Source organism: Cynocephalus volans, chromosome 6, assembly GCF_027409185.1.
Source record: "Cynocephalus volans isolate mCynVol1 chromosome 6, mCynVol1.pri, whole genome shotgun sequence".
Classification (NCBI taxonomy): Eukaryota; Metazoa; Chordata; class Mammalia; order Dermoptera; family Cynocephalidae; genus Cynocephalus; species Cynocephalus volans.
The window spans coordinates 114043197-114104144 of record NC_084465.1 but is presented as its reverse complement, the minus strand read 5'-3'; the positions used below and the strand labels follow the sequence as shown (position 1 = coordinate 114104144).

General features: G+C 53.4%; 7 protein-coding genes across 11 annotated transcripts; 4 read left to right on the top strand and 3 right to left on the bottom strand.

Moving 5' to 3' along the window:
- The first annotated feature begins 6415 nt into the window (after positions 1–6415).
- On the top strand, positions 6416–13568 carry MAPK3 (mitogen-activated protein kinase 3). The gene is made up of 9 exons (XM_063099745.1): positions 6416–6584; positions 7538–7720; positions 10271–10460; positions 10644–10760; positions 11006–11120; positions 11495–11626; positions 11793–11902; positions 11995–12149; positions 13007–13568. Exons 1-8 carry the CDS (start codon positions 6418–6420, stop codon positions 12115–12117), a joined length of 1137 nt encoding a protein of 378 aa, XP_062955815.1. The 5' UTR covers positions 6416–6417; the 3' UTR covers positions 12118–12149; positions 13007–13568.
- A 481-nt stretch (positions 13569–14049) lies between these two features.
- Positions 14050–19642, top strand: GDPD3 (glycerophosphodiester phosphodiesterase domain containing 3). The gene is made up of 10 exons (XM_063100996.1): positions 14050–14329; positions 14564–14606; positions 14823–14958; positions 15046–15091; positions 15197–15315; positions 15392–15481; positions 15803–15936; positions 17427–17486; positions 17600–17651; positions 19440–19642. The coding sequence occupies exons 1-10, from the start codon at positions 14191–14193 to the stop codon at positions 19575–19577; spliced, it is 957 nt and encodes a 318-aa protein (XP_062957066.1). The 5' UTR covers positions 14050–14190; the 3' UTR covers positions 19578–19642.
- A 1281-nt stretch (positions 19643–20923) lies between these two features.
- YPEL3 (yippee like 3) lies at positions 20924–24577 on the top strand. 3 transcript variants are annotated; one of them, XM_063100247.1, is made up of 6 exons: positions 20924–21005; positions 21673–21855; positions 21958–22001; positions 22213–22321; positions 22876–22927; positions 24107–24196. In XM_063100247.1, the coding sequence occupies exons 2-5, from the start codon at positions 21739–21741 to the stop codon at positions 22903–22905; spliced, it is 300 nt and encodes a 99-aa protein (XP_062956317.1). In that variant the 5' UTR covers positions 20924–21005; positions 21673–21738; the 3' UTR covers positions 22906–22927; positions 24107–24196. The 3 variants fall into 3 exon arrangements, with proteins under 3 accessions (XP_062956317.1, XP_062956316.1, XP_062956315.1); XM_063100246.1 differs by lacking the exon at positions 22876–22927 and having other exon boundaries at positions 24107–24577; XM_063100245.1 differs by lacking the exons at positions 20924–21005; positions 22876–22927 and having other exon boundaries at positions 21625–21855; positions 24107–24577.
- A 1107-nt stretch (positions 24578–25684) lies between these two features.
- Positions 25685–29620, top strand: TBX6 (T-box transcription factor 6). The gene is made up of 8 exons (XM_063100908.1): positions 25685–25802; positions 25884–26118; positions 27077–27344; positions 27451–27597; positions 27673–27743; positions 28902–28975; positions 29054–29237; positions 29335–29620. The coding sequence occupies exons 1-8, from the start codon at positions 25685–25687 to the stop codon at positions 29546–29548; spliced, it is 1311 nt and encodes a 436-aa protein (XP_062956978.1). The 3' UTR covers positions 29549–29620.
- Positions 29621–30375: 755 nt separating this feature from the next.
- PPP4C (protein phosphatase 4 catalytic subunit) lies at positions 30376–38930 on the bottom strand. 2 transcript variants are annotated; one of them, XM_063099787.1, is made up of 9 exons: positions 38842–38930; positions 38454–38616; positions 33899–33950; positions 33181–33231; positions 32886–32987; positions 32141–32314; positions 31918–32044; positions 30889–31078; positions 30376–30806 (listed from the first exon to the last, which is right to left on the bottom strand). In XM_063099787.1, the coding sequence occupies exons 2-9, from the start codon at positions 38549–38551 to the stop codon at positions 30677–30679; spliced, it is 924 nt and encodes a 307-aa protein (XP_062955857.1). In that variant the 5' UTR covers positions 38552–38616; positions 38842–38930; the 3' UTR covers positions 30376–30676. The 2 variants fall into 2 exon arrangements, with proteins under 2 accessions (XP_062955857.1, XP_062955858.1); XM_063099788.1 differs by lacking the exon at positions 33181–33231.
- Positions 38931–41165: 2235 nt separating this feature from the next.
- On the bottom strand, positions 41166–46323 carry ALDOA (aldolase, fructose-bisphosphate A). 2 transcript variants are annotated; one of them, XM_063099204.1, is made up of 9 exons: positions 46257–46323; positions 43795–43927; positions 43496–43707; positions 42876–42930; positions 42639–42799; positions 42203–42286; positions 41917–42091; positions 41561–41760; positions 41166–41471 (listed from the first exon to the last, which is right to left on the bottom strand). In XM_063099204.1, the coding sequence occupies exons 2-9, from the start codon at positions 43904–43906 to the stop codon at positions 41376–41378; spliced, it is 1095 nt and encodes a 364-aa protein (XP_062955274.1). In that variant the 5' UTR covers positions 43907–43927; positions 46257–46323; the 3' UTR covers positions 41166–41375. The 2 variants fall into 2 exon arrangements, with proteins under 2 accessions (XP_062955274.1, XP_062955273.1); XM_063099203.1 differs by lacking the exon at positions 46257–46323 and adding an exon at positions 45215–45369.
- Positions 46324–47144: 821 nt separating this feature from the next.
- Positions 47145–53006, bottom strand: LOC134381025 (uncharacterized). Its single transcript, XM_063101114.1, has 4 exons — positions 52933–53006; positions 52266–52494; positions 51856–52011; positions 47145–47479 (listed from the first exon to the last, which is right to left on the bottom strand). The coding sequence occupies exons 1-4, from the start codon at positions 53004–53006 to the stop codon at positions 47366–47368; spliced, it is 573 nt and encodes a 190-aa protein (XP_062957184.1). The 3' UTR covers positions 47145–47365.
- Between the last annotated feature and the right edge of the window lie 7942 nt (positions 53007–60948).

Here is a 60948-nt window from a genome sequence, read left to right as displayed (position 1 = left end):
TTCACTCCTAGGCATGTAACCAAGAGAATTAAAGACATATGTTTGCACAAAAACTTGTATTATGTTCAAGAATGTTCATAGCAGTGTTAGTCATAACAGTCAAAAAGTAGAAACAACCCAAATGTCCCTCAACTGATGAATGGATATACAAATGTGGTATACCCATACAATGGAATATTATTCAGACTTAAAAAGGAATGAAGAGGTCTGGCCTGTGGCTCACTTGGGAGAGTGTGGTGCTGATAACACCAAGGCCAAAAGTTCGGATCCCTATATAGGGATGGCCAGTTAGCTCACTTGGGAGAGTGAGATATAATTCTCATATCATAAAGTTCACCCCCCCCCTTTTTTAAAAGATGACCGGTAAGGAGATCTTAACCCTTGACTTAGTTTTGTCAGCACCACGCTCTCCCAAGTGGGCTAACCGGACATCCCTATATAGGGATCTGAACCCATGGCCTTGGTGTTATCAGCACCACACTCTCCCAAGTGAGCCACGGGCCGGCCCTAATAACTTGCTTTTAAAAACAATAAAAATTTGACATCAACTTAAGGAGACGTCTCTGATAAAAGACATCTGACATCTGTATATTCTTTGAAGTTTTAAGACCTGTATATTCAAAAATCTCCAAAACTTTACACTTACCAACTTTATGAAGTAGACAGAATCAAATTTATTATCTCAAATCTGCATTTGAGAAAAATGAAGTTCAGAAAATTTATGCCACCTACCCGAGTTCAAATATAAAAGCATTTAAATCTCAGCATCCCTATGAGGTGAATACCATATCAGGGTTTTTGTTGTTGCTGTTGTTGTTGTTGTTTTTGGTTGTTGTTGTTGTTTTGGCAGCTGGTTGGCATATCTTCTTTTTCAGATGAGAAAATTGAGGAAGAAGTTAGAAAATTGACAAATGGTGACAAGATTCAAACTCAGGCAGTCTAATTCCAGAGCCAATATGTTTGTTTAGCTTTGTTTTTTCCAGTTAAAGGAAAGGAAAATGACATGGGCCAAGCAATATACATCTGCAGGCTGAATGCAGCCTTAGGCCACAGCCTCTGTTCTAGAGTCACAGACATGGGTTTGAGTCCCAGCCCAACCCTTATCAAGTATGTGGTCCTGAGTAAATCACTCAACCCTCCCACCCCAACTTTCCCACTCCTGTAAAAAATGGATGACATCTGGCTGGCAAGTTGGCTCAGTTGGTTACAGCGTGGTGTCAAGAGTTTGGATCCCCTTACCAGCCAGCTGCCAAAAAAAACAAAAATAAAAAACAAAAATCAATGACACTTATTTCACATGGCTATTGTAAAAATCAAATAAGATCATGTCACCCTGCCCCCCTACCCCCACCCAAAATCTAGCACTTGAGCAGCATTCTGTTTTCCCTTCCAACTTAGCCATCACCTACCTGGCACATGCACACTCAATAAATGTATGTTGATAATGTAATCAATGCTTCTACAGTTGACAGGGGTACACCTTATCTCCACAGTTCTGGGAAGTGAGTTCATGGGAGCAGACAAAGAAGGGATCTTGCAGCTGCCACACATACCATCACTGCACTCTATCACATCACCAATGAATCTATAATGACAACTTGTGATAAGTCTCATGCAAGAAAAGAACATGAGGGAAGCATGTGAGCAGCATGCACTTTAAATTGGAGGTTTAAGGAAAGGCTGTGTGTGGAAGTGAATAAAATATTGGGCCAATACCAGGGAAGAATACCCTCCTATACTCCCACATCTAGAAAATGGCATTCTATTCAGCATGCTGCATTTTAACAGGGAAACAGTCAACCCCGAACTCATCCAGAAAAGAGCATCCCTGATGCTGAAGGATGTGGAGTCCATGTCATAAATATTCAACTCATTTATTCAATAAATATGTACAAGGAGCAAAACACTAGCTGATACTAAAGAGGGTTTAAAAGGAAGAAAAGGGTTCAGATCCCCATACCAGCCAGCAGCCCAAAATAAAGGGAAGACACTAGCATTATGGTCTTTGTTTTAATCCGTTTTGCGTTGCTGAAAAGAAAAAGAAAAAAGACTATGGAAATGTTCCAGATTAAAGGAAATTAAGGAGTCACACAATTAAATCCAATATGTGATCCTGAAATGATCCTAAACCAGAGAAGGGACATTAGTGGGACAATTGACAAAATTTCAATAAGATCTATAGATTAACTCTATTAATGTATTAATATTAATTTAATTTTTTTTTAAGATGACTGGTAAGGGGATCTTAACCCTTGACTTGGTGTTGTCAGCACCACGCTCTCCCAAGTCAGTTAACCAGCCATCCCTATATGGGCTCCGAACCCGTGGCCTTGGTGTTATCAGCACCACACTCTCCAAAGTGAGCCACAGGCCGGACCCTGTTAATTTCTTAATTTTAATAGTTGTACTATATAAAGTGTTAATTTGGGGGAGTGTTGAAGGGTATATAGGAATTCTTTGAACAATTTTTGCAACTTTTTGGTTAGTCTGAAATTATTTAAAAAGTTAAAAAATAAAAATATGCAATTAAGGGCTTGAACAATTGTACTGGGAATGGCTTGGGAAATACTATGGTAATAAAATGACAAAGAGCTGGCTGGGTATGGAGAGAAACAGAAAAATGGAAAAATGAAAAAACGGGTCAACCCTGAGAGAATGGTGGCTGTACTAAAGCAACTAGAGTCCAGAAGAGAAACCAGTTTGGGAGTAGAGGATGAATTTCACTGAACATGCTAGATTTTATGTATCAGCCTGTCTCCAGCAAACACTGGAACTTTGCAACTGGAACTAGGGAGAAGGCAATGGCTAAGGATAGAGATTTTACAGAAAGGAAAAAGTTGATGCCACAGGAATACGATATGATAAAGGAGATGCTGTAGAGAAAAAAGGCTGGTGAGAAGAAGAAGGGCAACCTAGAGAAGGGGCCCAGCAGGGGCAGGCAGAGCTGACCACAAAGATTTCAGAGAAGGGATCTACCGAAGAAAGCTTATACCAGAGGAGAGATGTTTAGGTATCTCTAACATTCTCTAACACATAAAGCAGTGTCACACCAAAACTATAAGAGATTTTTTTGAATGTTTAAAAAAATGGTCAGTATATATTTAACTCTTGGTTAAGTTTTTTTTCCGGGGGGTACAGCTGGCTGGTGTGGGGATCTGAATCCTTGACCTCGGTGTTACCAGCACCACGCTTTCCTATTCCTGCACATATGTGCTGGCTAGTTCAGTTCATTGAAATGGGAATGTTCATCTGTGCTCTTCAAAATGCCAGACCTTGAAATCACAAAAAGATAAGAACTGGTTTAAGATTTAGAGGACAAAGCTAAATAGGAGCTGTTAGGAAAACAGTACAGTGAGCTGTGAGGTAACGAACTACCTGAAGGAGAGAATGATTCCCAAGCCCTTCCACCTCTGTAAGCTTCTTTTCTTTTCCTTTGAGTTAAATGTTAACAGTGTTACTGACAAGGGAGGTCTGCCTGCCCAATGCACAGCTAAGCCAAACACTGAACACCAAGATTTGCAGCGAAGAAAGTGTAGGCTTTATTGCAGGGCCAAGCAAGGGAACGGGAAGCCATGGCTTTAAACCTGAATTCCCCATTGGCTTTCAATCATGGGTTCTTAAAGGTAAAAATTAAGAGTGAGGGGCTTGGGTTTTTGAACAGCTAATGGACATCTCTGATTGGTTGACTCCTGTGCAAGCTTCAGAAACTTCCTTAATCTTTTTTTTTTTAAAGATGACTGGTAAGGGGATCTAAACCCTTGACTTGGTGTTATCAGCAACATACTCTCCCAAGTGAGCCACGGGCTGGCCCTTCCTTAATCTTGATTTATTTGGTTCTTGGAGTCATCTTGTCTGGGTACCAGATGATCTACATGGTCAGGTCACCCCAACCTCAAAATTTGCTAAAACAACTTATATATGTGAAGTAGAAGCAAGTATCTGGTGACTCTAAATCACGATGATTATTGTTTAAACTATTATTATTTTATGTTTAACTGGCTATATTTTTCCTTAAGATAAGCAGAACCTTCTTTAATCTGATCTTTATCCTGTTTTAAGTTTCCACGCTTGTTTAATAAGTTTTACATACTTAACTGCCATAGTAGCTACAGGCTAACTTTTAAACTGAGCAAAATACATTTTTCCTTTAAAAAGTAAAAGCAAATTAAATTCACGACTGTTGATTTCAATAGTATCTACTCCATATGGATACTGTGATGATTATAGGAAATAAGGTACATAAAAGTGTCTGGCACAGAATAGAGTTTGAATCTGTGAACTAGACTAAGAAATTCCATTCCAAACCTCTAAGGAAATACCAACCTCAGCCACTAGAGGGAACTCTCAGTCCCGCTCCTCGAAGTGAGACAGCACCGAGTGGCAGGGTGCCCCTCCGGATACACCAGCCTTTTCTATGCGGGGAAATTCACTCCCACTCAGGAAAGCTGGCTCCATGCTGAACTCCATGGTGTTTTGTCTGAGTCACTATATTTTCCCGCAGTTGCAAAATGATCTGGCAAAAGTCCCTCCAGAGCTTTTACTGCTTACTGAGTAACATCCAAACTCCCTGCCAGAACCCAAGACTTTCCTCCATCTGGCTGGCCCCAGTCTACCTCCCCAGCCTGAACTCCCCTGAATCCTTTTTACTGCAGCCACTTGGACAAGTCACACTCCTGCCTCTATGCCTTGGATCATGCTGCTCCTTCTCCTTGATGTCTTTCCTCTGTCCCAATCTTCTGCAACCCCTACTTCTTTTCCAATGACTCTAGCGCACCTCCTCACTTCTCCAGAGTGATCTTGCTCACCCTGAGCTCACACACCGTATATCATATCCAACAATCTCGAATTAAATTGATGTATGTATGTGCATCTTATCTCTTCAATAGATAAGAAACTCCATGAGTAAAGAGGCCAGGAGGTAGTTTGCCTAGGGCAACAGCAAATAAGTGGCAAAAATGGGATTCTAACCTGGAGACTGGCTCCAGAGAGTTCTTCATACTACATAGTAATCTTTGATCAGCCACAGTGCCTAGCTCAGAGCTTTGCCTACAGTGCCATTTAAAAGTTTATCAAATGAATAACTAAAAAAATCATTGATCTAATTAGCACCTCTTGAACTTTCACTGACTTACAGGCTATTGGGAATCAGCAACTCAGTCTCATTAATCTGAGTTAGAGTGCCTGGCCATGGATCTAATTATGAGCAATTTCAGAATCATAATTACTGTTCCATTTGGTCTCTTAATCTGTAATGCATACAAGGACCTACTCCCAGCTTCTCAGGGAGAAAAAAAAACAACGTGATTACTTAATAAAGCCTAGCAGCTGTGTGTTTCTGTGAAGCCTCCAGCTCACACCTGCACTGTGAAACGAGGGGGCTGGACTGGATGGTCTGAGGGCTCCCACTTCATTTTTTTTTTTAAAGATGACCGGTAAGGGGATCTTAACCCTTGGCTTGGTGTTGTCGGCACCACGCTCAGCCAGTGAGCAAACCGGCCATCTCTATATAGGATCCGAACCCGTGGCCTTGCTGTTATCAGCACCGCACTCTCCCGAGTGAGCCACGGGCAGGCCCTTCCCACTCAATTTTTGATTCAGTCTTTGATTCTGAGACAGTATGGAATTGGAAAGAGCCTCTGTGTCAGAAGACATCATTTTGAGTCTCAGCTCTGTCATTATTAACCTGACCTTACCCAAGTTAGCTGACCCAACGCTCAGATTCTCCATCTGGAAAACTTATTTCATTCATTCAAAAAATTGTTGAATATTTGAGTTCCAGGCACTGGGGGTACAGTAATGAACAAGACAGACATGGCCCCCGCTCATCCAGCTAAGAGAATCAGATGCGACCTCATATATTGTAGGTTGTCCAGTTTTGCCAAATCCAATTTGCTGTTTTTTCAATAAGTCTTACAGAGTATTTTAATCAAACCCAGTCAACTTCGCAAGCAGCTCTCCCCCTGCTTCCCCTGTAAAGGTGGGCTGGGGTCGTCTGTCCCCTTCGTAGTCAGGCGGCAGCAGCCTGCAGGGCACACTTGCGGGCAGGGTGAGGTCCCCGGCCCACTCCCGCAGGCCTCTTGGAAAGCCACCGGGCTGGGTGGGGGTCTGGGTGGGTTCACCGGCCCTCGGTTGTGCTGAGTGACCCTCACGTCACCAGCCCTTCCAGGTTTCAGTTTCCTCCACTGTGAAAGGCAGGTCTCCCACGGCGACTGTGAAACACGGATGGCGTGGCTCTGACTAAGTCACCGGCTGCCCGACCGGCTGCTTCGCCATCCAGGGACACCCGCGGAGGGAAAGCCGCGCGCGGGGGAGGGGCGGGGGCGGGGCCTGGCGCGCGGCCCCGCGGGTGACAGGCGGGCGGGAAGGGGCGGGGCCTCGGGCGGGGCCGCCGGGGGAGGAGGGCGGGGAGGAGCGGAGATGGCGGCGGCGGCTCAGGGGGGCGGGGGCGGGGAGCCCCGGGGAGCCGATGGGGTCGGCCCGGGGGTCCCGGGGGAGGTGGAGATAGTGAAGGGGCAGCCGTTCGACGTGGGCCCGCGCTACACGCAGCTGCAGTACATCGGCGAGGGCGCGTACGGCATGGTCAGGTGAGGGGGCGCTCCGGGGGAGGGGGCGGCGGGGGGGCTTCGTGGGAGGGGAGGGGAGAGGTGCCGAGTGCTTTCCGGGACCTGGAGACTCGGAGCGTCCCGAAAGGGCGAGGGACTCGGGAGGCTCGGGAGCGTCCCAGGGAGGGGCCTTTAAGTGCTTTCTGGGGGAGGGGGCTTGGGGGGTTGAACCCACCCGTCTGTAATGCAGGGAGGGGCATCTGAGTGTATGTGGGGAGCTGTGCGGGCCTTGGGGACCCTAGAGACACGGGATGAGGCAGAGAGAGTAAACATTCCTGGGGAGGTGATATCCTTAGTGAAGGACCCTTTTGGAGGGAGAGGATGCCTCGCATTCCCCCAGCGGGGCTGCGCCGGGCAGTTTGGGAAAGAGAGCAGAGCTCAGGGTGGGGCAGGGGCCCAGTGAGGGACAAGGGGCCGGGCGTGCCTCCCTGCACGTTTTGGGAGGGGTCTGTGAGTCGTCCGGACCCCACTATGTGCCTCTGGGAACGGCTCCTCTGCCCAGGTACCTCACCCTGAGACCCGCCCCTGCCTCATCCCTTCGCTCGGTCGTCCTGTGACTGCCTCTTTCTCACTGTATTTGCCTCCTCTCGTGTCCTACACTCGTCTCCCACCCCCTGCACCCATCTTGGGTTGCAGGAGCCCATCCTGGGAAGGGGAGGAGGAGGGGTCAGGGCAACTGGAATGGAAGAGGGGAAGTCAGTGAGCGGTCAGTCTCTTCCTCTGTTTGTGAAGTCACCGAAGGGCCATCTGGCCGGTCCCCAGCTTTCTCCCTGGAGATCCCAGGCCTTCACAGCAGGAAGGAACCAGCATTGTTTATGACTTGGCCAGGGCTCTCTCCTGCTCCCTCCCTTCCCTGCCAAGGCCTGGGTGGGGCCACCAGGCCTGCACTCCCCCTTCGTAAGGCCACACCAGCAACATCTCTCTGACCCTCCCAGCTCGGCTTATGACCATGTGCGCAAGACTCGCGTGGCCATCAAGAAGATCAGCCCCTTCGAGCATCAGACCTACTGCCAGCGCACGCTGCGGGAGATCCAGATCTTGCTGCGCTTCCGCCACGAGAACGTCATTGGCATCCGAGACATTCTGCGGGCACCCTCCCTGGAAGCTATGAGGGATGTGTATCCTTCACCTTAGCCAGATAGCCAGTCAGGCACAGCCTCAGACCTGGGCTGGGGAAGTTGGCCTGCTTTCTGTTTCCATCTTCCCTACCACCCTCCAAAACAAACCCGGTAAAGAAAACTTTCCAGCAGAGGAGAAGCTGCAAAGTGAATCCTGGCCTGCTCCGATGAATCCTGGCCTGCTGCAGCCAGGCAGTGAGGCCCTGGGCAAGTCGGATCTTTGCTCTGTGCCTCAGTGTAGGGCTGGGCAAATGGTCTCTATGGCAGCTTTGTCTTCTGACATCTGCAGTTCTGTGACACGACCCAGCCTCTGCTCACAGTCAGTTCTTGCTTAACAGACTCATGATCCTTTCCTCTCTGGGTCTCCAGACTGGATGGAAGGCGGGGAGGAAGAAAACTGCCTTTTCTAGAGGGCCTACTGTGTGTCGGGTGATGGGCACACCGAGTGCTTTGACATTTCTGATTCTCCCTCCCAAATGCCCTATGAGATGGGCCTCATCAGCTCCATTTCAAAGATGAGGAAACTAAGGCCTAGAAAGCCTAAAGTCAAGTGTTTCTGCTGCCTCCTCCCCTCCCCCAGGTGGGAACTTGTCCTTTCTCTGGGACTTCCTGCTCAATCCCCACCCTAGTCACCTGTGGACTTGCACCTTGCCCAGGCGGAGGCCGCCTAGCCGCTGCCCTCCCTGATAGCACTCTGCTAGTTTGCTGTCCATTTCCTGCTCTGTGGTGAGCAGCTTGTGACACCCGTCACCTCTTTCCCACCAGTCCCAGTCCTCCACCCAGGAGCATGGGGGACTTGCCCTGCAGTATCTGCAGCCCCCACCACAAACTGTGGACGGGAAATCTGCACACTCACCCCCAGCTTGCTGTGCGACCTGAAGCAAGTCACTGCATCTCGCCGGGCCTCTCCATCTATGAGACAGCAGGGTTGGTCCAGACGTTCTCTGAAAACCCTTCTAAGGCTGATTCTAAAAGACAGTCCTGACTTATTCTTCCAGAGACCAGCCAGATGGAATTTATTTATTTATTTATGTTTAATCTTTGTTTTATCTTCAAATATAAAAGGACATTTACTCCTCCATCTTCTGATATAGGGCCAAGCACTCTTCTTTGAGTAGGAGCATGCTGTTGGGAGCAGCTCCTCATTTTTCTTGTACCAACCATTCCCATAAGGCAGGCATTTATTTTTAAGCAAACATTTATTGCATGCCAGATGGTGTTCACACATTATCTCATTTAACTCCCTCAACAGCCATGTGGCTCAGGCATTAGCAATAATACTTCTTGTTTGCTGAGCCTTTACAGTGTGCCAAGCACTGGGTGGCTGCTTTACATGGGTCATCTTATCTAATCTTTACAAACACCCTTTAAAGAACATTTATTTCCCTTACTTGCCAGAAGAGAAAATTGAGGCACTGACAGGTTGTGATCGTAAAGCTAATGAGTGGTGGAGGGGAGATTTCAGACATCAGCAGGTTAACTCCAGAGCTGCTGCTCTTAACTGAGTTCTTCTGCCTCCCACAGTTCTTTTTTTTTTTTTTTTTTTTTTTTTTTTACTTTTTACTTTTCTTAATTTTTATTGAATCATAATTGACTATACATATTTTGGGGGTTCAATGTTGACATATGGTGATCAAATCAATATTACTAGCATATAGCCTGGCTGGTGGCTCAGCTGGGACAGCATGGTGCTGATAACACCATCATCAAAGGTTCGGATCCCCAAACCGGCCAGCCGCCAAAAAAAAAAAAAAATATATTACTAGTATATATATTGTTCGTATTCTTTATGCCCCTTGTCCAATCTCTCCCTATCCCTATCTCTCTCTCCCCTCCCCCCTCTAATTACCCTAAATTTCTTCTCTCCCTCTGAAAGAGTAATGGTTACTCTGTTGATTGGTTGCCTAGATGCTCTGTCCAGTGCTGAGAGGTCAGGTCCCCCAATATTATCATAGAGCAGATGCTTCTTCTGTCACTCTGGAATGGGCTTTGTGAAGAAAGACATCCTCTTCTTTTCTTTGGTCTCTGCTGGTGACTCTAGTATTAATGCACTCCAGTGGCTGACGGACCATCTGCATGGTGGTTGTAGCATCTAGCCACTTTCGCAGCAGCCATGGTTATTGCGGTGGCTGTGGTGGGCCACCCACATGGAGGTGATGTTTTTGGCATGCTCCTTGGCACTGGCGGTGTGCCTGGTTGTGTGTGGGGGGGCTCTGGTCCCCAGACCCATGCCTCAGGACCCCGGGCAGGCCCCGAGGCGCTGGTGGTGTGCCTCCCACAGTTTATGATACTCATTTCCCAGGTAGGAAAACCGGGGCCACAGAACTGAAGTGCATTGCTCAGGGTCACCAGCTGAGATGTGACAGAGGCTCTGAGCCCTGCTGCTGAGTATGGCCCTTGCCTAGCTCATGATATGGGTTGACAGATCTGTCGAGTTCAGGGGGCCCCAGCTGGAGGGGCTGTGCAGCCTGGTCACCAGAGCCTTTTTTCCTTAACCAAGTGTCTCCCACCACCCCCTGCCCGGGGGTCTCTGGGGCCACCCACCCTCAGCTACATTGTACAGGACCTGATGGAGACAGACCTGTACAAGTTGCTCAAAAGCCAGCAGCTGAGCAACGACCACATCTGCTACTTCCTCTACCAGATCCTGAGGGGCCTCAAGTATATCCACTCTGCCAACGTGCTCCACCGGGATCTAAAGCCCTCCAACTTGCTCATCAATACCACCTGCGACCTTAAGGTCAGAGGGTTGGGCACCTGTACCCTCCTCCCCCGGGTCCTGGGGCTTCCTGGTGACCAGCAGAAGCCTGGGTAGGAGACCCTCGAAAGCAAGAGGAACAGCATAGGTGAAGGGATGGTGGTGTGACTGCCTGGGCTGCCCAGGCCTTGAGCGCTGCACTCGACAGCCTGCCCTTGATTCCAGATCTGTGATTTCGGCCTGGCCCGGATCGCCGATCCTGAGCATGACCACACCGGCTTCCTGACAGAGTATGTGGCCACACGCTGGTACCGAGCACCAGAGATCATGCTTAACTCCAAGGTAAGAGGGCTCCCCACTCCTGCAGTGAAGGAACCAGGTCCCAGGAAGCCCTGGAGCCACCACTAAGCTAAGCACTGACCCCCATGATGCAGGAAGTCCACCCTCTGGGTCTTATCACATCCCTCCATGTCTTCCCTCTGCCTCTCTGCTGGTGTTAGATCTAGGTTGGAGGTGGTGGCTTCGCCTAGACTATAGGACCCTGTTGAGGCTGGCCCAGGAGCCCACCACCTCCTCCTCCTCCCCAGGGCTACACCAAGTCCATCGACATCTGGTCTGTGGGCTGCATTCTGGCTGAGATGCTCTCCAACCGGCCCATCTTCCCCGGCAAACACTACCTGGACCAGCTCAACCACATTCTGGGTGAGGGGACTGGTCTGCTGAGGGGCAGGGAGATTAGCGTATTGGAGGTGAGGAGTCAGGTTGGGGATAACACTACGTGTGGAACCCCTCCAGCATCTCACAGTATTTCAGTGAGGTGTAGATACTATCCCCATTTGATAGATGGGAAAAGCAAGGCTAAGCCCCACACCTGAGGAAGTGCCAGAGCCAGGATTTGAACTAGGTCTGCCTGAACCCAGACCCCTGGCTCTTCACCACTGCACTGCTGGCTGGAAGATGACTATGTGGGACAGGAACAGGTTGCTGGGCTGGGGACGCTTGTTCTTGGCTGCTTGCCTGTTCTGTTCCCAGGAGGAGGAGGAGACCTCTCACCAAAACACCTGCGTTACCCACAGGCATCCTGGGCTCCCCATCCCAGGAGGACCTGAACTGTATCATCAACATGAAGGCCCGAAACTACCTACAGTCTCTGCCCTCCAAGACCAAGGTGGCCTGGGCCAAGCTTTTTCCCAAGTCAGACTCCAAAGGTGAGAGGGACATGGGGGCTGGTGTGGGATAAAAACTGGGTGCAGAGAAGGGTACGAGATCCCAGCAGCTGCCTGAGCACAGGCCCCTGGGCACACAGAAGCAAAGTGATGCTTCTGGCTGCTCCTCCAGCCTTCCCTTTGACCCCTGACTCCTGTCCTTCACTAGCCCTTGACCTGCTAGACCGGATGTTAACCTTTAACCCCAACAAACGGATTACAGTGGAGGAAGCGCTGGCTCACCCATACCTGGAGCAGTACTATGACCCGACAGATGAGGTGGGCCAGCCTCCGGCAGCAGGGCTGGTGGGCAGGTGGGCGAGTAGGCATCCCCCAGTGCCTGGCCTGAGCTGTACTGTCTGCCACCCCAGCCCGTGGCTGAAGAGCCCTTCACCTTCGACATGGAGCTGGATGATCTACCCAAAGAGCGGCTGAAAGAGCTCATCTTCCAGGAGACAGCCCGCTTCCAGCCAGGGGTGCTGGAGGCACCCTGACCTCAACAGGTGTCCCTGCCCCCCGGGGCATGGTGAGTGCTCCTCACTGCCCACACCCAGACTCACCTGATACCAGGGTGCCTAGCATGACTCCACGCAGTCACGGGCTTGCTGGGCACCCATGATGCACATGTGTGGTGGCAACAGATGGGCCCAGCGCCTGCCCACCTAGTCCGTCATGTGCCTTCCCCTGTCCTCCAAGCCCAGCTGTCTCCACCTGTCAAGACCCTCCATCCTCTGGCCTCAGTAGCCATTGCAGACCACTAGAGGTCACTGAAGGCCCCTGTCACCTATCTGAGGAGCGGAGCCAGAACTTGGCTCTCCCATTGTGGGCAGAGAGGCAGGTGGAGCCATGATTGCTTTGGGAGAAGCCCAGCAGCACCTAGCCTGACCCAGATGCCAGGCTTTCCCACACCTGCCGCTCGGTCAGCAGTTGACACACCTGGGGTGGGGACCCTGCTGGGCCAACCACACCCACACCCTATTCCTTCCCTCCTCTGGTCCCGCTGTCTCAGGCCAGCTGTGGCCTGATTGAAAGAAGGCAGACATACCTGGGCTCAACCCCCAGCTCTGCCACTTAATAAGAGCTGTGTGACATTGTGTAAGATGCCTCACTTCTGTGTGCCTCAGTTTCCTGGAGACAGTTCTAATAGTGAGAGCAAACACTGATAGAGCCCTAAGCCTTGTTCCCAGAGGTTTACACGTATTCATTCATTTCACCCTTACAAGAGTACCTTGGGATAGGCACTGTTATTATCCCCATTGACAGAGAAGGACACCAAGACACATCCTGCCCGCCAGGAGGGTGACATGAGAGCCATGGAGGGCAGGGCTCCATCAGGCCCCTCATGGGTGCTAACAATTCCTTTCCCACCTGCTTCTCCTTTAGGTCCTGCCTCTTGCCCGCCACTCCCTTGCTGGACCATTAGAAAATGGACACTGCCCAGCCCAGACCCCGGCAGCCCTGGCTGGGGCAGAGGGCGGGCCTGGCCACATTCAGTCATTTTGCTCTGGCCACCTGCTTCAGGCAGGCCAAAGCTCCACCCCCCCAGGCCTGAGGGGCTCAGGTGGCCCCAAAGCAAGTCTCCCTCTGCTGCTCTGCTGTCATCTACCCCTGCTGTCCCAGTCTCCGGTAGTTCTGGAATAGAAGGGCTCTGGCTGCCCGGGGCCTACTGAGGGGCGGGGGTGGGGGCGAGGGGCACTGAGTAGGGACTCAGGACAAGCCTCGCACCCTCATCTCATTAAAACCCCACCCCATTTTCCCCGAAGGAACATTTCTAAGTCTCAAGGGCTAGTTATCCCCGAGGAGCAGGGCCCAGGTTGAAACCCCCACCCCCTCAAAGCTGCCACATCTAATGCCCTCGCTGCTTCTGTGTGTGGGTGAGCGGAAGTGGAGGTGCCACCTCCCCATGCCTGTATCTAATATATAAATATAGAGATGTGTATAAGGATGCCCTGGCTCTGTCTGTGTTTGCCGATGTCCCGCCCTAACCATGTGGCTTGGGGACTCACTTCTCTAGCCCAGAGGCTTGCTGTGGCTTTACGTGGCCCTGGTGACCTTGGGCTCCTGGCTGTCTAGGGATGGATGGGGGTGTTAGGAGCTTCAGACTCCTGGAGAGAGTGGGGCCAATTTTCCCCTTAGTTACTGTCCCCTCCCTCCTAATGGCTTCCTGTCTAACTGGCTGGGGGTGATTCAGGGTGACTCAGGTACACCCTACACACCCCCAAATTATCTGGAAATGGCAAGGGGTGGGGGTGTTATATACCCTGTCCACAAGCACCCGTGAGAGGGGGAAGGTCATGATAGACCTGGGGGGAGGGCTTCATTTCCCCCATGTGTCCAAGAACAGAGGGGTTTGAGGGGGCTGTGGAGGGTCTGGGACTGAGAGGACCAGGGCTGCTTGTTCTACGTCAGCCCCCGCTGAAGGCTGCAGCCTGGCCGCATTCCAGCAGCAGGCTCAGCAGGTCCCGGGCGTGGTGGTGGCCAGTGGCAGAGCCAGCCTACACTGGCTAGGCAGGCGGCGAGGCAGCACAGTCCATTGGAGGCTGAGCTCGCGGCACCGGAGCGGAGCCATGAGCCCCCTGCTGTCCTATGCCCTCCCTGCTTTGGGCAGCTATGTCATGCTGTCCCTCTTCTTTCTGCGCTGGCCTCGCCTGCTGCACACACCCTGGGTTCCAGCCTTCCGTATCCGCCTGGGGGCCCACCGAGGAGGTGAGCTGTGTGGGGGTAGGAGGGGAGCGAGACAGCAGAGGCGTAGGTCCAAGGGGCAGGATGAAGAAAAGGGGCCAGGACCAAGGCAGGAGGAGGTCGTGGTGGCAGGGCAGGACAGGGAGTGGGGAGGGCGAGGCTGCTTCAGCCTGGGCTGGCTGGGGAGATGCAGTGGGAGGCCGGACAGAGGCCAGCAGAGGGCCAGGCCCCAGGGACCCACCCAGCTGTCCCACACAGGATCTGGAGAGCGACTGGAGAACACCATGGAGGCTGTGGAGAAGTGAGTTGCCATGTAAGGTTGTGCAGGTTGTGCACTGCATGACACCAAGGGGTGCTGGTCACTTCCTAATCTGGGTGCCTGGAGCCCCCTGGAGGTGTGCAAGCAGGCCTGCACATCCTGCCCTGAACTCCGCCCCCACATTCTCCACATCTTGCTGCCACCATGCGGTCTGGCCCATCCCTGTCCCCCACCCCGCACTGACCTTTGCTCTCATAGCTCTATGGCCCAGCGAGCCGACCTCCTGGAGCTCGACTGCCAGATAACGCGGGATGGTGTGGTGGTGGTGTCACACGACAAGAATCTGTCCCGCCAGTCAGGCCTCAGCAGGGATGTGGACAGCCTGGACTTTGAGGTGGGCCTTGCCGTGAACCCCTCCATCCCTAGGGAGTCCCGCACCCCCATGTGTGCCTCGTGGTGACATGCTCCCTGCTGTCCCCAGGATCTGCCCCTCTACAAGGAGGAGCTGGAGGTTTTCTTCTCTCCAGGTGAGAGCAAGGGGGTGGGACTGGGCTGAGCCAGGCCACCTGCCCTCAACTCCCCACCTTGGGTTCCCACCCCCAACCCCAGCCCTCTTCCCGCGACCCCTGCAGGCCGCTTCGCTCACGGGTCAGACCGGCGCATGGTGCGGCTGGAGGACTTGTTCCAGAGGTTCCCGAGGATGCCCATGAGTGTGGAGGTCAAAGGGGATAACGAAAAGCTCATTCACAAGGTGCTGCTGTGGCCAGGGGCAGTCCGGGCTGGCCAGAGGCCTGGCGCTCCCATTCACCTCCTTCTCCTCCTCGCAGGTAGCAAGCCTGGTGAGGCACTTCGACCGTAGCGATATCACCATCTGGGCCGCGGAGAAGAACTCAGTGATGAGGAAGTGCAAGGCTGCTGTGGGTCCCTTCGTGCCCCCTGCTCCAGCGACCCCTCTTCCTGGGTGGGAGCTGGAGCTACAGGGGTCTGGGAGGAACTGGCGCTTGAGCAGGGTCCCCCAGGATTAGATTTGGAGGGGTGGGGGTTGGGTGTGGTTAACAGCATGGTGGCGGCAACAAGAGTGTGCATTTAGGCCTTAACACTGACAATGATGTGGCTTTGATCCTGCAGGGGGTAGGGCCTCCTGAATGTCCAGCACTGGTCCCCTGCAGCCCACACCTCCTCCCTGCTCCCCCAAGATTAGACAGAACCCCTCTCTCACTTCTCCCCGGCCTCCCCAGAACCCTGAGATGCCAGTGTCCTTCACGCTCGGCCGAGGCTTTTGGATGCTGCTGCTCTATTACCTGGGGCTGCTGCCTTTCATCCCGATCCCTGAGAGGTTCCTCTTCTGCTTCCTGCCCACCATCATCAACAGGTACCACTGTTGGGACAGGACCTCAGAAACCTTCCACCTCCAGCCCTTTTGCTCGAGGTCCCCTGTGGAGGAGCAGCCCCAGTCTCCCCGGCCCTCTGGCCACCATCAAAGATACCCCCCAAGATCCTTTGAAGACAGTGCTTACCCAGCAGCCATCAGCACTACTGAGGGGGCTCTGAACCCCGTGAAGTTATATGCAAATGTATATGGATGTGGAGTTTTAGGAGAAGTTATTCATCCAAACTCATCCAGCATATGTACTGAATGCCTACTCTGTTCCAGGTGTGGCTGCACAGTAAATTAGACCAATGTGGGTGGGGTAAGGCCCTCTGGGAGCTTACAGTCTGGCAGGGGAGACAGACAGTAATTCGTTAGAGTGAGGCTAGCTCAGATTGCAGCAGGAAAAGGCCAGCGTTCTCCTGCTGGGAGGTGAAGATTTAACAAAGTAACAGCTGGGTAATGTATCCGAAGTTTGGATACTTCCCTAGCTCTCAGGTGGGGCCCCTCCCTTTGCTTTCTGACAGCTTTCCTGAGGTCTCTAGTGCTCTCTGCTCCCCTCTCCGTTCCTGTCCCGAGAGAAGCTTCCCACCAGCCCCCACAATCCCTTCCTACAAAGAGATCATTATTCTGTAAAGCTTTGTGTACATTACTTTTTCTAAAGGATTTGCAAAGTGTTTTCACATCTTTTGGTTTATTTGGGTACCATGCAGAGTCCCCAGGGGATATAGGAATTATGATCCCCAGGGTACCCATGGAGAATCTGGGGCTCAGAGAGTTTCTGTAATTTGTTTTTTTTTTTTTTTTTTTTTTAAAGATGACCGGTAAGGGGATCTTAACCCTTGACTTGGTGTTGTGAGCACCACGCTCAGCCAGTGAGCGAACTGGCCATCCGTATATGGGATCCGAACCCGGGGCCTTGGTGTTATCAGCACCGTACTCTCCCGAGGGAGCCACGGGCCGGCCCGAGTTTCTGTAATTTGCCCAAGGTCACACAGCTGGAAATACAGAGCCCGGGTTTGCCCTGGGTCTAACTCCAAAGCCTGCCCTGGGAGCCTGTAAAGGGCCACAAAAGTCATTCCTGGAGTGAGATAATTAGGAGCAAGTAGCCAACCCAGTAAGTGCTGCCTGGTCTTAAGAAGCTGGCCAGACCCAACCAGGGGGACCTCCAGACTGGGTGTCCAGCTTTGGAAACTAGCTGGGTCCTGGCCCTGGTCCCAGCCCCACCTCTAATTTGCTTTGTGACTCCCAGCAAGTCACTTTAGTTCTCTAAGACTCAGTTTCCTCCTCTGTAAAATGGCAAGGCGGGGGCACACCCTCAAATCATGGATTCAAGGATATCACTGAACATGAGTAAACTGTTCCTTTGGGCAACTGCAAAGGTCCTTTTACACGAGGCAGGGTTACACTGGTCAGGGGGTCACCACCACCACACCCCACCCCTGTGACAGAGGGAGACCCAAGGGGCTGACCCCACCACCTTCTCTCCACAGGACCTATTTCCCATTTCCCTGCCCTGGGCTGAACCAGCTGGCAGCTGTGGTTTCAAAATGGTGAGGTGGGCAAGAAGGTTGGTGGAGTATCCCCGCAGAGACCTGCCACTTCTCCCTGCCCGCTCTCATCACCTTCCATCTCCCTTTGCCACCCCCTTCTCCACCCACCCCAGGTTGATCATGAGGAAAAGTCTGATCCGACACTTGGAGGAGCGAGGCGTGCAGGTGAGCCCATGGGGACCACTCCTGCAGCGAGCAGGTGCCGCACTGCCCTGGCCAGCAGCCAGGCTCCCATCACACTCTGCCACCAACTAGCTGCATCATTTGGGCAGGTCACCTCACCTCCTGAGTCTCTGCTTCTTCATCTGTAAAGTGGGGAGAATAGTATACTTAACTCTTCTAGATACACAACTGATACTTAGCAAGGGTTTGATAAATGTCAGCCACAATGACAACAGTGATGTATTGAACCTACTCTCCTGTCCCTGGTGGGGGAGCTGGGGCAAGACCAGAGAAGGGAGAACCCAGGCCCAGCCCACCCCCCTCCCCTGAGCATCAGCCTTGACCAGGTCATTTAATTAGCAAACCTTTGTTGACAAGGCTCCAGGCACTTTGGTACTGGGGATGCGAGCTCACCTTACCATCAAGGGCATTGGAAAGAAACTTAGCAGGCCATCACATGGAAGCGAAAATGGACAGAGTGGAAGCATGCTGTGGTCCCCAGCATCAGAGAAGGCCTTTACTGGCTCTCGGGGAGGGGCAGGCAGGACATCCTAGGGCTGAGGCTCAGCATGTGTAGAGGCTGGAGGAGCCCTCAGAGGAATGGAGGGGTCCCCAGGCTGCAGTCTGGAGGACATGGCCAGGGAGCTGGACAAGCAGCAGGGGAATGGCCCGCAGACCTCAGCCCCAAGGGAAGGAAAGCTGGTGAGGGCGGAAGCAGGGGGAGACCTGATCCAGTTGAGGTTGTCGAGTGAGGGTCACTCGGGCCACCATGTGGAGAAGAGATGGCGGGGGCTGGAATGGAGGCAGAGCACCTCGACAGGAGGCTGACGCTTCCCCGACGGGCACTGGGCTGCGATGCAGTGGCGGCAGTGGGATGCGGCCACAGTTAACCCACGGACAGAGGCCGGGATGTGGCTCTTGACTGTGGGCGAGGGAGGCCTGGATGACACAGCTCTTTCCCAGCAGCCCTCTTGCTCCTCGGGTCTGCACCCAATGTGAGGGTGGCCCATCACCCTCATCTCTCAAACTAAGAAATCAAGAGGTCCGGTGACTTGCCTGGGACACAAATACCATCTCCACCTACCTCAGCACCCACAGGAGAGAACTTGGGAAGGCAGGAAAGATGCAGAGCAGCAGGGATGGGCAGGCTGGGAGGCATTGGTGCTGGTTCAACCACCAGTTCTCCAGGAGAGAATAGTAAAGGCCCTGAGCCGAGCATTCATTTCCCTGGCCAGTGTCAGGCTACCAACGTGAAGTCACTAAACGTAGGATTGGGAAGAGGTGTGCACACCATTGCATAGAATTTCCACCTTACAGATTCAACAGACATAAAGAACCTTAAGAACTTAGGTAATAGTAAATGCAGTAAGATAACTAGCAAGTGATAAATTTTGAGTACTTATTACCTTTGTTTTTTAACATAATGTATTTATTTGTAAGTTTATATAATTTAATTTTTAACAATGGCTGTGGTTTTTTTTATTGAAAGACAATTTATTTATATGTACTTGTGGGGTACAAGGTTGACTATCAGTAGTTGTGTAGAATGTGTGATGGTCAGATCGAGATAGTTAGCTTATTCATCATTGCAGTATGTAATCATTCTTTGTGTCCATTAATGGCTGTGTTTAATAACCAGTTTGCAAAATTCCTGAAAATTTAACCATCAGTTCCAGCATTGCACCGCTGGGAGGTCTCGCTAGAGGAAGAGGAGAGCTCCCACCACCTGGATGGAAGGGAAAGTTCCAGTAAAGTTGTTTGGAAACTACAAGCCTCTCTCTCCCTGCTCAGGTGATATTTTGGTGCCTTAATGAAGAGTCAGATTTTGAAGTGGCTTTCGGCCTGGGGGCCACAGGCGTCATGACAGATTACCCCACAGCCCTGAGGCGCTACCTGGACAACCACGGACCAGCTGCCTGGGCCTCCTAAGTCCAGAGGCCCTAGCCCTCACCACTGTTTCTCTTACTTACTAAAAAATAAATATTTTATTTTCAGTCACTTCTGTGTGCTTGAGGTGAGGGGTAGAGGGTGGACCCTGGAAGACTGTAAAGATGGCAGCTTAGGGTAGAAGAGGCCAGCCTGGGGCCACAGCCTGGGGCCCTAACCAGCCTGACCCACTGGTTCCACTACATTCCATACCCAGCGTAGTACCACACCCTGTGCCAGCCTGACCTCCACTCTCCTCAGGAATGTCCCTTGCAGGGCCAACCCAGGTGTCCTGGCCCCCAGCTCCTTGAGAGCCACAGATAATGGTGCCATTCTCCTGAGACCATTAAGAGCCCTAGGCACACAGCAAAGACTTGACTTTGCCCATGCCCTGCCCCGATGTGCCTCATCACTGCAGAAGGTGGGCATCAGGGGTTCAGCTGAGCTCCCAGTGCCCATCCGCCATTCAACCTTCCTCTCCCAGGTCTCCTCCAGAAGCTCCTGGAGCTCCTCTGCCCTCTCCAGTCCTGGTACTTTATTCATTTAATGAGTCACATAGTCACATTTCACAAACATTCATTGGGTCGGTACTGGGACCACTGCAGCTAACAAGATAAACAGACATTTTCAACTGACTTCAGACCTAGCCCAGCCTGAAGGGTAGGGACATCAGAGGAGGCTGCCTGGAGGAGGTGATGCTCAATAGTAGGAATTGGCTTGTTCCAAGGCTCTGGCTCGCAGGGGTCTAACAGGGATGGACGCCTTTAGCTCTTCCTTTCTAAGAGGTAAACTGAGTCAGTCCGTGGTGCTATAGCAAAGGCCACGGAATCGGACCTAAGCGAGAATTCCAACTTTGCCCCTTGCCAGCTGGATAACTTCTGGAGAGGGGCTAGACCTCTCTGGGCCTGGGTTTCCTGGTAGAATGGAGACAATAGGAGAAGCTGCCTTATAGGATTGCTGCAGGGATGAAGAGAGTGGGGCACAGGCTGAGGGAAAACGCAGATAACTATGTCTGCTACTTCCCGGGGGCGTGCGTCCGGACACCATCCTCCTGCTAGCCCCACGCCGGGTCAGGGCCCTCAGATCGGGGACCGCGGGAGCCAAAGAGGCGACCGCGCGCGGACCGCAGAGGGCCGCAGCCGCATTTCCGGGCCGGCGGGCGCCGGGTGCAGGGGGAAGGGCAGCGCGGGCCGGCGCCGGCCGCCGTGTGACGCGCCCCCTCATTTGCATGCGGCGCGCCGATTGGCCCTGGCGGCCGCGGGGACGGGAGGCGGCCCCGTCCCCCGCCCGCCGCAGCGGCGGCAGCAGCTGGTCTCGGTGTAAACAAGTCGAGGCGGCTGCGAACCCGGGCCGGGGGGGACGGCGCCCACCAGGAGCGCCCCCCACTCCCAGGCCAGGCCACCCCGGCGGACCGGGTCCCCGCGCGCCCAGGTGAGGTGAGGCCCGCACCGTCAAGGCTGCGCGTCGCCCCGCGTCCCCGCCCCGTCAGTGAAGACTGTCCCCTTCCCCCGGCGCCCGCCCCCCGTCCCCGCGCCCCAGGTGAGCCTCGGGGTCTCAGGTAAGGCTCCGCGATGCAGGTAAGACCTCCTCGTTGTAGATGAGGCCTCAGCGCCCCCAGGTAAGAGCCCCTCCCCTCCTAGGGGACCCTCCATCTCCAGCGAGGCCTCCTGCCTCCTCCAGGTGGGGGACCCTCTCCCCAGGTGAACTCCCTGTACCGCAGATGAAGCCCCATCCGCAGTCCAAATGAGCTCCTAATGACCAGCCAATTCCTAACCCCCCATGCTCCACCGAAACTGGGAACTGACAGCCTCTCCACTCTAAAGCCCCTTCCTCCAGCTCCAACTGCCAGGTCAGCAGGGCTGAGGCCGGAAGCAGGTGGCTGACTCACTTTGGGCTCCTCCTAGCCTCAGTTTCCCTGTAGATGCAACCTGAGGCCTCCTCACTGAGTCAAAACTGAGACGACTCTGGTCCCTGGAGAGGCTGCTGGCTCTGAGGAAAGGAGAGAGCAGCCAAATGTGATAGAGTCCCCCTGGCTCTGGGCATTGCCTGCATGTGTGTGACCTGGGTTCTGACAGCCCATCTGCTCCTTCCTCGGCAGGCACTGGGCTCCCTCTGCTCCCCGTGGGCCGCTCCCCGCGTGGGGCCACTGCCCCTGGTCCCCGCCATGGTGCGGATTTCAAAGCCCAAGACATTTCAGGCCTACTTGGATGATTGTCACCGGAGGTATAGCTGTGCCCACTGCCGCGCTCACCTGGCCAACCACGACGACCTCATCTCCAAGGTAACCAGACCACAGTGGGGCTGGAATGGGAGGCTAGAGGAGCTGTCTGGCAGCTCTGCACCAGTAGCCCTGACCCCCTCCTTTCCGCTTCCCACCCTTTAGTCCTTCCAGGGCAGTCAGGGGCGTGCCTACCTCTTCAACTCTGTGTGAGTATTCGGCCTCCCTCCTTTCCTTCCCTAACCTCTGTTGGGACCTGGGACCCCTGGCATTATGCTGAGACTATCAGAGTCCCCTGGTTCAGACAGGAAGCTGTGGTTACCCTTTTCTTGAATGCTAAGGACAGACATAGTGGACACAAGATTGAGGGGGGCTCTGTGATGGCGGACCCCTCCCTGAGACTGCCCCATGTCCCCACAGGGTGAATGTGGGCTGCGGGCCAGCCGAGGAGCGGGTGCTGCTGACAGGCCTCCATGCTGTCGCTGACATCCACTGCGAGAATTGCAAGACCACTTTGGGCTGGAAATATGTGAGTCAGTGACCTCTGACCCCAAACTAGCATTCAACCTGACCTCAGATCACCTCCTTCTCACAGGCAGTCATCTGGTGACTTTTCAGAGTGCATAGGCTCAGCTCACCCAAGTCAAACTGTCTTTTCATCCCCTGACCATGTTCTCTTCTCTTGCATCCTGCAGGGCCTTTATTTTTATTTTTATTTTTTTTAAAAAGATGACCGGTAAGGGGATCTTAACCCTTGACTTGGGGTTGTCAGCACCACGCTCAGCCAGTGAGCCAACCGGCCATCCCTATATAGGATCCAAACCCGTGGCCTTGGTGTTATCAGCACCTCACTCTCCCGAGTGAGCCATGGCCAGCCCTCCTGCAGGGCCTTTAGAATTTTTCTCTTAACCCATCCCTTTCCTCACAGGTACTTGAATCCCCATTTTAAAGATGAGGATATAATCAGAGTTACCATTTACTGAATGCTTATGTGCAATGCACATAATGTGCTAAGCACATATTATCTCATTCAATTATACACCAATTCTGTAGGTAAAATTTATTATTATTTGCACTTTACAGAAGACAGGGAGGCCCAGAGATGTTAGGTAACTTGCCAAAGATCACACAACTGGTAAGTAACAGAATAGGGACCAGAATCTTAGTTGGGTTTGTTTGTTTGTTTGTTTGTTTGTTTGTTTTTACTCCAAACCCTCGGCTACCACCTTATACTGTCATTCAGAGGATCAGAGAAGTTGCCCAAGACCCCACAGCAACATGGAGTTTGGGTCCATGGGCCTCCTTTCCCATTGCCCTCATTGCCACTGCTGCTGAGTCTCATTTCCTTATCTGGCAGTGGAGGATAAAGCCACCACCTAGCACCCACGATTGTTACAGGGATCAGAATAGATGTAGCAAAGGAAATGCTCTTGGAAAATTGTGAGGGACGGGATTCCTCAGGCATCACTTGGAGCTATGGTGCCTCTGGGAGGTGGATACCCTAGGCGGAGACAAACAACCCTGAATTGAGTTCACCCCTGGCCCTGCCACAGATTTGCTGTGTGTCTGTGGACAGGTGACTTGGTCTTTCTGGACCTCTGTAAAATAAAGAGATGGCCTAGTCCAGAGGTCAAAAATTCAAGTGTCTGCAAGGCCAGATAGATACCTTGGATTTGTAAAATGGGCAGCATAGATTGGGGGTGGGAGTTGGGGTGGGGAGCAGGCTAGGGCAAACTGGAGTGAGCATGGCCTGCCTATATTTTAGTATCTTAAACTTATTTCTATTAAACTCTCTGCTGTTTCTTTCTTTCTTTTTTTTTTTTCTTAAAGATGACCGGTAAGGGGATCTTAACCCTTGACTTGGTGTTGTCAGCACCACACTCACCCAGTGAGCAAACCGGCCATCCCTATACGGGATCCGAACCCGTGGCCTTGGTGTTATCAGCACCGCACTCTCCCGAGTGAGCCACAGGCCGGCCCCAACTCTATGCTGTTTCAACAAAACATATTTGTAGGCCAAAATGGCCCTCAGGCACCAGTTTGCAACCCCTGGATTATGAAATCTTCTAAAAACTTTCATATCCTCTCTGATGGAGCCGTCATTAGTACTTAAAAAGTACCCATGATTCAGAGAGATTTATTTACCCCTGTTAGTGAGAAACAGCTCTGCTCTTTACCAGCTCTGTGTTTGTGGGCAGGTGGCTTGGCTTCTCAGGGCCACAATTTCCTCATATGTAAAAGGGAGCCAATCATATCCACTTTCCAGCCCCTATGCCTCTTGCTCCAGCGTTGACGTCCCCTCTCCTCCTTTCAGGAACAGGCCTTTGAGAGCAGCCAGAAGTACAAAGAGGGGAAGTACATCATTGAACTCAACCACATGATCAAAGACAATGGCTGGGACTGACCACTGCTCCTGACGCATGTGGCTGCAGCCTGGCCTGGCCGCCAGGGGGCGCCACTGGCCCTTCCTCCACCTGAAGGGGGCTCTGGACCCTCAGGGCCCCTGCAGAAGAAGGATCCAGCTCTCCTGTACATATATTTTATTGCATGCACTGTGACCTTGGGGGGAGAGCAGAAGACACCCCCGCACCTCCCTGTGATCTGGCTGGCTTGGATCTCGTTTTTAACCCTTTCCTGTCCCGCCTGCGCTATAGATATGGCCTGTGTGCTGCTCTCTTGGCCCCAGTGCACCGTCAGCCCTGTGAACTTCTCCCCTCCTACCCCACGCGTGTCTGGTCCCTCGTTCTGTAGCAATTGTACATAATAAAATAATGGAGTGGAGACAGCACTAGGCTCACGTGGAATCCGGTTAGGGAGAACTCAGAGGTAGCCCCTAGAGACCTGTTCGTTCTGAGCCCTAGCAGGATGGGGTAGGCACGGCCCGTCCGAGCTGGGTCTCTAGGAACCAGGACTGGTCTCACTGCTGGTGGAGGTTCTCGAGCCCACTCTGGCTTCTTGGGCCTTGACTTCGGCTGATCTGGGTGTTCTCGGTTTCAGCATTCGGCCGCCGCCTGGGGTAGCTCCCCTGGGAGGCAGCATCGCCTCCGGCTTCGCCGCCCGTCTCTTCCGACTACAACTTCCAGCGGCCCCAGCGTGGTCCGTCCGTCTCCTCCGGGCGCGCCTCGGCGCTGGGCCTGCTGGGAAGTGTAGTTCCGAGGGTTCCCCAGCGCGGGACCTTCTGGGAAACCCTGGCGCAAGACTTCAGACTGTCGAGCTGCGCGCGCCCCAAAACTTTGAGACCTGGTTGCGGGTGGAGGCTTTTCAGATGGGAACCAGGGAGGACTCCAGGGTTCGGGTCTCGGCTGCGGACTCCTCGAGGTCCCCAGTACCCCGCGTAATCAGCTCAGGCCGCGTCCCTCCAGTCCTACACTTTCCCTCCAGTTATGCTGCCTCCCTCCGAAGCCTCCCCTCCAACTGAAGGGGAAAAGGGGGGTCACCTGCCAGAGGGTCTGGGGCGCCAGGATCTGCCCCTGGACTTCAGGCTCCGTCCCAGGGTCCAGGCCCCGCCCCCCATAGCTTATCCCTAGCCGGGGCTCCCCCCGTGGGAACGGGGACCAGCTGGCCGGAAGCGCCAAACTGCGTGCCTGTCCGAGCCCCGGGGATCAATCAGGCCGAGGAGTTAATTATGTAATGAGGGGGCAGGGGGTTGGGGCTAATGAAGCCGCCTGGGGGGGAGGGCGGCGGGAGAAGGGGAGGGTACCCAGGTATCCGGTCCCCTCTTGGACCCCTTCGAGGCCCCAGGGGTCTCCACCCCAGCCCAACTCCAGGGCCCCAAAGAGGGGAGGGGCTGTGATCCTGGGTATGGAAGGGGCTGAGCTGTGAGCTATAAAGGGGACATCTCTAGCACCAGGGGACTCTAGGCAGCGGGACCTGAGGCCAGACGGGACAACAAATGTACCATCCACGAGAGTTGTACCCCTCCCTGGGGCCTGGCTACCGCCTGGGGCCCCCCCAGCCCAGGGCAGACTCCAGCTTCACGCCTGCCCTGGCAGAGGGCTACCGCTATCCCGGTGAGCAATGGGACCAGCTCCTGGGTAGGAATTTGTGGGGCTGTGGCCCTTAATGGTTCCTCATTCTTTCCCCATCTCCAGATCTGGATACCTCTAAACTGGATTGCTTCCTTTCCGGGATTGAGGCTGCTCCCCGCACCCTGACTGCGCCCCCACCTCTGCCCCTTCTGCCCTCGTCCCTGGGCACTGAGCCAGCCCCACCACCTCCAGAGGCCCTTCATTCGCTCCCTGGGGTCAGCTTGAGCCTGGAGAACCGGGAGTTGTGGAAGGAGTTCAGCTCTGTGGGAACGGAGATGATCATCACCAAAGCCGGGAGGTGAGGGGCTGGCCAGGTTGTATATCTGGTGGAAGTCTCTGGAGAAGGGCAGAGTTTCTGGGGGTGGAGCTAGGTTTGGGAGTTTCTCCGAGACTAGAGCTCTGCCTAAGTTCAGAATCTGACTATGGCCTGGGGCAGGGGTTACTCTGTGGCTGAAATCAGGAGTCATTCTGTGACGGGGGTCAAGGATCAGTCTGTGGAGTCTGTGGCAGCATTTAGGGGCCAATGTATGGCAAGGGTCATTGGTCAGTCTGGCCAGGGTCAGGAAGACTGGCTGGATTATGGACTACCATGTGGCCCAGATAAGGGTTCAGTCTGTGGCTGGAATCAGGGTTCAGACTATGACTGGGGTCAAGGGCAGCCAGTGACTACCATCAGGGAAATCTGGCCAGGATCAGGGGTCAGTATGTGACTTGAAGAGGAGAGGAGTCAGTATACAACTATGTCTGGGTCACCCTAGAGGCAAAGATGTGGTCAGTGTATGGCCTATGTCAAGGTCTTTATCTAGGACAGGAGCTCAAGACTTAGCCTGGTGAGCCCTCTGTCCCACTGAAGGAAGAGCATAATTTTTCTAAAGCAAATTTGTTTTACAGCTGCAGATTCTGGTGCTGGAGATCAGGTGGGGAGCAGGACGCTCCTGGCAAGATTTCAGGGAGGGAAGCTGTCAACATTGCTTCTGCAAGTAGAGTTTGAGGGACTTGAGTCGGGAGCCCTGGCTGTGCTCCTAGCCTGCTGTGTGACCCTAGTCAGATCACCTAACCTGTCTGTCCTGTTTCCCCATCTGTAAAATGGGCCGAGACAACCTTCCAGCTGTGATTCTACCTTCTGGTTCTAATCTCACCTCCCTTGATGTTTCTCTGCCGGAACTGCGGAGGCTGTTATTGTCCCCACTTGCTGGTGCTGTGCCCAGCCCTGGCCAGTGGGTAGCTCCAGGCCTCTCCCATCCCTCCCCATGCAGGCGCATGTTCCCTGCTTGCCGAGTATCGGTCACCGGCCTGGACCCTGAGGTCCGCTACCTGTTTCTTCTGGATGTGGTGCCAGTGGACGGGGCTCGCTACCGCTGGCAGGGCCGGCGCTGGGAGCCCAGTGGCAAGGCGGAACCCCGCCTGCCTGACCGCGTCTATATTCACCCTGACTCGCCTGCCACTGGTGCCCACTGGATGCGACAGCCTGTGTCCTTCCATCGCGTCAAACTTACCAACAGCACGCTGGACCCCCACGGCCACGTGAGGCCCAGGCGGGGACTCTGGGATAGTGCTTGGGTGTGGTGATGGCTGGGAAGGCAGGGCCGGGGCCCACGGCAGGGAGTCACTCCGGTTTCTCCCCTCTCAGCTGATCTTGCACTCCATGCACAAGTACCAACCCCGCATACACCTGGTGCGGGCCGCCCAGCTTTGCAGCCAACACTGGGGGGGCGTGGCCTCCTTCCGCTTCCCCGAGACCACGTTCATCTCCGTGACAGCCTACCAGAACCCGCGGGTGAGTGACCCTGCTGGAGGGTGTGGTGGCCCTGCCCAGGTCTCAGCAGCTTTGACCTTGTATGTGTGTTCCCAGATCACACAGCTGAAGATTGCAGCCAACCCCTTTGCCAAAGGCTTCCGGGAGAATGGCAGAAACTGTAAGAGGTGGGCATTGTTTGATCATTCACTCATCCATTCAACAAATGTCCATTAATCACTCACTGCATGCCAGGCACTGTGCTAAATGCCAGGAACACAACGGTAAGTAAAAACATTTATTCACTCATTGATTTAACAAATATTTATTCAGTCCCTGCTATGTGCCAAGCCTAGTTCCAGGCATCGGAGACACATCAGTAAACGAAGCAAATGGAAGCCCCTGCTCACATAGAACTGGTATTCTAGTGGGCAGAGTAGACAAGAAAGCAAGAGAAGTAAATAGTGTACATTAGGGATAAGTTCTAAGGAGGAGAGAAACAAATCAGGGAAGAGGGAGAGGAAGGACCAGGGTGAGGTATTAAATAAGCGGCCTGGAAAGGCCTCACTGAGAAGAAGACGTTTGAGAAAACACCTGAAGGCAGTGGGGCAGGGAGCCATGTGGCTATCTGGGGAAAGCATGCCAGGGAGTGGGAACAGCAAGTGCAAAGGCCCTGAGGTGGGACTGTGCCTGCATGCAGCTGGAGTGGAGTGAGCAAGCTGACGGAAAGCCAGATCGTGTTGGGACAGTAAAGGTTTATTGAGTGAGGACTTGGGCATCTATTCTGAATACAGCCCCTCAGAGCTGGGCCCTGCCGTCAAGGAGCTTAGTCTGTCGGAAGAGACAGACATTAACCAAAGGCTCACTCTGTCAAATGTAAAAGCGTAACTGATAAATGTGGTAAGGGGCGTGTGGCACTGTGGGAGGTTAGAATAGACTTCCTTGAGGAAGTTATGCTTAAACTGAGACAAGAAGGATGAGTTAAGCCGGTGAAGAGGGGACAGAAGAGGATTCCAGAGAGGCTGAAAGGCAGCTAGCAGAGATGGGGCAGAGGCGGTGAGCTGGAATCAGAGCTGCCCAGGCCTTGTAGCTTGGCAAGGAGTGTCCATGGATTCTAAATGCAATAGGAAAGCGATAGTGGAAAGCTTACATGGGGAATAAACCCAGCTCTGCCACTTTGTAGTTAATTCTCTGGGCTCCAGTTATTCCATCTGTAAAATGGGTATAATAATGGCACCTTCCTGATAGGGTCCCTGGGAGGGTGAAGTGCCTGCTGACTGGTAAGTATTATTACCATCATCATCACCATCGTCATCACCATCACCATCATCATTACTATTCCCCAGGGAGCGGGACGCCCGTGTGAAGAGGAAACTGCGGGGCCCAGAGCCAGTAGCCACAGAGGCCTACAGGAGTGGAGGTGAGTGTGGTCATGCCAGTGATGGAGCCAGGCCTGAACGCTGTCCTCACTAGCCCACCATCCCTTCTGTCTCTCCAGATGCACCTGGTGGTCCCTGCGACTCCACCCTGGGTGGAGACCTTCGTGAGTCGGATCCAGAGCAAGTCCCAGCCCCCGGGGAAGCTGCCCCTGCCCCAGCTCCTCCATGCAGTGGCCCCAGTGCCGAGGCCTACCTCCTGCATCCTGCAGCTTTCCATGGGGCCTCTGGTCACCTTCCAGCCAGGTGACTAGGACAAGGGCCCAGGGCTGGCCTGCTGTTCCTTATTGGGGGGGGGGGGTCCCTGTCGCCTGTCCTGACACACTGTCTCTCTCTGCTTTAGGAACCCCAGCTTCCCTGAGGCTCCAGACTCTGGGCGCTCAGCCCCCTACTCAACTGCATTCCTAGAGCTGCAGCCTGGGCCAGGGGGCTCAGGGTATCCAGTAGCTCCACCGGCAGCGTCCTTTGCCCCGCACTTCCTCCAAGGGGGCCCCTTCCCGCTACCATACGCTGGGGCTGGTGGTTACCTGGATGTGGGCTCCAAGCCAATGTACTGAGCCATGGCTGGGCCCCTTTGCCTCCCTCCATCTTCCAGGACAAACCTCCACTTCCCTTCCCCCAGCCCTGTAGCCCCCTCACTGCCACTGACCCCATCCCCCACACCAAATGGCTGCCTTAGGCCTGCCCCCTGGCTCCCCGCTTCACACCTTGATTTCACTCCCACCCGCTCTGGCTTCAAAGCTCAGGCTGGGCTGCTGGGAGTCCAGCTGGGGCCAGCTTCCCCTTCCCGGCTCTCACCTCGGTGTGAATGGAGGGAGGCTCTGCCTGGCCAAATGGGGCCACAGACCGGCACCCCCACCTCGAGTGCCTCCTCCTTGGGCCGGGCGAGTTCTGCCCCCCTCACCACTGGTGCAGGCCACACCAGTTTGTTCTCAGGACCAAAGTATTTTTGTTAATAAAACTCAAAAGACATCAGTGCTCAGGAAACTTGGGGCTGATGGTATTTGGCCCTGGGCGGGGCCGGATGAGCAAGTGATGCCTGGGAAACTTAGGCCTGGATCTCGACCTGCTGGTTTCTGGCTGCTTGACCTGATGCACATAAAGTGACCGGCTCTGTGCCTGCTTCCTCTTCAGAAGAATGGGGGATCTAAACCTCATAGCACTAGTTGTGCTGAGAATTAAATAATGCCTATGAGAACTCCATCCTCCACCGGACTGAGGAAGCCTTCAGGGACCTGTCACTGGATGAGGACCTGGAGGCTCTGGGCAAGTTGACTGGCCCCAATAGGATTAGGGCTGAAGCAGTCGAGGCCCTGATGTCCCCACAAGGTCCCAGGCCAGCATCCCTGCTCAGCCCCAACCAAGTCTGACACAAACCCAAAGACTGTTTTCCTTCTTTTATTAGAATTTTTTTTTTTCTCAAAATTTTTATCTAAAAAAAAAAAAGAAAAACAAAAACAAAAAATTACTGGAAACTTCATGGTTCAAATGGGGAGAAAGAGGAGGAGCATGGAGCTAAGGGCTCCAAGTCTCTTCAGAGAAAGTCCTCACCCTCAATGTGCCCTCTAGGTAGGGGGAGAGCAGAGCCAGGGACAGCCCCTCCACGCCCAGCCTCCATCTGGGGAAGAGGGCAGAGTCACAGTGGTCCAAGGGCCAGAGGGGGTGGCGGGGACCAGGACTGAGGGTCACAGGAAGTAGTCAGCCACAGGCTTCTTGGAGGGGATGCCCCGGGTCTCTTGTGGAGCAGCCTCAAAGATGATGAAGTCTTTCTGGAGATGCTCGTCCAGCTCCAGGATGGCTGCCACATTCCCACAGCTGGAAGTGGGGGCGGCAGTGTCAGCAATGGGTCAGCCTAGGTACCTCACCCCACCCTGGCCACTTGGCCCAGCCAGCTCACCGGTAGCAGTAGTTGGGTGCCGACCACACAGTGAGCACGGTCTCATTGAAATGCCACTTGTAACCTTCCATCACCAGCTGGTGGGCACGGCAGATCATGTCAATGTCATTGGCTGCATTGAACTGGGCCACCACATCACTGCCAAATAAGTAGCCGGCCCCACGGGGGCTCACGCCCCAGCCTGTTGTGTCTGAGGAGAAGGTAAGGATGGGGCAAGGACATCCTCAAGGCTCCCCTGGTGCCCACTGCCCCTGGAAAGTAAATATCCTGTCCTCCTCCCCCAGTTAACCAGAGGCCTGTGGGGCAAGAGCATGAGGCCTGGATATGTTCCAGGGGGTTCTAGGGGACAGAATAGCAATATTGGAGCAGAGAAGCTCCACAGGAGAGAGAATGCCCAATGGCTGAGACTGCCTCACAATCAGTGACCTGCAACTTACTGTCTAAACAGGTGCTAATGAGTGAAAGGAGACGCTCACAATAATCACGCCATGGTGACAGCTGTGAGCAAGGGCTGTCCAACTGACCTGAGATGAAAGGTCACCCTGTGCCACAACAGGGCAGTCTGGGAGTGGCAGCAATGGAATGGAGGTCAAGTGTATGTGTGTGACAGCAGGCGCCCTGGACGAGTACTCAGGAGCCGTGGCTTTAAATCTCAACTCTGCTTCATACTAGCGGGAACCCCACAAAACAAGGGGTCCTCAAGGGGCTACCATTCTGGGGGTCTGACCTCTGAAGAAGCTGCTGTCAGGTTCTGAAGCCCCTTCACATCCAGGGAGCCAATGATTCTGTCCTAAGCAGCCCTGAGCCATGACATGCACACTCTAACCCACCATCTGAGCTCAGAATGCCCTCCAGCCATGCCCCCTGCTCCTCCTCGAGGGTTCCAGCCAGCTGGCTGGTGGAGGGTGGAAGCTGGTGAGGATGGCCCTGCGCCAGCTCTTCCCCGAACACCCCCGCCTGCCAGTCCCTTCAGGGCACTTGCTTTCATCAGTCTAAGGGGAGGGCCACCGCCCCTGCCTGCCGCCTCACCTTCAGGGTCGGACCACAGTAGGTCACACATGGGCCCATCGTGAGGCACCTCTTGCTTTCGGTCAATAGTCCGGATCTGGTCCAGGGTCTGGATGGAGGGGGAGAGGCCCCCGTGCACACAGAAGATCTACAGGGGCGAGCATGAGAGCAGGGGACGGAGGCTGAGGCCCAGAGCCTCCCCTGCACCCCCCTCACCCACATGAAGCCCCAGGGGCCAACCTACCTTGCCGTCGATGATGGCTGACAGGCTGAGGTAGTCGAAGATCTCAGTGCAATAGCGCCACACAGTTACTGAGCCGTACTTGCGCAGGCACTCATCATAGAAGCCGTAGACTTGGGTGATCTGGCGGCTCTCGTGGTTGCCCCGGATCAGGGTGATGCGGTCAGGATAGCGAACCTGGCGGGAACCGCCCAGCCAGGCGGGAGTCTAACACTACCTCTCCACCTATCCCCCGCAATCTCCTCACCTCTGCCAGCCCCACGCCATCCTCGTAACCACTGTCCCGCCCAGACGCAGCTCACCTGTTGCCTGAATTAGGTGGCCTCATCCACTTCCCAACCCCAGCCCCTCTTCTGAGGACTGCGACCTGACCCCTGCCCAACATCTACAAACCCAACAGCTCCTCTCTCACCTCCCAGAGACAGGCCCAGTCCTTAGCAAGATGTCTAGGCCCTCTGTCATTTGGCCCCCGATCTCCCACCAATGGATACTATATTCCGTTGTACTCAATGACTTGTCACTTTCTGAATGTAGTGACCCTCGATTCCCTCCCCTAGGACACAGCCTCTGCTAGCCTCATCCTCCCTAAGTCAAGGAAACCATCTCTAGCCACCCGTGCTAAACAGAACCAGCTGGTCCCGCAGCACTGCTCCCAGCAGGGGTGGTGGAGGAGAATGGGGTGGAAAGAATGCAGACAGGCCAAGCCCAAGGTGGCCCAGGCCTGGGCTCCAGAAGTCAAGGTTCCCACCTTAAGTGCCAGTAGCAGGAGGAAGGTTTCGACACTGTAGAAACCACGGTCCACAAAGTCCCCCATGAAGAGGTAGTTGGTCTCAGGGACATCGCCACCCACCTAGCGGGAGGGAAAAAGTGCTTGGTCCTAAATCCACCCCTGTCCAGTTGGGGCCCTTCTTTCATAAAGGACCCCTCTGAGTAGAGGCCTCTTGCCCCCACTTCAGTCGCCAAATTAAAGGCTTCCACCCTCAATTAAAGGGGTCCTCCAGTCATCCTCCAGTTCACATTTCCAGTGTTGGCCCCACACTCACTCTGAACAGCTCCTTGAGGTCATAGAACTGTCCATGGATATCGCCGCACACCTGGGAAGTAGGAAGGCGGGTTGGAACTCACTCCCATGGTGGAAAGCCTTGGTTCTCAGGGCTACACTGCTCCAGCAGAGCCTCATCACTCCTGGCTGCATCTCTACTTCTCAGGGCCAACGTTCTTTTTTTTGGTGGCTGGCCAGCACGGGGATGCGAACCCTTGACCTTGGTGTTATAACACCATGCTCTAACCAACAGAGTAACCAGCCAGCCCTTCTCAGAGCCAACATTATACTCTCCCACCCCAAGTAAGCTTGGTCTGGAATCACTCACCATGCTCCATTGAGTGCCAACTACTGCATGTGCAAGAGCTAGCACTAGGTCTTTCCAGCTAGACCTGTGGCTCCTGGAGCACCTGGCCCCTTCTCTCCCTTCTCTCTTCAAGGCACCCAGGATAAAGTTACTAATACAGAGCCATAGAAATGTGGGTAGAATCACTCACCAAATTAAGAGTGCTTCCACTCTGGGCAAGAGTATCCCCCCAACAAATCAAAAGATCCTTCCCACATTTCCTGTAGTAGGACTCCCTTGAAGATCGGGGAGGGGACAGACACATGGGGCTTTCTATTTCTAGGTCCCTGGGAATGAGAGATGGACTTACTAAGGAGAATGGCCATGTGCCTAAAAGACCAAGCTAGGCTCTGCAGGGACAAAAGGTACTCACTGTGACTGGCGAGTCCACCCTCTGCACGTTGCTCTCCTCTACCAAGATCTCTCTGGAGACAGGAGAAAACCACGGTCACCACAGGCAGGCCAGCCCAGCCCAATTCCTGACCTTTTTGGGGTTAGGGGAGGACACAAGGTGGTCTATGAACCTCCAGGGGGCAGGAGTAAAGTGTGCAGTCTCCCCAGGATGGGCTGACTGTGGCCCTCTACCACTCAACACCCTTCTGTGGACAACAGGACCAAATCCAAGCTCCTATCTCAGCATTCAAACCCTCCCAAGTCGGTTGTGACTTTCTCAGCCTCAACATCCGCCACTCCTGCTCCCTCTCACACAACCAGCACTCACTCTTGGAAGACAGGTCTCCTTATCCTCTCCATCACAGAGACCTCTGTTCCCTTAGAGCGCTCCCTGAGACTGTGCCCTTGGCTGAGCCCTTACATCTCTCTCTACCTCTCCTAACACCCTTCTCCTGAACTGTCCAAAGGCAAGGTGGGTGCTCTGGGCAAGCCAACCATCAGAGGCACCTTCAAAGTGGTGTGCTGGTACTGTACTGCCAATACTTATTTAGGGGCTGTGAGAACTTAATTTTTTTATTTCTCCTTGTGGTGCAGCCACTTCTTCTTGAGTGAGCGTGAGATAAAATCAATCACTTCTTGGCCTTTTGGCTAAGATCAATTGTGATTAAATCACGTTGTCAGTTACACCCAATTTAAGTAGCAATGTATTTCCAAATTCTGCCCCTGACTGATAGTAGCAACAGTGAACCCACATATCACATGCCAGGACTGTATTAAGAGCTCTACGTGATGCTGGCCACCAAGCGACCGTCCTCAAAGGCAGGTACTGATAACTCCAGTGCACAGACGAAGAAACGGAAGCACAGGAGGTTGCTGGCCTGGCCGCTGTCACACGGGTGGGGTTGGAACCAAGGCAGTCAGGCTCCAGACTCTTTTTATCAAGCTGTTCTCATGTGGGAGGGCCACAAGCACCTTTCCGGTCTTCACTCTTCTGCCAGTCTCTTCCCACTAGACTGAGATCCCTGAACTCAGGGCATGAGGATGCACTTATGTACCTCAGGGTGCTCTGTGGGAAAAAGGCAGCACCAGGGAGGCTTGCCTTAGCTTTCTAAGATCAGTCCAAGAGGCCAAAAACAGCTGGGCTCTCCCACCTGTACTGCACCTTGTATCGACCATCCTTCCACACCAACTGCTTATAATGACCTTTCCAATAGACTGGAGGAGGTGTTTTTCATCCTCATCTGACAGATAAAGAAACCGAGGCTTAGAGAAAAGTGGTAGGATCAAGGTCATCAAACTAGAGAGTGGCTGAATGGGAACTCAGAAGCCCAATTCCTGAGAATTCATGCCAGCCCTTTCCACAGACCCTGAGTCAAAATCTGAAACTCGGTAAGGTAACATACAGGGCTCTTGCTCTCTGCAAAACCTCATCTCAGTGCCAGCGTGGCTCCAGTATAGTCTGGAAACAAGGTGCGGGTTCCAACCCCAGCTCTGTCACTTGCAGAATATCACCAGCCTTAACGTGACTGTTAATTGCTCACCTTTACTTCTGCAACTGACAACACTTCAGTAAGTGCCTCCCAGTGTGTCAGGTCCTGTCCCTGAATATGCAGAATCTCACTGTAGCTTCATAAGGATTTCAAAAACTCACTGCCCAGGACCATGCTGCTTATTGATGACAAAGCAGAGATTCATACTGAAGACCACCTGATTCAAAAGCTTGGCTCTTCTAATACGTGAACATTTTTATTTTTATTTTTATTTTTTTATAAAGATGACCAGTAAGGGGATCTTAACCCTTGACTTGGTGATGTCAGCACCACGCTCTCCCAAGTGAGCTAACCGGCCATCCCTATATAGGGGATCACACTCTCCCAAGTGAGCATCACACTCTCCCAAGTGAGCCATGGGCCGGCCCATGAATATTTTTAATAGAAGCAATTTCAGGTCAGATGCTGCAAGCCTCTGTGGTTCCAAGGGTTTGATTTGAGTCTACGTACCCTCTCATAAGCTGAAGCTTTTGACACTACCAGCCTCAGCCTGAGTCTCTAGTGGGTCCCCAGGACGCCATGGCAAGGTGCTAGCATTGTTATCCCTTCAGACTGAGCCTGGGACAACTGAGCCTGGCCAATTCAGCATAGTACCTCTTAGCTCCATCTCAGTTTCAACTGGGCAGGACCCTCCCATCCCTCAGTCCTCCATAGCTCCCTGCTGCTTCTCCCACAGCAAAATCTCAATGTCTCTGCCTGGCTATCAGTGACCATGGACCACAGTCAAAGACCTGGATGCAAAACCAACTTCCCCAGCAACTTAGCTGTGTGATGCTGGGCAAGACATTATCTACTCTGAGGCTCAGTTTCCTCTTCTGTGACATGAGGTAAATACTCATCCCCGTCCTGCCTATTCCACAGGGCTGCTGCAGGAGCAATGAAGACTGAATACATAACTTGTCTGTTATTTATTTATTTAAAAGATGACCGGTAAGGGGATCTTAACCCTTGACTTGGTGTTGTCAGCACCACGCTCTCCGAATTGAGCTAACCGGCCATCCCTATATAGGGATCCGAACCCATGGCCTTGGTGTTATCAGCATCACACTCTCCCGAGCCATGGGCTGGCCCTAACTTGTCTGTTATTCTGAAAACTCCAGCACGCTATCCAAACATTATCTATCGGGCTGGCTCGTGGCTCACTCGGGAGAGTGCGGTGCTGATAACACCAAGGCCACGGGTTCGGATCCAATATAGGGATGGCCGGTACGCTCACTGGCTGAGCATGGTGCTGACAACACCAAGCCAAGGGTTAAGATCCCCTTACCAGTCATCTTTGTAAAAAAAAAAAAAAACAAAAAAACCCCACAAACATTATCTATCATCACCACCACACTGAGCCAGGCCCTGTGGGGGAGATAAGACTTACGGGGGGGGGGGGGGGGGGGAATAGTATCAGGCAACAATTAATTTAAGTTCCTAAAAATGCCAATGAGGACTGAGGGAGAGGAGACAACTAAAAATACCACAGGGCTGGTCTGGTCGGGGAGATTTCCTTGAGATGCCAAAACAGAAGAGCCACAGACAGTCACTTACAAGGGGGCCTAGCCTGTTCATCCAACCCATACAGGCCCTGTCTGGGAGCAGACAGTCTGTCTGTGTGGGGTAGAGCCAGGCAAAGAGCCTGATGGCAATAGAACCCAGCTCTGCCACATCCTCACTGGGTGACCTCAGTCAAGTCACTAAGCCTCTAGTAGTCTTGGCTGCTTCTTCTGTAAAACAGAGCAAATGATGCCAACGTCACAGGATTGCTGAGGGGAGGAAAAGGATATAAGTTTTTTTGCCAATACAGGGCCAGGCTAATAGTGGGTCTACTGTTCAGTACACATAGGGTAACTCTGCTGGTTCTTTTTCCACAATTCTCCAGCTTGGAAGCCACAATCAAACAGTTCCCCCGAGGAAGCAGGTAATTAGTCCCCTCACTGTTGCCCAAACATCTCAGGGCCTCCATTCCTACCCTCATCCTGCATGAAATGTCCTTCCTCACTGGCCCTGTCCCCATCAGCTAGCCAAATTACCTTCATCCTTCAAAGCCCAACTTCTCTGAGAAAGCCCTCTGAGGTTTCAGCCCATACTATCATTGCTCTCTTCCAACACGGTAATAACAATAACACCTGGTGACTGTCGAGCTTTTACATTGTACCAAACACTATGCTAAGTTCATCTCCAGCACCAACTCACTGAATCTTCACAGCCATCTTATTAAATACTATTATCTCCACTTTGCAAATAAAAAAACTGAGTCTCAGACACCTCAAAATCACCAACACAGATAGTAAGTGGCAGAGCTCACATTCAAACCTAGAGCCATCAAATTCCCAAACCTAGACCCTTAACCACTACATCATTCTACTTCCCGTAGAACTCTGAGTTGGGCCTCCCTCCACATCATACTTAATTCTACTCTGGCTTATTTACTACAATTTCTTAGGCTCCCGCACTGAACATGAGAGTGATCCAACTCCACCTTCTTGCATTATGGCCTGCAAAGGGACAGGACACAGAAAACTGGCTTCAGACTCCATTCCTTACTTCCTAGTAACTTTGAACATGAGAGTTCTCACCTGTAAAATGGGTACAATACCACCTACCCTTAAGGGGTCTTGTTGGAATTAGAAGAATTTCATAAAGCACAGGGTCCTTAGCTTTCTTGCCTTGAATCTTTGTCCTTGCTGACACTTCTCTTTACCACCTTCAAGTCTTGTCCCAGACTTCAGCTCCTCCAAGGTGCCTTCTCTGTTCCTCCCAGACAGATGGGCTTGTTTCCCTGAGTTTCCTAAGTACTTTCCGTAACTCTCTTTTACTCCAGTGGAAACATATCATCTAATACTTCGTCCGGGTCTGCTGTTCCTCGAGGGAAGCGGCCCTATTCTGCTCTTCTCTGGGAAGGCTTCCAGCATGTGGCAAACCCAAAGTTCTCAGCTAGGTTTGTCCCAGGCCGGAACCCCAGGGCGGCGGCTTGGCCTCCCTTCCCGCCGGGCTCACCTGGCCTTAGCGCACAGGGCCTTTACTTCGCTCTCCTTGATGAGCTCGCAGCGCCGCAGCTGCTCGATCTGCCGGTCCAGGTCGCTGATCTCCGCCATGGCCCCACCCCCCGGCGCGGGTCAGAGTTGGGGCCGCCGCCCCCTCCGCACCGCACAGGGGTCTCCTGGGAAAATCGAAGATGAGCCCGCGGATCAGAGTGTCCATGCGGGACGCGGGAGTGGCAACTCGATTCTGGGGCTGGCCGGGCCCCCCCGCCCCGCCCCACCTCCCCTCACATCGGCCCCGGGACCCCCAGCGTCCCAAGGCCCCGGCCTCGCCCCGGCTAACTTCCGTCGAACCCCGCGGCCCGCGCTGAGGACGGTGGCCCAGAGGGGTCTCAGACTATTACCGCTCCTGCGACTCCGGCTCCGGCTCTCGGGGTCGCTACCTCCTTCCTTCCCTCCGCTTTGGGCCGCCGCCACAGCCGCTTCTACTTCCGGCCCCGCGCGGAAGCAGAGGGAGGCTAGTTCCGGTGCGCGCCGGTCGTGGCGTCATATACGCCCCGCCCCTTTCGCGCCCCGCCCCGCCCCTGGAGGAACGTTCGCGTCGAGGGCGGCGGGGCTGACGGGAATTGCGGGGTGCTGGTCTAACTGGCGATGTGACGACTGTTGGAGGCCCAGTCCAGCCTCCTCCCATTTCGGTTAGGGAAACAAGCTGAGCTGGGCTAGACCTTGGAACTTCATGTTACGCATCTTTGTTGACCCGTTTTAGTCCGCGTCCCCCACTACCGTCCTTGGGTGATGAAACTGTCTTGTTCACCTTTGCAGCCCCAGCGCTTCGAGTAAGGTCTGGCACAGTGGGCATACATAAATACTTGTTCAAAGGATGAAGGAATACCAGGCCAGATCTCTCCTCACGGCCCCATAGAAATCTATGTCACAGAGGACTCCACAGTTAAGGGGCAAAAAAGAGTCTAACCTTCTACACCACGCCTGTGCCTCAGGCATGAACTTCCCGATTCCAGAATGGTCCCCTCGACACCCCTCAGTTGCTTTCTGTTGACTGAAAGTTTTATTCTTTTTTTAAGAGGACATAACTGGCTCAGAGAGGTTAAATAACTTGTTCATGGTTGCATAGTTAATAATTTGGGATTTGAATCAAGGCTGAAATTAGAACCCAGGAAAGCTGTGTTCTCAGTTCTAGTTTTCTTTTATCTCTTACTCTTTCTGGAACTCAAATTGTCATAAAATTAAGAAGTCCAAAACTCCCCAAACTGGCATTTGAAGTCCTCTGCTTCCCTAGTCTCTTTTGCTGCAGGCAGAAGAAGCTATTTATACTTTTTTTTATTTCTGGGGAGCAGCTGGCCAGTACAGGAATGGAATCCTGGAACTTGGTGTAATCAGCACCACGCTGCAACCAACTGAGATAACCTGCCAGCCCAGAGGAAGCTATTGATCTTCAACCTTTCCGATCTCTGAGGCTTTGCACATGATGCTCTCTTTTGGAAAACCCCTTTTGCTATCTTTTGCTGACACTCAATTCTTACTTGTTTTACTTTAGATTTTGCTTCCCAGAGAGGTGAATGAGGCTAGGCAGAGAAGAGAGGACAAAGTTTGGAAGGGTACTAGGGATGGGTTTGGTTTTGGATGTAGGCAATAGATACAAATGTGCAGAGAGAAGGTAAGGACCAAGTTTTCAAACTTCTAGAAGATCCTCAGTCAGTTCTGAGGATCACTGCAGGAATCCTGTAGGTCCACGGAGATCAGAAAGGTCAAGATTTTTTTCTTGAGAGGTGAGCTCAAGAGAGGAAAGGGCTCATACTAGGAAAGACTGGGGATGAGGAGGTTGCAGGAAATTTTGGAAGTGGCAGAACTAGTTCCCTAGTTCTAGCTAGGATCTGCAGCAGTTAAGACCTGATGAAGTTACTGCTACACTCCAGTCTGAGTGATTGGGGAAGTGTTTGAGGCGAGGCCTAGGGGTAAGTGCAGAGCCCTCAATCTGGCTTCATGGAATGCAGCAGCTACAGAGGCTCAGTTTTTAGTTTGGAACCTGAGCAGCACAGTTGAGCTTCTGTGTGTATCTGCATTGCAGAGGGGGGTCTTGGAGGGGATTCCAGGTTCCTCAAGGGGTATCACAGCCCAAAAGAGATTAACAAAGCATTTCTAATTCCATCTCCTGTTAAGGTGGGGAAATAGAAAGCTCAGTAGTGTAGATTAAGGAGATGTGCATTAGTAAACCTGTTTCCAGCAACAAACACTGCAATCCTGGGCAAGACAGCCTTCAGCACAAATTGGGAATAACAGCACCTACTCGTACAGAACACCTATCACAATGCTGCCTGGCCCGTAGCACTCAGAAGTCAGCTTATCAGTGGCTGTTTTGGTCATGGGGGCTTCCCACACTCTTGAGTTCTGGGCCTAAAAGTGAGGCTGAGGCTGCAGCCCCCTAACACTTGAGCAGTTTACACCCGCACTCCCCAACCACAAGCCCTATCAGATGTTGCTAGTTGAAGGGGCGGAGCCTGTATGTAGTGGCTAGAAGTAAATTGCACAAGCTCTCTGCCTTTCTCAAAGCCCTGTGCAAGTATAAAACAGAGCAGGAAGGTCTTTTCACCTTTCACCTGTTTCCTGCCCAGGAATGAAGAGCACAAAACAAGGGCTCTTCCTTCTCCTGGGCTCTGCCCCCTCCCCAGACCCTTCCCCATCCTTGACACCACAAGACACTGACAGCAGATTCCCCCTTAAACAGTTGTTTATTGGCAGTGGGCTGGAAAGGGTGATAGTGTTAGCATACGCAGACAATACCGCACACCACTGTCACAAGGGAGGCCAAGAGCAATGGGAAAGACAGCCTGGAGCCCCAGACGAGGCCCCCTCTTCAGGAGTGAGTGTGGGAGGGGGTGGGGGCCTGGAGTGTTGGGAGGCAGCCTTAGAACACCTCCGCTTAGTAGGCGTGGTTAGAGACGAAGAGGGACTCGCTGGCTGCAGCCCCAGCCTGACCACTTGGGGTGTACTTCCCTTGACAGGCGAGGCTGTTGGCCTAAGAGGGGAGAGGAGCCAGAGTGAGACGGGCTCTCCTCAGAGTCCCATCCACCCAGGCACCCTGCCCACCTTCAACCCCGTCCTTACCAGGGCACGCTTGATATACTCCTCCTGGGCGGCCTTCAGGTTCTCCTTCTTCCCACCCCAGGCTTTCAGGGCAGAGGCCTGCAGGGCTCGGCCATAGGAGAAGGTCAGGGCCCATGGCTTCAGCAGGGGGCACTTGTTGATGGCGTTGAGGTTGATGGATGCCTCCTCCTCGCTTTGGCCTCCTGACAGGAAGGTGATCCCTGTAGAGCAAGGGGCAAGATAAGGAGGTTGTGGTCAGAGACCCAGGGGACTGGTAGGAGCCTTAGAAGCTGCCCTGCTACAGACCAATGGGCATAAGGGCTGTGGGTACAGTTCATCTACCTCCCCACGGGCCAAGATGAGGGTGTGTGCCTCACCAGTGACAGCGGGAGGCACTGTGCGGCGCAGTGCTGTGACAGTTGCCATGGCAATCTCCTCTGGAGAATACTTCTGGGTGCAGGCATGGCCTGGAGTTACCATATTGGGCTTCAGCAAGGTGCCTTCCAGGTAGATATGGTGGTCACTTAAAGCCTTGTAGACAGCTGCCAGCACCTAGAGTGGACAGGACCAAAGAGGAGTGGGGTAGAGGACAGGGTTTTAGCCCCAGGGCCACTGGCCCAGCTGCCCAGCCCACCACACTGGCCAGGTGGACAGGCCACCTACCTTCTCGGTTACATACTGACAGCGCTTCAAGTCATGGTCCCCATCAGGGAGGATCTCAGGCTCCACGATGGGCACAATGCCATTCTATGGGGTGAGGCACAGGGTAGCCATTAAGCCTCCTAACTCAAAGCCCCACCTACAGCTCTACACAGCCGCTGGCCAAGATCTTGTCTCAGTGACAACAGAGAGCCATGGCCTCCCAAGTCCTTGGTGGATTACAGGCCAGGCACCTCCTCAGACCCACCCACACCAGCCCTATTCTGCCCCTCTGCCTTGCACAGCCCTTGAGTGCCTTCCACAAGCTGAGCCTGATGCTTCGTGGGTATGAGGAACAGTTGCCTTGGGGGAGGTAGGTATCCTGGCAGATGGTGACAAGCTAGCTTATACTGGAACCAAAGGAGCTGAGAGGTGCCCTCTTGGGGGCCTGCAGGCCCACCTGCTGGCAGATGCTGGCATAACGGGCCAGAACGTTGGCATTTTCCATGATGGCTAGGGCTGAGGGGGTGTGTTCCCCAATCTTCAGCACACAACGCCACTTGGCGAAGTCAGCTCCGTCCTTCTTGTACTGCGCACAGCGTTCAGACAGCCCATCCAGCCCTGAAGAGGAGACGGGGAGTTAGAGCATGGCAGGGACAGGAGCATGTGGCTCCCCTCACTTCCAAACAGTTCTCACCTTGGGTGGTAGTCTCGCCATTTGTTCCTGCCAGGGGGACCACGCCCTTGTCTACCTGTTGGGGCAGAGGCAACAACATAGGATGGGAGATTCCTCCTCTCTAGCCTGTTTTCCTCACCTTTACCCAATCTCTCAAGCATCATCTTAGGGGTTGCAAATATTTTCACTTAGTTACAGTATCCAGTGCAGACAGGAGACACTGGGATATTATTTAACAACAAATGCTAACTGAATTGGGTGTTGAGAGACCTGGGCTCTACCTCTTACTAACTCTGTGGGCGGAACACTTCACTTCCCTGAGCTTATTTTTCATCTGTAAAACGGGGATGACATCTTGCTTTTAGAATTGTAAGGATTAAAAATGCCAATAGAGGGGCTGGCCAGTTAGCACAGTTGGTTAGAGCACAGCCTTGTAACACTAAGGTTTAAGGGTTCAGATCCCCATACCAGCCAGCTGCAAAAACAAAATTTTTAAAATGCCAATAGGTACCATCAGTCTGGGGCAGACTCCACCCAGTCTGTAGGCTCCCAGCCCAGTGTTCATCCCCCGCCTCATTAATCTAGATTTCTTTCTGCCAGATTCATCTCAAATCTCCCATCCTGAGGCCCTGCCCTCTCACCTTGATGCCCACAACACCGCCCTTGGACTTGATAACTTGGGGGAAGGGATGCCCATTATCCGCCTTCTGGTAGAGAGTCTCATGGAAGAGAATGACACCCCCAATGCAGGGATTCACGCGGTCGTCAGCGGTCAGCAGCAGCTGGCGGTAGAAGCGCCGGTTCTCCTCGGTGTTCTCGGTGCCAATGGACTGCAACCGCTTGGCAATGCTTCCTGGAGAGGAGCGTCACAATGGAATATGGGGATGTGCCTGCCACTCCCATCCCTGGGCCCTCCTCCCACTCTGTCTCCTGCACACACCGGTGGACTCATCTGCAGCCAGGATGCCCTTGCCCGGAGCCACGATGCGGTGAGCAATGTCGGACAGCTCCTTCTTCTGCTCCGGGGTCAGTGCTGGATACGGGTAGGGCATGGTGCTGGTGGTAGCAAGTTCCTGGGGAGAGGAGACATGGAGGAGGACCAGTTAGCTGGGCTTTCTCCTGGTCTTCTAGTGAGCAGGGCCCCTCGCCTAGAGGTAGGGACCAATGTTCCCTACCTCCCCTGCCCCACATCCGGCAGTCCTGGGGCACTTCGCGTGCCCAGCTCCCCCTGCCCCGACTTCCCTATACTAGGCCTGCCTCCTGTACCTTTCCTAACTCTCTTTCTTTGTTGCTGGGTGTTGCCCAGCTGAGGGTGGTGTTGCACACTGGCAACTGGGGAAAAGGAAAAGGCCATAGCCAAGGACAGGTGGGTCATGTTGAAGCTGGACCCTTCTGGCTCGCAACTTGCCATGGGGTCACCTTGCCTAGAAACAAAACTGAACCGAAGTATTTTAGGAGGTAAAGGTTGTGAAGAGGGCCCAGTACCCACATTGGAAAGGGCCCAGAGAAGGGTAAGGTCTGTTCTTCAAGCCACACAGCAACCCAGGGCACAGATCTGAGATTAGAACCCAGATCTTCTGACTGCTACTGGGGTGTTCCTTCCAATCCACCCAAGATTCCAGGGCTGCCCAGGCTCCAATGTTTCAAGGACATCCCAAGGTCAGGCTTCTCCCTCTAAGGTGGGGGGAGGATGTTAGGAAGAGGATGTTAGGAAAAAGCTAAGGGGACCCTCAGAAGCCCAGGAAAGGGCAGAGAAACGGGGCACGGTTTGCCATTCTCACTGCTCATACAGCGAAAGAACGCGGAGGAGAGGCAAGCGCCCCACCCCTTCCCCTGAAAACTGCTCCTGTCCGTTCACACGGCTGCAGCTATTCCAGGCTCAGAGTCAAGGTCACCCGATAAGGAAAGACAGGGAAAGTGTTAATGGGCATCAAGCGCTGCCAAGGGGTTTCCCCTCCTCTCCAGGGGCGCCCTGTCTCCCAGGGCAGGAACCAACCCCCCTCCCCTGCTTGAGGAACCCTGAGGCAATATGAGCTGACCCCCACCCCTCGCTGCCTCTTGGGATCCCTGCCGAAGCAAAGGGGCCCTGATCCTTTGCATCAGAGGTCCCCGCAAGAAAAGGGGAGGAGCGGCCCTCCGTCCTGTCCTGCTTCCTCCCCGCAGTGACTCAGCGCGCGGAGCCGCAGCATTGCGCAGCAAACCCAGGGAGCTCAGGCCGCAGCTGGGAGCATGTGCGTGAGGCGGTGGGGAGACGCTGGGACGGGTAGGGCTGGAGGCTCCCCGCCCACGCCCGGCCCGCCACGGCCCCCAAGATCCTTCCCCAGGGTCCCAGGCCGTCGCACGTGGCCAGGGTCGCTCACCTGGCCCGGGAGAGGGGCGGGCTTGCGGGGCGCGGCGGGCCGGCGAGCGGACAGGACGAGCGAACGCAGCGGCCGTCAGCAGCACCCGGCTCTGCGGCGCGTTTGGGTAGGGACGTAGGCTATTCAGCTCCCGAGGGGGCGGCGCGGGGCGTGGGAGGCGGTGCCCAGTTTTTTAAAGGCACCGCTGCTCGCTCCGCCCAGTTTTTCCTCTGCCGGGAGTGAGCGGCGTCCAATTGCAGGGGAGGAACTGCGCACGAGGCCGCCCCCGAGAGGCGAAGCCCGGAGGCGGCGCTCGGGAGAGGACGGGGCGGCGAGAACCTAATCTCTCCCCCTCCCCCCTCGGACGTGACTTGGGCCACATCCCGCGGGTCGCCAGGGCCCTACCTCCCTTCTCGCTTTTTCCCCCGCCTGGCGCGCTCTGGGGTGCTGTGACTCAGCCGGAATGTTGGCACCGAAGGAGACGGGGATGGGAGATGGGGAAAGCGGGTGGCAGACTCTGAAAGGATGAAGGCGCGGCTTCCCCTCCTAGGCACAGCCGGGCGGCTCGTGGCAGCCCCAGCTTCCGGCCTGCGTGGCTGCAGCGTGTGTCACGCTGTAACCGTCGAGAGGCCGGGCGTTTGCCTGCCTCACCCGCGGGCTGCACTGCGCAGGGCGCAGAGCCGACGGACACGAAGAACAAGGGGACGGCCGGGGCTGGCAGGGAGCGGAGGCGAGGCCTTGCCCTCATCCGCGCGGGCCCGACTCCCGGGCCGGGAAGCCAGCCTAGCACGCGCGTGCGATCTCTCTCGGGGCCGGTGCAGACAGGTCCGTAGTCCCCGGCCGCCACCGAAACCAGTTTACTCGGAAATTGGCCACGGCTCGACCCAAGCGAGTGTCGAGGATGCAGGGCCACGGAGCCTGCGATACGTCTTCTTTGGACCTGACTTTCTTCTCCAAAATAAAATCTGTCCCTGAGCTGATCTTCCTCCCAGATACTTCCCGAGCCCCCCCACCCCCCTTATCCCGACCCCTTTGGCCCAACCCCACCCTGCTAGCGGCCCACCTGCGGCGAGACTGAAGGAGCCGGCAAAGCCTGGTAGCAGCGAGTGAGCCAGGCGTACCCGGGCTGGGTTATAAGGCAGCTCCTGCCCTCCCCCGCACAGATGTCCCCGATCTTCTCCGGTGACCCCTGCCCTTTCCCCGCCATGGATCCCCCGGCAGAGACCTATATTTAGGGAAACCTGAAGCCCATGACATTCATGCCAGCGTGGGGCCCAGCATGTAGGAAAAGGGAAGTCTAGGGTCTGCCCTACTGTGGGGGAGGGGAGCCCCCCACCCACTCACCGGTACTTCAGAGGAAATTCCTTCCTTGGAAATCCAGATTGAGGTCCTTGGATGTCAGAGAAATCTTTGGACAGGGATCTGTGGGGAGGGAAAGGGGTAGAGGATCCCGCGGCCCTCCCTGCCTCCTTCCCACTGGCTCCCTCTCTGATTCCCTCCTCCCCTGACTGGGGGCCTTGATATTGGCTACTACCATTCTCTGGAGCCCTTTTTTTTTTTTTTTTTTAAAGATGACCCTTAAGGGGATCTTAACCCTTGACTTGGTGTTGTCAGCACCACGCTCTCCCAAGTGAGCTAACCGGCCATCCCTATATAGGAATTCGAACCCGTGGCCTTGGTGTTATCAGCACCACATTTTCCCAAGTGAGCCACGGGCCGGCCCTTGGAGCCCATTTTTTAAGAGGGAGAGCAGATGTAGGCACTATACTCATCTCCTAAAATAACCCCAAGTCCATGCACGGGGGTAGGGTTGGGGCAGCCCTATATCCTGTACTCAAGGCCCAAGTTCCTCCTGTAATGCTGTCTATGGTGAGCGGTGTTTATATATAATATATATATAATAGTTACATATAATAGTTTAATGGGGAGGGGAAGAGGGGGCACGGGCACCTGCGGGCACACTAGCTCCTCTCTCTTCTGGCCCTACAAAGGGGCTGCAGTCCTGCTGGCTCTCTGAGTTCAGCCCTGCAGGGAGCCAGGCCCTCCACAGCAAGCTGAGCAGGCCATTGGTGCTTCCAGTGGCCTGAAGAAAGGTGTCTGGAGGCCCCTTAGGGAGGAGGGCATGTGGGCCCTGGGGCTGGCTGCTCCCCAAAGGGCATAGATCCTGGGTCCTCATCGGAGCTTGATCTCAAAGCAGAGACAGTTGAGGCTCTGGCAGTCGGGAAGTTGGCACGCACAGGCACAGTCACAGAGTGGGCAGCAGCGAGGGCACTGTGGGGCCCAGCCCTGAGGGAGAGGAGAGAGGGATGCGGACGGTGGGACCACAGCCTCTGTCTGTTTCCCTCTGAGAGGCGAAGGGAACAAAGAGGCCTGGGAAGTCTCACTGGCCCAGTGGAGCAGAGGCTACCATCCACTGCTTTGTGGAACAAAGCAATTCTCTGTGCTGTTGAGAAATCAGCCATGAAGCAATGTCCCAAACAGCAGAGTGCAGGAGCTGGAAGGAACTAGTAGGGGTTCTCTCTGTCTTCCCAGTTTATGGGTGAGCAGACTGAGGACCAGAGAGCAACTGGCCCTGGGTCCCATGCTAGAATTTGGGTGTCCCAGTGTCCAGCTCAGAGATAGTCCTGCCACATCCTCATGGCCTTGTGCAGTTGAGAGTCAATAACAGAAAGCACACACACATCTTTCTGTCCATCATGAAAATAACTTGTGGGTTTTATGGACTTCTTCCTTGGCATGAGACCAAACTGTAGGATCTTGTGAATCATTTTTGAGCACCTACTCTCTGTGCAAGGCACAGACTACATTCATGAATGATTTTAAAAAATCCAGTTTTCCTTGAAAATGGCAATTTCTATATTTTTTTAAAAAAAAATTTTTTTTTGGAGGCTGGCCAGTTAATGTTCTAAAAAGAGTTATTTCTCTTTTCATTATCAGAACCCTGAGCAGTGGGCCTCTTTACAAAAGGGGAAATAGAGGCTTAGAGGGGAGTGACTTGCCCAAAGGAATACGACTAGGGAATGGAGCTGAGAGGGAGCAGGGTCTGCTTGCTCCAGTCCTGTGATTCCCCTGGAGTCCCTGCCTCCCAGGGCTAGGAACATCAGCTTCATCCTGAGCCTGCAAGGGCAGGTACAGTTCATCTCGTGTTCTCCACTGAGTTAGTGCAGGGATTCACCCTCAGCAGGTGTCTGAGATATAGAGGAATGTTGAATGAATGGATGAATCTAAGCCTCTGTTTTTTCCTCTTTCGGCAAGGAAAAAAGAGGGCTTCTCAGCTCCCGGGGAAACAGAAGGTCTGTCTCTTGGGGAATAGGAACAGCATGTCCTTAGGCACAGGAAGGGAGAACTGGCTCCCTCCAACCCACTGCCCCCCTGCCCTGGAAGGGATGACCTGCAACTGCCTCAGGCATGGACTGGAGACAGGCCAAGTGGCTGGAGTGGGACACACCCAGATGGCTGTGTGACAGAAGATTGGCTCCTTGAGGCCAGAGGCAGAACTAGTGTCACAGTTGCACAGCTCAATCAGAAACCAAGCCAAGCCAGGAATAGGGGAATGACCTTTTCAACAGCTGAGGTTTTGGGGTGCAGTGTCAGATGACTGGTGAGATCAGATATCACTAGGGTCTCCAGTGAGGGGAGGGGAGCAGCCACCTACAGGGAGAGGGATCTGAATTGGGCTGTGCTACTGCCAACAGAACTGCCTCTTGGGGAGGAAACTAGAAGTGTCAGGGTAGAAGGGAGAGAAGGAGAGAGAGAAGTGGTTTGCTTGTGTTTGGTAAGGGTGCGGTTTAGGGCGTCTCTAGGGAGTCCCAATCTGGGGATGACATAGGCTCTGTGGGCTTCTGGAGGACCACACCATCATTCTGTGCACAGAACTGGTGGCTGAAAAAGGCTCCACTGCTCTTACCTCAAAAAAGAAGGTATTAAATGCATTTCTTGGCTCTGTCCACTGGAAGGGTTCAGATCTAGTCATTAATAACTGGCTAATGGATTTCTCCACTCTCACAAGCAGCCATGTGGCTTCTGGAAAGAATCTGCTGTTTAAGTACATTAAAAAAGGACTCCACAAGACTGTTAACCCTTGTGTTTCTCTCAGCTCTTGGGAGACTTTTTCACTTTGATTTTTTTCTTTTTGACTTTGTGAGGTCCAGCCATCATTGTTACTGGTTAGAGCACAGACCCTAGAGTCAGTAAGGCCTGGATTTGAATCTCAGCTTGGTTAATATATGTTTTGAGCCTCAGTTTCCTCACACCAACTTTGTGGCATCCTTATGGAGAATCAGGGGAAAGAACTAAGCACAATGCATGGTACATAGTGAGCGCTCAGTGAAAGAGAGCTGTTGTTGACATCACAGCTCTATTTCTCCTTATCAGTAGTTCTTAACCCTGGTTTCCATCGGAATCATGTGAGAACTTGCTAAAAATTCACAAACTACAGTCTCATCCCAGACTACCTGGAGGCCCAGCTTTCCTTTTAAGTCCCATACCTGCTTCTGATCACACACAGGGCTGAGAACCAACCACTGCACTTTAGCACATCAGCTCTCATACTCCACTGTTACTGCCTATGTCTTTCTGTTTACCACCAGCATGTAAGCCCTGGGAGGACCGTGACCTTGTCTGTTTTGTTTCTGCTGAGCCCCCAGGGCTCAGCAGTGCCTCAATAGTAGTAACTCCATAAATCTTTGGTGAGTGAATGAATGAGCAAATGAATGAGATCCTCTCAGTATGCCTGTGAAAGAAGCAAAGCAGGCAGGTTTCTCCCCCTGAAAGGAAGAGAAACCTGGGTGTGTGTTCTGGCTGGCCAAGCTGTATAACCTCAGGCAAGTCACTCAAGCCTCTGTAAGCCTCAGTGCCTACAACTATAAAATGAGCAAGAGCTTTGTAACCTTCATGGTTGTTATTGTTTCTATAAGGAAACTGAAGAACAAAGAGATTTAAATGTACTTTGTGCCAAGACAGCTCAAGGACAGAATGACCCTGCCTGGCCCTCTGCCACTCTAGATCCCTTCCAGGCTCTAGCAGGAGCCAGAGAGAATCACGTCCTGAAGTCTCCAGGTTTGGAAGTTCCTACAGCCCAGGAGGGGAAGGCGGGAAAACCCAGTCCCTCTTACAGTGCACCTCACCCCATCTTCTCTCCCAAGGAGAAGATGAATCCCTAACCATTTTGTGTGCACAGAAGAGGAAGGGTATGGCATGCCCAGGACAGGAGGCTGGAAACCATTTTGTAACTGAGGCTCTCCCACAAAACAGCAGTTTTTAGAACCCAAGATCTCCTCTTGTTTCCCCTTTGCCCCTCTACCCCTCTGCCCCAACACCTGGAACCTCTCTCCTGGCTACCCCTGGGAAACCAGAAGCGGATTATTTGAAGCAGGAGAGCTCCTTGCCCCATGTTTATTTTGAAACTCAAAACATCTGCCAAGGATTTGCACCAATCATAGTCAGCACAAGACATGAATTTGCTGGGGCTTGGTCTTTTATTCTCCTCTTCCCTCCTGGGGAAGGTCACTGCTCCAAGGGCAGGCAGGAGCTTTGCTGTCTAAATCTCTGAGCCCAAAATAATCATGGCCTAGAATGGTGGTCGATTACATTTAACATCTTTAAACCCAGAAATGCAAAAATGGCCTGTCTTCTGCGAGCCAGGCTTCTCTCCTGAGGATTCTGTTTCAACTAACGCTTGTGGAGTAATTTGCTGAGCAAGGCTCTCCCATGTAACCCTGGAGAAGTGACTCAACCTTCCTAAGCCAGTTACTCCCCTGCAAAAGGAGGGTAATGATACTTACCTATCTACAGGTACAGGCATGAATAGATAGCCAAGGTGTGATGTCAAGCTAAAAAGCAGTTGTGATGAAATAGTCGAAGTGGTATGATCCCATTTTTGCCAAATAATAGTAAAATACAGCAGTGACAGTACTGTATGTTAGTATACAAGGGACATACACAAAATGTAGCAACTTTGGGTTAGAGAGCTGGTTTAAAAAGTGATTTATGTTTCTTTCCATCTATTGCTATGTGCATACTTTTGTAAACAATACTTTTTGTAATCAGAAAAAAATATATCCTTGTACCAGCTGGCCACCAAAAGAAAAAAGAAAAAATATATAGTTTTAAAAAAATACCCAGCTCGGGCTGGCCCATGGCTCACTCGGGAGAGTCCGGTGCTGATAACACCAAGGCCGCAGGTTCGGATCCCTATATAGGGATTGCCGGTTTGCTCACTTGGGAAAGCGTGGGGCTGACAACACCATGTCAAGGGTTAAGATCCCCTTACCGGTCATCTTTAAAAAAAAAAAAAAAAAAACCCCAGCTCTCAGGGTTGTTGGGAGAAATAATAATGTCAATAAAGTGGCATTCTATCTGGAACACAGTACTCACTCAAAGGACAGAAGCTGTTTTTTCTCTTAACTACCATTCTCAGAAGTGCTGATTATGTGCCATACATGTTATACACATCACCTTTCTCCATCTGGCACCCTATTTTCTTTTATCGCCAGAAATTATCTGATATGTTGTTTTTGGCTGTCTCCACATGACTCAGTACCTGGAACTGTGCCTGGCCTAGAGTAGGTGCTCAGTAATCAATGTTGCTGAACAAAGCAATGAATGCACAGATCGTACCTAGATCAGGGCTCAGAGGGGCAGGGGATAGGAATAGTACTCACAGCTTCAGTGGGCTGGGGGCAGCAAGCATCCAGGTAGTGGCCTGGGCTAGGCAGAGGGAAGTCACAGGCTTCTGCACATGTCCAGCAACAATCTTGTGGCCCCGAGGCACCTTGCTTCCTGCAGGGGGAGCTGCAGTCTGTGCAGCGGCCCTGGGCCTAGGAGATGGCAAAGCTCAGGATGACTTGGGCAAGGCAGCAGGTAGAGGTGGCCAAGACTCAGCTTTTAGGAGATGGGCAGGAGATGGTTCAGCTGGGGCAGGAGAGGAGGGGACCCTCTGGTCCCTCAAAAGGAATAGATGTGGAGACTAAATGGCAAAGGTGTCTCAGGGTAAGAGCCTGCAGATGAGGGAACAGACCGACTGGGTGCCTCTTCCCCAGAGCCCACCCTTTTTCCCCGACAGCCCTCTCACCAGCAGGCAGTGCCTAGTCAGCAGCACTAGGCCCAGCAGCAACAAATAGATGGCCACAGCAATGAAGACGATGGCAGGGATGGGGAGCAGCAGGGAAGGGCTGCTGACAGGAACCGGGGCTGGATTCCACTGGCTGGAGAAGGCCTGGATGAGCACAGGAGGAAGGGGTGACAGGGAGGTGGAGAGGGACTGCAGGAACACAGGAATACCAGGAGGGACACAGAGGTCGCTGGGGGGAGGAACAACCACCAGAAGGTGGGGAGTCAATAGGACTACACCCTGACTCACTATCTTGTCCCCCAAACCTGCCTTTTTTCCAGTCATCCCAATTTCATGACCATCAAGTACTTGTTGGTCATGCTAGAGTCTTCTGAGACTTGTTGATCTTCCTTTCTGAATGCCTCTGCAAACAGGTCTCTTGCCTCTGACTCCACCACATTGCCATCCCTCAGCCCACATTCCCAGTCCCTAACTGTTTTCCAACCAACCTCTTTCCACACCAGCTCTGCCTGTGTATCTCTCCCTTCCTTACCATCCATCAATGGCTCCCAATGACTCAGTGACAAACCCCCAATCCAGCCCCGCCTACCTCTTCCTCCCGCCCCCTCTACACTCCAGCCTTACTGCAGTCCTACCAGTTCCCCAAATGCCCCACCCTCTGTCTCACCCCAAGATCTCTGTCCCCGCTGCTTCCTCTGCCTGAAGTGCCTTTTCTCCTGGATTACTCGCTAAACTCTTCATCTTGCCGGGAATACCGGAAATGTGCCCCCCGTGGGAAATCCATCCATGGCATTTTCTCACAGCTCTTGCCCTTAGCTGGAAAGGTCTATGTTGGGTAAGAAGCCCCCTGCCCAGTCCGGGCTCGAAGGCAGGCAAGCTCAGAGTGACTGGAGGGCGTTGAGAGGACGCGCCAGAGAGGGGAAGGGGCCTGGACTCACGTCCACGGAGCAGGGCGGCGCCAGGCAGTCCGGGAGCTGCAGAGGAGAGAAGAGAAAGGGTCCTGGGCCTCAGGGGCTGAGAGGGAGTTAGAATGGGGTGCCCACTCTCTTCTTCCCACTTCCCGTTTGGGGAAACCGAGTCCCAGCGACGCCCTTTGGTACAGACAATGGGAGTCCGGGGGCCTGGGGATTCGAGGGCGGAGCCTTCCTCGCAGGCCCCAGCCCGACCCGGGCCGCACCATCCGTTGTCCCCACACCCGGGGCCGCCTCCGACCCCGCAGCCCCATCACCTGCACCATCGGGGCCGCGGGCAGTCCACGGATCCCGCGCCGCGCTGGGTCCATCGGCGGTTGCACCAGCAGCGCCCAGAAGCCTTCTGCTGCGTCTTGCTGTTGCCATGGGGACCAGAACGCCGCCCCTACGGCGGCCGCCGAGACCCAAACTCCTCATTCCCGCCGCGCTTCTCCCGCCCGATCCCGGGCGGACCCCATTCCTCCTAACCGCCGGCCTCGGGGCTGTCCCGCGGCGACTGGACGGAGACAGCAACTTCCCGCCGCCGCTGGCCTACCTCGGATCCTCATCAGATGCTGCACGTCGGAGGAGGCACCCGGGGCCCTGAGGGCTACAAAGGAAGGACCGAACCTCCAGGCTGCACCAGCAACTCGCTGTGTGACTTCGGCCAAGTCACCGAGCCTCGCTGAGTCCATTTCCTCATCTGCAAAAGAGGGAAACGCCTGCCTCACAGGGATATTGTGAAAATCAAAGCTAACTGTTAATTGTATGGGATTATCAATAGTTTTTCAATCTGACCCCACTTCTCCATTTTTATGCCATTTTTACAATCTTCACATCACTGTCAAAGTGATTTCCCACCACTCACATCTTATCTTGCTCCTTTTCTACTTCAAAATCTCCAGAGACTTCCCACTGACTCCAAGATAGAGCCCACATGCTTCAGCAGCCTGTCAATACCATCCCGACGGGCGCCAAGCTCTGGGGCTCTAGCAGAGAATAAGGCACATCTCCTGCCCTGGTGTTGCTGCCATTCTACTGGAGGAGAGGGGTCAGATGATAAATATATAAACAAGATTTTGTGCCCCATCCGTTCTTTCAAGGCTTCACATAGGATCTCTTGAAGGTTCCTGAACCAGAGCATAGGGTCTCACAGCTCCACAGCTTTGCAGAAACCGTTTCCCTGCCTAGAATGCTCTTCCCGTTTCCCCCTGACAAACTCCTTCCTTGTCCCTCGAACCTGTGCTCAGCTTTGCCTCAGTGAAGTCTTCCTGCCGACCTTGGGTGGAGACGGCTGCTTTGGGCTCTGAGATCCCACCACACCAAGTAGATAGCACTGTCCTAGCACTTACCACAAAGTGTTTGAATTTTTTTTTTTTTTTTAATTTATTGAATCAAAATCGATTATACATATTTTGGGGGTTGAACATTGAGATGTTGATTAAATCAATATTACTAGCATATATATTGTTACAAATCGTAATTATTCTTTATGCCCCTCGTCTAATTTCTCCCCTTCCCCCATTCCCTCTCCCTCCCCCCTCTAATTGCCCTAGCTTACTTCTCTCCTTCGAAAGAATAATGGTTAGTCTGTTAATTTATTGCCTAGATGATCTGTCCAATGCTGAGAGATGTGATCGGGTCCCCCAATATTATCATAGAGCAAATGCTCCTTCTGTCACTCTGAAATGGGTTTTGTGGAAAGAGACATCCTCTTCTTTGTCTCTGCTGGTGACTCTCCTTCTGTCAAAGCACTCCAGTGGTTGGCGGACCATCTGCATGGTGGCTGTGGTGTCCAGCCGGTTTTGCAGCAGCCATGGTTATTGTGGTGGTTGTGGTGGGCCACCCACGTGGAGGTGCTGTTTTTGGTATGCTCCTTGGCACTGGCGGTGTACCTGGTTGTCGGGTGTGTTTGGTCTCCTTCTCTATGTCTCTGGTCCATGGGCAGGCCCCAAGGTGCTGGAGTCATGAGCCTAGTTGTAGGAGAGGGGGCCAGTCCCCTTCTCCATGTCCTGGGTCCCTGGGAAGGTCCCGAGGTGCCAGCGCAGTGTGCCTGGTTGAGGGAGGGTGGTCTGGTCCCCTTCTCCATGCCCCAGGTATCTGGGCGGGCCCTGAGGTGCTGGCACCATGTGCCTGGTTGTGGGAGGAGGGTCCAGTCCCTGGCTCCATACCTCAGGTCACTGGGCAGGACCTGAGGCACTGGCTTGGTGTACCTGGTTGTGGGAGAAAGGGCCAGTCCCCTTCTGCATGCCTCTGGGCCGGGCAGGCCCTGAGGTGCTGGTACGGTGTCCCTGGTTGTGGGAGAGAGGTCCAGTCCCCTTCTCCTTGCCTTGGGTCCCTGGGTGGGCCCCAAGGTACTGGTGTGGTGCGTGTTGTTGTGGACCTGGTTCCTGGCTCCATACCTCGGGTCCCCGAGTGGGACCCAAGATGCTGGCTTGGTGTGCCTGGTTGTGGGAGTGTGGTCCGGTCTCCTTCTCCATGCCCCGGGACCGTGGGCATGCCCCAAGGCAATGGCTTGGTGTGCCTGGTTGTGGGAGAGTGGTCCAGTCCACTTCTCCACACCCTGGGTCCCTGGGTGGGCTCCGAGGTGCTGGCATGTTGTGCCTGCTTGTGGGAGAGTGGTCCGGTACCTGACTCCAGACCCTGGGTCCCTGGGTGAACCCCAAGGCGCTGGATCAGTGTGCTTGGTTGTGAGAGGATGGTCCGGTCCCCTTTTCCATGCCTCAGGTCCCCAGGTGGGCCCTGAAGCGCTGGCTCAGTGTGCCTGGTTGTGGGAGAGAGGTCCATTCCCCTTCTCCTTGCCTCGGGTCCCTGGGCAGGCCCCAAGGTGCTGGCATGGTGTGCCTGGTTGTGGGAGGGGGTTCCGTTTCCCATCTCCATGCCTCAGGTCCCTGGACAGGCTCTGAAGCTCTAACGTGGTGTGCCTCGGTGTGCGAGAGAGGTCTGGTCCCCTTTTCCATGCCCCAGGTCTCCGGGTGGGTTACGAGCTACAGGCATGTTGTACCTGGTTGTGGGAGAGAGGTTTGGTCCCCTTCTCCACTTCCTGGGTCCGCCCCAAGGTGCTGGCGTGATGTGCCTGGTTGTGGGAGAGAGCTCCAGTCCCCTTCTCCTTGCCCCAGCTCTCTGGGTGGGCTCTGAGGTGCTGGCATGTTGTGCCTGGTTGTAGGAGAGAGGTCCCATCCCCTTCTGCATGCCCTGGGTCCCTGGGTGGGCTCTGAGGTGCTGGCATGTTATGCCTGTTTGTAGGAGGGTGGTCTGGTTGGTCCCCAACTCCATACCCTGGGTGAGCCCCAAGGTGCTGGCTCCATGTGCCAGGTTGTGGGAGAGAGGTCTGGTCCCCTTCTCCCTGCCTCAGGTCCCTGGGCAGGCCCCAGGGACCTGAGGCAGGGAGGTGCTGGTGTGGTGTGCCTGGTTGTGGGAGGGGGATCCAGTCCCCTTCTCCATGCTTCAGGTCCTCAGGCTGGCCCCAAGGCACTGGTGCAGTTTGCCTGGAAGTGGGAGTGGGGTCCGATCCCCAGATCCGAGCCTCTGGTTCCCAGGCAGGCCCCAAGGTGCTGGTGGTGTGCCTGGGCTGGAACTAATTTTTGTCCTTTGCTTCTAACATGGGGGAACTTCCTGTGGGAACCAGTACTTGAGCTGTGTGGTTGTTTAAGCTGCTACTTTGCTGCTGTTTCCCTAGGGAAGAAGTTTTGTGCAGCTCAGGGTATAATGGCTGATCTTATAGGTACTTCCAGCTATCCAGAGACCTGGTGGATCTGTGTTCTGTAGAATTTCTTTTTTTTTTTTTTTTTAAAGATGACCAGTAAGGGGATCTTAACCCTTGGCTTGGTGTTGTCAGCACCATGCTCAGCCAGTGAGCAAACCGGCCATCCCTATATAGGATCCGAACCCGTGGCCTTGGTGTTATCAGCACCACACTCTCCCGAGTGAGCCACGGGCCAGCCCAGTGTTCTGTAGAATCTCTGATCTGGGCCTGAGTTTTTTCATCAAACTGCACCCCATGCAATTCTGCATTCCTGACCAGTCTCCTCCGATTGGTCCTGTGCTGATTGGGGGGCAGATCAGCTGTCTTTGCTGTGTCCCAGTGTTCTCCCGGTGGGCCCGTCTCCCCCACCGCCCATGCTCCAAACACTTCCCATGGGACAGGCCCTGCGCTGGTCCCTTGCAATGACTAACCGACCTCTGAACGGCTCCTTTTTTTCAGTTGTTCTGGTTCCTCACTGCTGCATGGGTCCATGTGAACACTTCTAGTGGTCTTGCTTTCCTGGGGGCCACCAAGGCCCTCTTCTCTCCTGCTGCCTCCAAGTAACTCCATCCCAAGGGCACAGCTGCGGCTTCTGCCAGCTCCTGCTCCATGTGCTCAGCAGCTCGAGCCTTAAAGCAGCCGCGGCCGGAAATGCTCGGAGCAGCTTTTTCTTTCTCTCATCGTGGTTTCTCCCACCTTCATGAACTCCGTCGGTCTCTCCTCCTCTTCCCCTGAGCTCCAGCTGCCCCAGCTTGGCTGATGTTACATTTTTATAGTTGTAAATTTGGTTGATTTGTTGGAGATAGTGACGCTGGGGACCGTCTATTCCGCCATCTTGATTGGATCCCCCAGGTGTTTGAATTCTTTACTTCAGAGTCCGGCTCTCAGATTAGACTGCTAATGCCTGGGACCTGGTCCGATTTTTCTCCCCAGCCCAAGCTCTAACACTCGGCCTAGACTTGAGGGCCCTGTGAATATTCACTGGTGCTGTGAATGAGTCGAATCCAACTCTATGCGCTAGTGAAGTGTTGTTATCCAGATGCCCTGGTTCCCTTGGCTTTTAAGACACACAGACCTCCCACTTTCATTCCTAACCTTTTGGTTCCACACACAAATGCTTGCACACATGGACACTTAAAAAGGGAAACCTCCCAGGGAGGCCCTGGACCTCCTACATGATTGCTGCATCCTGGCATTTTCCCCTGAAAGCAGTGCCACCTTACACCTCCTCTCATCCACGCTCTCCACCTGATGTCCCTCACTGCAGCTGGGGATTTCCTACACCCAAGGCAGCTGTGGAAGTTGCCCAGGTCTGTGTTCCTGGGTCCCAAATCTTCCCTCCCACCTTCGACCACACTGAGAGGGTCCCAGCCACTCCCTCTGCCACCTCTAGCCTTCTCAGAGGGAGTTTTAAGCCAAGAAAACAGGAGTTTAGCTGTCCCCAATGTCACCATTGTTGATTCTAAGGCACGGCCAGGTTGCCTTCTTAGGGCTGTCTGTCTGTCTGACAGAATCCCACGGACCAAGACAGGCCAGTTCCCACCTCAGCCCCAGGAAAGGCTTCAGGTGACACATCCTCCCCTCTTCAGCCCCTGCCAACAGAGAGTCAGCCTTGGCAAGGCCTCCAGACACGTCCACAGCCTGCAGTGTCAGACTTGCCACTGATGGTGTTCTGTTCCTACCACAGGCTCGTACATTATGCAGAAGGCAGGCAGTGCCCCAGGCCTGCTCGTTGCCAGGCATGCCAATAGGAGGGGTGATGTATGTGTCCTGCTTTGCTAAGGCCCAACCTCCACCCACATCACACCTCTTGTTAGAGGCAGGGAGAAACTGACATCACAATAGCCAGATAACCACAAGGTCTCCCTCTACCTAAAGTTCAAAGCTGGAGATGTCAGATGGCATCCCATGTAGTTTTGCGCTGATCCTGGGGAAGGGAGAAAAGAATTATGTACTCCCAATCATCATGGGGTGGGTGGGAGATCAGAGGTGCAGAGAAGGCCCAGAGGATGAAAGAAGCCTCAGCAGGCTCAGGCATGGGTGTGTGGAAAGGGAACCTGGCAGTTCTGATTTTGATCTTGTACTTTCAGCCCTCTCCTGTGGACATCAGACAATATCGTCTCCCAGAGATAAAGAAGAGGTTCACTAGCCTCCTTATTAGGAAAACGAAAGGCCTGTGCTTAGGTAATTACCTCAGGGGAAGAAAGGAGCTGAGCTGAGTGGAGCTAGCTTCAACAGAGGCCTCTCACAGACCTCATCTTATTTAATCCTCACAGTAGACCTGAGTGGCAGAAACCATTATTTCCAATTTATAGACGGGAAGGAACTATGACCCAGTTGTAAAAACAAAAACAAAAACACACTTTAGAATGAGGCAAGATCTGGATTTGAATTCTAGTTCTGCCACTGTGTGTCTGTGCAGCCTTGGGCAAATCAAGTGACCTCCCTAAGTGTCAGTCCTCTTCATCTGGAAAGTGAGATTACCTTAAGAGATAAGCAAGCTTGTGATGATTAGAGAAAATGTATGTAAAGTAGCTGGCATAGAACAAGGGCTTATTAAAAAATATAACAACAGCTATTAGTGAATATTACAATGAATATTTACATAGGAAGTGTGCTTTACATGTCTCATTTAAACATCCCAGCAGCCCTATATAGAGCTGCCGTTGTCCCCATTTTATTCCCCTGAGGCTCAGAGGAATGAAATCACTTGCACAAGGACTCCTGGCTAGTGATTGGCAGAACCAGGATTTAGGTCCAGGCAATGGGACTTTGTGTATATACCATGGAGGCTCAGGGAGGTTCTGACACTTGGCCAAGGTCACACAGCCAGTCTATGGAAGAAGAAAGGGCCTAGACCCTTAGTTGTCTGACTCCAACTCGCCTGCTGTGCCCCTCAGCTTTTTCTGGTGTATAGATGAAGGGTGGGACTGGAATTGCTTGGAAGAGTACCTCACCTGGGACAGGTACAAATAAAGTTACTAAATAATAAATGTTCTGGCACCCTGGCCAGGACTCTCCCCAGAGTACAGGCGGGGGGAATCGGACCCTTCCCTGGGTATCATGTGGGAAACAGGCCACTTGCTGCTTATTGTTTACTTATTCACAGCCGTCGATGATATCAGCCCTGCACACATCCACAGGGTCTGCAGGGAAAGAGCATGAGCAGGAGAGCGTCTAAACAGAGGATCCTGAATGAACTGGCAACGGTAAAGTCTACGCTCAGGGTAAATTGAGTGAGGACTGCGTGGGGGTGAGAGACTCACTGGGGGAGGCAGGCTAGGAGATGGAAGGATGGTGGCAGAAGTCAGGCGAGCCTGGATGGGCCTCAGAGAATGCTCCCCACATTGCCCCTCTACCTGCCAGCCAAGGCTTCCAGTGCTTTCTGGCTGCAATCCCAGGCCAGGACTGGCTGGCTGCATCTCCCTTCCTCTGCAGGGATGTCCAGACACTCCTAGGACTCCTAGACAAGGGTTCAAAGTGTGTGGAGCACATCCCATCTTGGGTTTATTTTAGGTAGAACACCAGTTCAGCAGTAACACACACACACACAAACACAAACACACACACACACACAAGCTATTCTCTTTCCAGTTCCTTTTCCACACTTCTGACTGCTACAGAGAAAGTCTCATTTTGCTGCCAGAAGCCCTTTAACACCTTTCTATCTCTGCTTATCTTTTCTTTCTTTCTTGTAACAAAAAGAGAGAGGATCTTCTAGCTCAGAACGAGCAGCATGGGATAGTATCTGGCTAGAATGTTTTAACATTTTTTCATTTTATATATTTTTTATTACCTTCTATTTACAGCAAGTGATACTGATTTTTCTATTTTCCGTAGTGACAAAAAGCTTCCTTTTAAAATACATAATTAAAAGCAGGTACTCTGGAAATCAGACTACTAGGTTCAAATCCCATCTGTGCCACTACCTCTGTGACCTTGGGCAAGTCACACAACCTTTCTGTGATTCAATTCCTTTATCTATCCA

Excerpts from the sequence above, each read along its gene's own strand:
- YPEL3 (XM_063100245.1), top strand. The coding sequence starts at position 21,625 with ATGTGTGTGACCTGGGTTCTGACAGCCCATCTGCTCCTTCCTCGGCAG. Across the intron at positions 21,856-21,957 it reads ACGACGACCTCATCTCCAAG|TCCTTCCAGGGCAGTCAGGG; the intron begins GTAACCAGACCA and ends CCCACCCTTTAG. Across the intron at positions 22,002-22,212 it reads GCCTACCTCTTCAACTCTGT|GGTGAATGTGGGCTGCGGGC; the intron begins GTGAGTATTCGG and ends ATGTCCCCACAG.
- GDPD3 (XM_063100996.1), top strand. The coding sequence starts at position 14,191 with ATGAGCCCCCTGCTGTCCTATGCCCTCCCTGCTTTGGGCAGCTATGTC. Across the intron at positions 15,482-15,802 it reads TGAGGAAGTGCAAGGCTGCT|AACCCTGAGATGCCAGTGTC; the intron begins GTGGGTCCCTTC and ends CGGCCTCCCCAG. Across the intron at positions 17,652-19,439 it reads TGGAGGAGCGAGGCGTGCAG|GTGATATTTTGGTGCCTTAA; the intron begins GTGAGCCCATGG and ends CTCCCTGCTCAG.
- MAPK3 (XM_063099745.1), top strand. The coding sequence starts at position 6,418 with ATGGCGGCGGCGGCTCAGGGGGGCGGGGGCGGGGAGCCCCGGGGAGCC. Across the intron at positions 6,585-7,537 it reads GGCGCGTACGGCATGGTCAG|CTCGGCTTATGACCATGTGC; the intron begins GTGAGGGGGCGC and ends TGACCCTCCCAG. Across the intron at positions 11,903-11,994 it reads ACTATGACCCGACAGATGAG|CCCGTGGCTGAAGAGCCCTT; the intron begins GTGGGCCAGCCT and ends CTGCCACCCCAG.
- PPP4C (XM_063099787.1), bottom strand. The coding sequence starts at position 38,551 with ATGGCGGAGATCAGCGACCTGGACCGGCAGATCGAGCAGCTGCGGCGC. Across the intron at positions 33,232-33,898 it reads GGGTGGACTCGCCAGTCACA|GTGTGCGGCGATATCCATGG; the intron begins GTGAGTACCTTT and ends CCTACTTCCCAG. Across the intron at positions 32,315-32,885 it reads TCCTGCTACTGGCACTTAAG|GTTCGCTATCCTGACCGCAT; the intron begins GTGGGAACCTTG and ends GGTTCCCGCCAG.
- LOC134381025 (XM_063101114.1), bottom strand. The coding sequence starts at position 53,006 with ATGAAGAGTTTAGCGAGTAATCCAGGAGAAAAGGCACTTCAGGCAGAG. Across the intron at positions 52,495-52,932 it reads GCGGGGACAGAGATCTTGGG|CGACCTCTGTGTCCCTCCTG; the intron begins GTGAGACAGAGG and ends TCCTCCCCCCAG. Across the intron at positions 47,480-51,855 it reads GCCCCCAGCCCACTGAAGCT|GGCTGGGCCCCACAGTGCCC; the intron begins GTGAGTACTATT and ends CCTCTCCCTCAG.
- TBX6 (XM_063100908.1), top strand. The coding sequence starts at position 25,685 with ATGTACCATCCACGAGAGTTGTACCCCTCCCTGGGGCCTGGCTACCGC. Across the intron at positions 25,803-25,883 it reads AGAGGGCTACCGCTATCCCG|ATCTGGATACCTCTAAACTG; the intron begins GTGAGCAATGGG and ends CCCCATCTCCAG. Across the intron at positions 29,238-29,334 it reads TCTGGTCACCTTCCAGCCAG|GAACCCCAGCTTCCCTGAGG; the intron begins GTGACTAGGACA and ends TCTCTGCTTTAG.
- ALDOA (XM_063099204.1), bottom strand. The coding sequence starts at position 43,906 with ATGCCCTACCCGTATCCAGCACTGACCCCGGAGCAGAAGAAGGAGCTG. Across the intron at positions 42,931-43,495 it reads GCGGTGTTGTGGGCATCAAG|GTAGACAAGGGCGTGGTCCC; the intron begins GTGAGAGGGCAG and ends CTGCCCCAACAG. Across the intron at positions 41,761-41,916 it reads AGTGCCTCCCGCTGTCACTG|GGATCACCTTCCTGTCAGGA; the intron begins GTGAGGCACACA and ends CTTGCTCTACAG.